We start from the raw sequence: 72089 nt of genomic DNA, 5'->3' as shown, positions 1-72089 counted from the left end.
ACATGGTGATGACTTTTGTTTTGTATCCCCTCTCTCACTATAACTCCATCACAAAGCCTTGTGCTCGGTTTTTGTTATCATTTCATTAGCATCTTACCACAGACTTCCCTTCTCATTTCATTTTGTTTATTATAGATGTTTATCGAGATTCGGCTACTCGTGATAAGCTCATCTTTCCTTCTGCTATCACGAGGATTCTACGCTATTTTTCTGTTCCTTTTCCCTCATCTGACCACTTCACCGTCATGTGTGCCATAGATTATGCTACCGTTAAACGTAGCGAGGCCCAGCTTCGATCGTGGCAGTCGAATTCAGTAGCTCCTTCCTCTCGTTCCGCTCTATCCCATTCGGCTCCATCCACATCGGCTCCTCCTTCCTTTTCGAGCGATGTGTCTCTAAGAGATATTATGGCACAGCTGTAGCGCATGGATGCTCGCCTCGATACACTCTCTACGGAGTTGTATCAGGTGAACATTCATGTCGGTCGTATTGCTTGACGATAGGTGTCTATGGGTGGCTTTGTTCCTGAGGCTACTCTTTCACCGCATTCTCTTGTGGCTTCTACTTCTGAGGATGAGGATGATGATGATGGTGATGACGATGATGCTTCAGATGATGATGATGGAGATGCTAGCTCTACCAATGAGATGTCTACTTGACACTTTTACCCTTTGTCATTCGTGACAAAAAGGGGGAGTAGTTTTGGTATGAGAGTAGTCCATCTTAGGGGGAGAGTTAGTATAGGATCATTTTGTTAGGGGGAGTGTTAATAGATTTTTTTAAGGGATGTAGTGAGGATAGTATGTATCTTTTCTTTTCCTTCTTTTTAGGTATATTACTTTTGTACATGAGGTCGTGTGACCATTTCCAGACATACATTATACTTATCTCTTTACTTATATTGATGTATGTTTTTTTCTTGCACCTACTCCTTCATGTGTTGTTTCTTTTCGCTCTTTATACACATGTTTCTTATACTTGTATGCAATCTATTATTTGTGTTTCACATAAAGATGCCTTGATGAGTTTTGTTTAAAAGTGTTTCGGAAATACAAGTTGTCAAAGTCTACTTGCCATAAACTCTCTTCTTGCAAAGTTTTTCAAGAGTTTGTTAGGATAGATTTTATTGTATTCAACAAGTGGATATGAGTTGAGTGATTTATGACTTCTCTCATATGTTCATTTGTTTGTTGTGGTTTTGTCACGGATTGCCAAAGGGGGAGACTGTTAGGACATATGTGTTTCACTTGTTAAGAACATATGTCATGATTTTATATAATTGGCTTATCTTTTGACGAAATGCACTTTACTTGTATTTGAGTAGAGATAGGATGTTTTAAATACTTCAAGAAACCTTTTTCAAGATCAAGTATTGAAGCTTTCAAGTCTGTTCAAGAAAATAAGTTCAGAGTGCAGAATCATTAAAGCTCGACAGCTGGTCGACAGATGCATCTATCAAGCTTAAGGAAGCTGTTCTACATTCGGTGTGCTTGACACCTGCTCAACAGCTGCTCGACACCTGCTATCTGTCGAGGTTTAATATTTTCAGAATTTCAATATGATTTTCTTTGGATCCGTGAATATGTCTTTGGGCCTTCTTTTCTCCTAAATCTAGACATATAAAAGGATTAGTTTTAGGGCCGTCAAAGTGTTCACAAGTTGCACAAGCATTGAGCAAACTCTGTTCATGCAAATTGTGACCGGAGACGAAGTTCTTGCCTTAGTTCATCTCTTTCTCTTGAAGAAGTTGCTGTGTATGTGCACCATAGGGTTTTGTGACCAAGCATCTTCTTGATTTTCATCGTGTGGATGAACTGAAGAACTTTGCAACCAAAAATCTTCTTAGTTGGTGATTGAAGTCGCATACTGGGATTCGCGCAATTAGTTAGTTGTGTACTGAGAGTCGTGCATCTAAAAGGGGAACTATCACTATAGAACAAGTCCAATTGGGTATTGGGATAAGGGTTCAACTGTAGGTTGGTAAGGTACTAGGATTCCTTTATTTGTAACTGCTTGTTGTGATAATAGTGGAGTTTCGGGAGTGGTGACTTGAAAATCACCCGGTGGGTTTTTGCCATTAGGTTTTCCCCATTCATAAACAAATTACTGTGTTATTTATTTTCCGTTGCATAATTAGTTTATTGGTGATTTGTTTGTACTACCACGCGTTTGCATGATAAATTAATTAATTAATAACTTGGCTAATTAATTAATTAATTTCTATCACAAAAAGTCATTCAGTTTGTAACCTTTCATAAACTAAAATAGAATTGGTAAAACAATCTAAACCAAAATTAATCACAACCACAACAGTAATTAAAAGGCAAAGATTAAGGGAAGAAAGACGCAAATATAAAGACAACACAGCAATGTGTTATCGAAGAGGAAACCAAAGTCCTCGACGTAAAACCTCTCCGCCACCCTCCAAGCGGTCAATAATCCACTAGAGAATAAAGTTGAGATACATGAATAGCCGAAGACCCTTTAAGCCTAATTTACCTAATGCACCTAAGCTCTCCAAGCTTCTTACTCCAACAGGGTTTTGCCGAACTTTGTCTTCTCTAACTTACCAGATCCTGCAATAGCCCATTGCATCAACCAAAATGAATTGGTCCCTTCTGAACTGCTTTTCAAGCACCAAATAACCTCCTCGTAGATAGGGGTATGGTGAGATAAGAATTTGGCTAATGTACCTCTCAAGGACGTAACAATGGAGAGAGTGAGAGTAGAGGAATTTGGAGAATCAAAGTATAAAGATTATGGATGAGTCAATCTTGTTTTTCTCTAGGGTTTCTCTCTCAAAATTCTCTCTAGAAGCTCTCTACATTTTATGGGTATAAGGTTATTTATAGTAGGGTGAGTGAGGAATGCGAACAGTCAGGTTTTTAACAAACAGAGCATTCTGGTGACTCGAGCTCACGACTGGAAAGAGTCGCAAGTTTGAGTTGCAAGCTAACTGCCTGGTTAGTCTAGAAGTTTTGTCCTGTAGTGCTCCGGCTGGCATGACCCTTCAACTCCCCTGCATGCTCCACATATGTGCCACCTTTGGCAACTCGCCAGTTGCGAGATCCAATCGCGAGGCCCTTCTTAAGTGCACACTCTTGAACTTTTCTTCACACTCTCTCACATACTACCCTTACATGATTCCCACCTAAATACAGGGTTTCTACATGCTGAATTACAAGCAAATTTGGCACGAAATAAAGCTAACAAAATGATTGAATAAATTCAACCTTACACTGAAAGAAAGTTAAATCCTAAAATTAAGCCTGTTTTGACAAGTAGAAAAGATGCTCACTTAGATCTCTTCCACCAAGGCAGTTTATAGTCACAAGAGAATGATCGTTACATCATTTGAAGATTCTTTTAGTCTTTATGATTTCATGAAAATTTCAAATAGATTTTTTTTTTTTTTTTTTTTTAATTTTTACATTCCAAAAGTTAGATGAAGTTTCATGAAATCATGGGTTTTCATATGTCATACTTTTAGTCTTTATATGTCATTTTTGAATTTTTTACTCCCTTTGAATGATTTATTAATTCTTTTTGTTAGCGCCTTTTTTTTTTTTTTTTTGCAACTAATAAGAGAAAAGAAATAAATTTCAAGAAATCTTTTTGATATAATTGCTTGTTTTATATTGAATTTTCAATTTTTTTTGGGAAAAAAGGCAAAGATATATATATATATATATATATATTTATAGATAATAAAAGTTTTATTGATAACAAAAATGCAATGTGTTTACGATTGTAAACACACGGCAAAGAAAGAATACAAACAAATCAAATAGTAGATCTAAAAGAAATAAGGAAATCAGACAAGAAATTACAATGCGTGAGGCCCCAAATACGAGAGCACCCAAACAAAGTCCTAGCTAGCGATGTCTTCAACAGTTCAATAGGTCTCTCAATGTCCTCAAAAGTTCAGGCATTGCATTTCTTCTATACTAACCACATAAGACACGCCGATACCATATTCCAAACATTTGAAGAATAATTCCACAACCAAATCCTGCAAGTGAAAAGAAAAGAGGCAATTGTATACGACATCACCCACTGAAGTTTACTTGAAGTTCATCTTTTACCTTTTAACTTTTATTTTCTATATCATGGCAGCCCGCTAACTGCAATGCTGAATGGAGAGAACCTTTTGGTTGAAGTCTAGTATGTCTTCTTTTCTTGGTTTGTATGGAATTAGACATTTATTAATATACCATAAACTGGTTGTATCTATCCTCTCTCTCTCTCTCTCTCTTGTTAGGTTCTAAAGACTTAGTAACTAATGTATTTAGAACTCCAATGTGTAATGTTGACAAACCATGATCAAAACAATTGTTAGTCATGTTTAGACTTGCTCAAAGTGTGTGCATTGTATGTAAAGTTGGAATCGAGTGGCTGTAGAAGTATTAGTGACTTTCAGCCTGGCTCGATCGATCGAAGCTTAGACTCGATCGATCGATTCTCGGGCATAATTTTTTTTTTTTTTTTGTAGATTTTTCCAACTTAGCTCTAGCCTATTAAAACGTAGGGTTTTACGTTTTGCCCTAAGTATAAAAGGCAAACCCTAGACACGTTTTTGAGGTTGCTCTATTTGCTGTGTGTGTGAATCTCTTGTGAGATCTGAGAGGTGGTTACTTTCACACATGCTTAGGATTATCAAGAAGGAGATTTCATTGAGAGCTTGATGATCAGTCAGTTGTTGCAATAAAAGCTTAAAGAAACACAAGCGGGTGTGCTTGTATTTGTTGGAGAATCCAAGAAAGGAGTCCGTAGTCTCGGAGCTTGCACGTGGTCGTGTCAGTAAGTTTCTACTGGTGGGTAGCAATAGGATGTTAGTGGTCTAAGTCCTATTGTAAAATTTCGATTCTTTCATAGTGGATTCAGGTTTACCTTGAGGATAGTTAGGTTAAATCCTCCCTAGGTTTTTACTAGTTTGGTTTCCTGGGTCATCATATCATTGTGTTATTTATATTTCTGCTGCTATGCATGATATGATTGTCTGATTGTGATAGCCTAGATCTAGAATTTGGACTAAGTAATAACTTGGCTAATTAGCTAGGTTAATCCAATTGTGTTTTAAGGGGTCTAAAAACAAACAAGTGGTATTAGAGCAGGTAGCTCTCTTGTTGTTGATCTTTTGATCTCTGAGCTGACCCTTGACCCCTGTAGTCATGGAACATGGACATTCTCTTATTATTCCTCCTCACTTTGATGGGAATAATTATGTTTATTGGAAAGTAAGGATGAAAGTATTCCTAAAATCAATTAATGAGAGAGTTTGGAACTCCGTCGAATATGGATAGGAGAAGCCCACTACTCCTGTTAGTGAGTGGCAAATTTCTCAAAAAGAATCAGCCGTGTTCAATAGCAAAACTATGAATGCTATCTTTAATGCTGTTTTTATAGATGAATTTAAGAGAATCTCTAATGTTGAGGTTGCTCATACTGCTTGGAATATCCTCCAGACTGTGCATGAAAGCACAAAGGCTGTTAAAATTAATAAATTGCAGCAATTAACTTCTAAATTTGAAAGCATTAGGATGTCTGATGATGAATCTTTTGATGAATTATATGCCAAACTTAATAATATTGTTAATTCTGCATATAATTTGGGTGAAAACTATGATTAACCTAAAATTGTTAGGAAGATTCTTAGATCTTTGATAGAAAATTTTAGACCCAAAGTGATTGCCATCACTAAGAGTAAGGATATGGACTCCATCCCTGTTGATGAACTTGTAGGATCTCTTCAATCCTATGAGTTGGACCTACCTAAGACTAGCAAATCCAAATCAATGGCTCTTAAGTCAATTGATGATGTTGATATTGGTGGATTTGATGATGAGCTCTCTACTACAGAGATTGCTTACCTTGCCAAGAACTTTAGGAATTTCCTTAGAAACAATAACAGAAGGGCAAGAGATAAGAACACTGCTGAACCTAGAAATTTTAGGAAGAATGATCCTACTAAGGTTAACAACACTGATAAACCTAGAGAAAAAGTAGGTCAATCTTCTAATAATTCTATGAGTTCTTAGTGTTTTGGATGTCAAGGGTATGTGTTAGGTTCTAAAGACTTAGGTTTTTATGTATTTAGAACTCTAATGTGTATTGTTGGTAAACCATGATCAAAACAATGTGTTTAGAAATGTTTTAATCTTACTCAAAATTGTATATTTTATATAAAGTTGGAATCAAGCTAATGCAAAAAGTATTATGCATTTCGGCCTGGCTCGATCGATCGAATCTCGAGTAAAATCTCTAGGTCATCTATCCAATGGGGTTCTGATCCTCGGATCATGTCCGCTGAACTTATCGAGATTGCCTATCTTTTCTTTAGGATAGCGTGTCATTCGTTGTGGCCTATTTCTCATCTCCACACCATCCCTCTAAAGCGATGTGTGTTTTTGTATGCGTTCGTTTCTGGTGCGTCTATCAGTTTTCCACATCTGTTCCTTCGTTCTTTGAATGAGGTTCATAGGAGTTCTGCCGTAGGGCATGCACTTATTCATCCTGTTTTCATTCATAAGATTCTGCTGTTTTTGGGTCTAGATGGTTTCCCTTCTGGTGAGCTTGTTCATGTTGTTGCTCCCATAGGTGCCACATTTCTTAGACAGAGGGCTACTAACTTGAGAGTTGCTTCTTCGCGTCCTAGAGGTGTGTCATCTGGTGCTGTTCCCCCTCCTCCCTCTTCTACAGGTGCTGATGCTGCTGAGACGTTTGGTGGTGGTGGTGCTGATGCTGATGCTGATGTTCCTTCACCGATTACTTCGGATGATTCAGACATTCGACGTACGTTGGATCATGTCTTGACCGTTCAGGCGACTCATGGACAGATTTTGGTGGACGTGCTCGATGAGATCCGTGCCTTGCGTGCGGATTTGGCACAGTTTAGATGTTCTTCCACACCACCTCCTTTTTGATGATGGATTTTGTTTGCCCTTTGGTATTCCGTCACAAAAAAGGGGAGTACATTGTAGAGTTTTTGTTTTCAGGGGGAGAGTATTTTGTTGGTTGGAGCTTATGGAGTTTAGATTGTATCTAGGTGCTTCACATTGTATTTTATCTTTTTAGCTCTTGCCATGTTTTTGATGGGATATTCATGTTAGGGGGAGTGTTATTTTTATTACCTTATATGTTTCTTGTTTTCAACTATTTATTGATCTATATTTATGAGTTTTTTCATTGATATATGTCTTTATTATGTGTTGTTTGAAATCAAGAATTTACTTTATTTACTTGTATTTTTTCCACACATGCAGTTATACATTTTGTTTAGTGTTTCAGGAAATATACATGTTGATTCAATTGAGCTGTTGTCTACACTTGCAACTGATGGATAGTAGTTAGGATTGAATTTGTTTTATGAACATTATTTGTGTAAAGGGCTTTTATTTTGTAAACTTTGAGCTTCTAGTTGTGTTTTGTCACGGATTGCCAAAGGGGGAGTTTGTTAGGTTCTAAAGACTTAGGTTTTTATGTATTTAGAACTCTAATGTGTATTGTTGGCAAACCATGATCAAAAAAATGTGTTTAAAAGTGTTTTAGTCTTGCTCAAAGTTGTATATTTTATGTAAAGTTGGAATTGAGCTAATACAGAAAGTATTATGCATTTCGGCCTGGCTCGATCGATCGAATCTCGGGCAGAATGTTTTTTTCTGCAGATTTCCAACTCAGCCCTAGTTGTTTAAAACGTTTAGGGTTTTCTAATTTGTCTTAAGTATAAAAGGCAAACCCTAGCCACATTTTAATGTTGCTCATATTGCTGTTTGTGTAAATCTCTTGTGAGATCTAGAGGAGCTTTCCTTTACACAAACTTAGGGTTTTCAAGGAGGAGATTTTATCTACACCTTGATGATCAACTCGGTTGCTGCTATTAGAGCTTAAAGAAAACACAAGCGGGTGTGCTTGTATCTGGTGGTGAATCCAAGAAAGAAGGAGTCCATGGATTCGAAGTCTACACGTGGTCGTGTCAGTAAGTTCTACTGATTGGTAGTAATAAGAAGTTAAGTATGGGGGCTTATAAGTCTTATTGTATGAACTTCAATTCTTTCAAGATAGTGGATTCAAGTTTACCTTGAGGATAGCTAGGTCAAATCCTCCTCAGGTTTTTACCGGTTCGGTTTCCTGGGTGATAATATCTTTGTGTTATTTATCCTTCCGCTACTTTGCATGATATGATCTTTATGATTGTGATAACCTAGATTTGTTAAATTGGACTAAGTAAAAACTTCTAGGTTAATTCAATTGTGTTTTAAGGAGTCTAAAAACTATCAGTATGATCATATGAAATCTGAATGTCCTACTTACTTGAAGTCTAAGGGTAAGCCTATGGCTGTAATCCTTAGTGATGGTGAAGTTTCTGATAATGAGTCTGGTTGTGACGAGGATGGAAACTTCATTGCTTTCACTGCTACTACTGTAGCCAATGAAAGTGTATCTACTAAAGAGAACCCTTCTAATGGGGAACTCTTTGAGGATGCAGATCTTCAAGAGGCCTACAATAAACTTTGTAAAGTTGCTGCAAAGGATGCTATGAACGTTGGATTAGGCTTGAAGAAAATTGTATCTCTTGAGCTTGATAAGAAAAATTTGCTTGTTAAATTGTTTGATGCTACTGAACTTTTGAATAATGTGAAGACTAAGGACATGCTTTTGCTAGAGAATAAACTAATAAGTCTGCTAGTTCCAAATTTGGTCATATGCTTAGTATTCAAAAGTCTCCTTCTGACAAAACTGGATTAGGTTTTGTAGAAAGCATCAATGTGTCTGCACCCAATTCCTCTATCTTTATTCCTTCATCTTCTTCTGAACCCCCATGTGAGTGAGGCTGTCAAACCCTTAGAAGTTACACCTCCTAGGAAGATTAGGGTTGATCTTAATGAGTCCAAACCTAAGAAGTCTACCCTCTCTAAGGACAAGTCACATGATAAGCCTGCATGGGTTTGTCATTTTGTGGAAAGTTTGGACACATTTGTCCAAACTGTTACAAGCTGTAAGCTGCTAAGAGAGCAAACAAACCAAAAGTACCTATGCCTCAAGCACAAGATCCTATGGTACTCATTGGTGAATTGTTAAAAGCTTTAAACCTTTATTCCAATCTTGGAGTTGGAAATCATTCCCATGTGAATAAGGACTCCAATGCTCCTGGTGCATCTAAAAAGTTTTGGATGCAAAAGGTTCAATCTAATTGAGTCCTTCTAACATGGTCCTTGTACTTCATTGCTATATTCTTTGTGACCATTGTTCTTTGGTTTCTTTGTTTTCTTTATTTCTAGGATTTGCATTACATAACATTCATGCATTTCATTCTAAGTTGTTTTTTTTTTTTTTTTTTTTTTTTTTTTTTTTTTTTTTTAAAAGGAAGAAAAAGGAAGCAAGTTGTGTTTTGCACTATTTTCTTGGTTTTGAAAACAAGGTTGGTCAATTTATTTTCACATAACATGTCTTTTGTACCTTGTTTAGCTTTGATGAGCTTACTTATTGCACTTTACTAGTTGAAGCTTTGTAGTGCATGTTGTGTGGGAAAGATGTTTATGGTTTTGATCACTTTGTCTTGATCTTGAAGTCACATGTCTTTGATTGTTGGACTTGAACCTTTTGAGAAAGGTATAAATAACTATCTCACCACTATTCACTAGCCAATCATGAATACCTTAGTGCATATCGTAAGATTTTGTGCTTGAGAAAATGTAGCACATGCACAAAAAGAACATAATGTGTAGCCTTGGTTTAAATGCTAAAATTGGTGTGTACATTATTGAACTTAAAGCTAAATCAAATAAGGTGTGTACATTATCCCAGCTTTTCAATAAGTTTCTGAACAATTAAAATTGGTGTGTATATTATGAGGCAAAATCAAGAAGCTTACATGATTGCAAGCTTATGATCTAGGAGATGTGGGAGTTATATGATGTAACTCTTTAAGTGATAGTCTCTTTTAAATCCTATGTGATGAATTTTGTAGACCTTGTAGTTGATTGCTATTCACATATCAGCTCACATGTATCTCAAGCTTTTGCTAGTTGCACACACTACACAAGTTAGTCTTTGCTAAACATTATACCTGTTATTGTGTGTGTCTTTGGTCTAACCAATCAAGTTTGCAATACTTTGAGTTTGTATGCAAAACAGATTTGATGCTTGAGAATTTATGGACAATGTTTGAAAATCTTAATTTTGGGAAAACTAGGTTTAAAACTGTTGTTTTCGAAAAACATTTCATCACATACTCATGCATTTTGTTCATCAATTTCAATGCTTTGAGGTGTTTCTAAATTGTTTTTTGTCTTTTTCAAAAAACTGTGTTTTCTAAAAAAAAATTGTGAACCTCTGTTTGTTTCGATTGATCAAGTCTGTTTTTCGATCAATCGAAATTGGTTTTAAAAAATTTAAGGGAGCCTCTGTCTGTTTCGATTAATCAAATTGATTTTCGGTCAATCAAAAATCGTATGAGAAGTTTTTTAAAAACTTATTTTCTGTTGAGTCAAACACTTTTTCAAAAAGTTCTTTATCTTTTCTCTCTCCATACGACTCGGTCAAGGCTCAATCTAAATTTTTTGTCGTTTTCGTTCATTCTTTTTGCAAGATTTTCCTCTCCCAAGGCTGGTAAGTCCTTTTTACCCTTCCTTTTGCATTTTATTTCATGTTTCATATATAAATTCATGGTTTTTGGGTAAATTTTTGAACCTATGCAAAATTGAGATTTTTGATGATTCAAGCCAAATTTTCTAAAATTGATTAATGGGTTTTTGTTCTAGGATGTTATAAACTTGATCTTGATGGTTTAATTTGATCAATTTGCTGAATTTTGAGAAATTGAAATTTCTAGGGCTTGTATGTACCTGATTTGGGGATTTTGTTCAAATTGAGTTTAATTGATGAAATTGGCTTGTTGAATTGATGTAATTGATCATTATATTCTGTATTCTACCTTGTGCGATGATCAATTGGTCAATTTTTTACAAATTGAACAAGTGTTTTTTCAAATTTTGGGGTTTTTTTTTTGTTAGAAACTCTATGCTCAAGCCAATTTTGTGAATTTAATCTTAAATTGAACTTAGTTTTCACTGCATTAGAGCATGCATCATGACATTTAACTGTTCATGCATCATATAGATTTTTGTTTTATATTTTTTTGTGTTAACTTGTAGTCTGCCCTTGGTTTTTTTTTTTTTTTTTTTGTTTTGTTCTGCTTTGTGTCTTTGTCCTTATCCTAGCACCATGCCTAGGAAGACTAGAGCCCATAGGACACCCTCCACTTCCTTTGAGTCTCCCTCTAGGAGTGAGTTGTTTCGGAATGACAAAAGCAGAGAGGTTTATGAGAAGTTGAACAGTAAGAGAAAGATTTGGGCTGAGCGATTTGTTGTGTTAGATGAGCTCGATCCTGCCATTAGGGCAAACTTTGAGAGTAAAGGCTAGTTGTCTCTATTGGAGGTAGATCATCCACCCTCGACCGCCCTGATTATAGAGTTTTTCTAGAACCTCTCTTGTCACATCTATGATTCCAATACCTTGTTAAGAGTTGGATACGAGGTGTTGAGTTCACCATTACCCTTAGGATAGTGGCTGAAGCTCTTGGGGTTCTGGTCATTAGGCAGCCTATCTATCCTTATGAGGAGTCTCCACCTTTTGATGACATTATGTTATACATCACTGGGTCTTCTATCCAGTGGGGTTCTGATCCTCAGATCACGTCCATTGAGCTTACTGAGACTATCTATCTTTTTTTTAGGATAGCGTGTCATTTTTTGTGGCCTATTTCTCATCTCCACACCATCCCTCTTGAGCGATGTGTGTTTTTGTATGCCTTTGTTTCTGGTGTGTCTATTAGTTTTCCTCATCTGTTTCTTCAGTCTTTGAACGAAGTTCATAGGAGTTCAGCTATCACTCATGCTCTTATTCATCCTATTTTCATTTATAGGATTTTGTTGTTTCTCGGTTTAGTTGACTTCCCTGCTAGTAAGCCCGTACATGTTATAGCTCCCATAGGTGCCACTTTCCTTAGGCAGAGGGCTGCTCACTTGAGAGTTGGCTCTACGCGTCCTAGAGGTGAGTCTTCTGGTGTTGTTCCCCTTCTCCTTCTTCTACAGGTACTGCTACGATTGAGGCGTCTGGTGCTGCTGCTGCTGTTGATGTTCCTCCACCGACTACTTTAGATGATTTAGACATTCGACGTACGTTGGATCATGTCTTGACCATTTAGGCGGCTCATGGACAGATTTTGGTGGATGTGCTCAATAAGATCCGTGCCTTGCGAGCAGAGTTGGCACAGTTTCGACGATCCTCATCGCCACCTCCTTTTGATGATGGATTTTGATTGTCCTTTGGCATTCCATCACAAAAAGGGGAAGTACACTTAGTACATTTGGGACTCTTAGAGTTTTTTGTTCTCAGGGGGAGAGTTTTTTTATTTGTTGGAGCTTGTGGAGTTTAGATAGTATCTAGCTGCTTCACTTTGTATTTACCTTCTTTTTTGGCTCTTGATGTATTTTTGTGGGCTATTCATGTTAGGGGGAGATACATTATTGTTTTATATGTTTCTTGTTTCACTGCTTATTGATTTATATTTATGAGTTATTCATTGATATATGTCTTTATTTTGTAATTGAGTGAAATCAAGAATTTATTTTGTTTACTTGTATTTTCCACACATGCATTTATGCGTTTTGTTTAAGTGTCTTAGGAAATATATAGGTTGATTCAATTGAGATGCTGTCTACACTTGCAACTGATGGATAGTAGTTAAGATTGCACTTGTTATAATGGGCATTTATTTTGTAAAGTGTTTTTCTTTGTAAACTTTGAGTTTTTAGTTGTGTTTTGTCACGGATTGCCAAAGTGGGAGTTTGTTAGGTTCTAAAGACTTAGGAACTAATGTATTTAGAACTTTAATGTGTAATGTTGGCAAACCATGATCAAAACAATTGTTAGTCGTGTTTAGACTTGCTCAAAGTGTGTGCATTGTATGTAAAGTTAGAATCGAGTGGCTGTAGAAGTATTAGTGACTTTCGGCCTGGCTCGATCGATCGAAGCTTAGACTCGATCGATCAAATCTCGGGTAAAATGTTTTTTCTGCAAATTTTTCCAACTCAACCCTAGCCTATTAAAACGTGTAGGGTTTTATGTTTTGCCCTAAGTATAAAAGGCAAAACCTAGACACGTTTTTGAGATTGCTCTATTTGCTGTGTGTGTGAATCTCTTGTGAGATCTGAGAGGTGGTTACCTTCACACATCATTAGGATTATCAAGAAGGAGATTTTATTGAAAGCTTGATGATCATTCAGTTGTTGCAATAAAAGTTTAAAGAAACATAAGCGGGTGTGCTTGTACTTGCTAGAGAATCCAAGAAAGAATGAGTCAATGGTCTCGGAGCTTGCATGTGGTCGTGTCAGTAAGTTTCTATTGGTGAGTAGCAATAGGATGTTAGTGGTCTAAGTCCTATTGTAAAACTTCGATTCTTTCATAGTGGATTCAGGTTTACCTTGAGGATAGCTAGGTTAAATCCTCCCCAGGTTTTTACCGGTTTGGTTTTTTAGGTCTTTTCAATTTGTGCATTAAATATGATCAAGTTTTTTATATTTTTTTTGGATTGGTTTCAGTTTAGGTCTTTATGTCTCTCTCGCTAACGGTTGCCATTTTTTTAAAGAAGAAAAGGAAGAAAAGAGCCTTCAGTTGAGATAATGAACCCATTAAGAATGTTACACTATTTAAAAATAGAAGAAAAACAGAGATCGAAAGAAGCCAGAACCGTTACCAGTAGAGGTTTTCTTTATTCTTTTTAAAATTATGCAGTAACCATGATTTATGTTTGGATGTTCGGTACTATAGGTTCGATTTAGGCATTTGGGCTAGATTTGATTTTGATTAAGTTTATTCGATTAAATTTGATTTATGGTTAAGGTATTTGTGTTGCTTTGGTTTGGTTTTGGATTTTCAAGTTAAAATTTTTTTGGGTAAGTTTTCAATCACATAGAGAGTAGAGTATTTTTTATCTCAAAAATTTCTTTTATGCTTCTTGAATGAGTATTCCTGGCGAAGAGTTTCCAATTGTTCCACTCAGCATTTATTTATTTAACTCTCTCTTGGATTCAATTGTAAATTTCATTTGTCATTGATTGATTTTATTCCAAATCTGTGTGATAAAAAATTAAAGGGTTTTTCTTTAACTTTTCTTTTCTGGGTTTGCAGGTGAAAAGGCAAATACTTGGAAGCAATCCAAGTTTGAGTAGAAACATTACTACTAGGTATAGTTTCCACTTTATTCAACCATCAATGGTAATTTTATTTTTAATTGAGTGTTAAATATGCTTTATGTTTGGACATTTGGTTGGATTGATTGATTTAGGTGTTGGGGTCAGTTTTTTTTTTTTTTTTGTTTATTTATTTTTTGTTTTTGTTTTGGATTTTAGGATTGAAATGGTTCAGGACTGATATGTGATTAATTTTACAATCTGCATACTATGCTACCAACCATATCTATGTTGCTGGATGCCGCTTTTCTCTGTACAATAATTTGTCACTAAACAAGTACTTATTGTATTACACATTTCTTATATGATTTATTTTGTTTTTTTGTTTTCGTTTTTGTTTGTTTGTTTTTTTTTTTTTTTTCATTTCGTTTATAGGACTTCTTCTAGATGTTTCTTTACATATATCTTATTTGAATTTTCTTCAACAATATATACCCAAGGTTAGCATAACATAATTTTTTCCCTTCTTCAAATATGATTGCTTTTTTTATTCAAATTCGGTTACTTGATTGCATAGTTAATTGATGGGGTTATGCTCCTCCTTTGGATGCTTTCCTTTGGCATATATAACCTTTGGCTTTCTATTTGTTTTCTAATTTATTTTGTGGTTTTTTTGTTTAATGTTTAATTGAAATGTCTTTCGTTAATGTTTCCTTTATCTTTCTACTTTTTCTATTTCTTATTGTGTTGATTATAGGGTTTAATCACGATCATTAAAATTCCTAGAGAGAGAGAGAGAGAGAGAGAGAGAGAGAGAGAGAGAGAAATTTAAGGAAATTTACCACTGTCAAACTAGTGTTGCCCTATTTTACAACTTCAAGCCACCATCTTAACTTTCAAAATATTATTGTTAAAGTTTTAAATTTTATTTCCAAATTTTCTACTAACATATGATTAAGGCTTCGGTTTTGAATTGGATGCAAAATATAATTAAGGCTTTAGTCATTAATTTCGTTTGAAGCACTATTTGTGTGTGATTTTTTTGGAGGAGAACGGGGGGTTGGTAATTAATTTGAGTACGAGTGTGGGTTTATTTATGTAAATCCGTATGCATATGTCAATTGCAAATATGATTGCATTTTTTCTTTGAGAAAATTATTGTTGATGAGAAATGGTGATTTTAAAGAGTTGGGAGTTTGGTCCTGCCAAATCAAAGAACCAAAAAGACATAGTTACATCATGGTACAATACTTAACCTTCATGTCTCTCTCTCAAATCTCTCTATAATTTCATTCAATTTGTGCTTTTCAATATTAAATTTTTGTTCATCTTCTTATGCAAAAACTAATAACAGAAGCCCTTCATTCCAGGTTAATATGAAAGGTTTGGATGGAATACTAGGAGCTAGCTATGTTGGGATAGAAATCATTCTACACTTATGATGCTTCTAAAGCTAAGAACTCAATAACTAGGACATCCAACTATTTGCAAAGGTGCTGCTGCTGATGTTACAGATAGAGGAAAAGGAAGGTTATAAGAAGCCTATATATGAGGTAAAGAAAGGGTATTTCTTTTTCTATTGTTAAGTATAATAGAAAAATGTGTAAATTTATAGGTTTGCTATATAGTAACCATGTACATTTATAGCAAACCTATAAATTTACACTGACACTATTTTTTTGCATTTAGTTTTTTTTTCTTTACATATCCCAAGGATAAAAGAAGAAAGTGGATGATGGTTGTTGTGTAAAAAGAAAGAGAAATAATTAAAAAATTCAAGAAAATTTGATGTTTTAATAAAATGTAATGTAACTAGAAAACACTTCAAACTTGAATTGGATTGAATAGAAAGTATTGACTTTTTATAATAAAAAAAAAAGAAAAGAAAAGAAAAAGAAAAGCAACCCAAAAACAAATGCCTCTATAATAGAAGTTGCTTTGTTAGGAATACCCCACGCATTGCGTAGGTTAGAGGCTAGTATTTATAATATTCTAAACCCTAAAGCACATGCTCCCCAAAAAGGAAAATATTAAATGTCAATTCCCATTTTTCAACAATGGGTAAACTTCCAAGTCAGTTTTGGCCTTGAATATGACAGATTCTAAAGTTTTGGTAAACTACAAAGTTTTTTAGATCTTCAAGTCCTCTTTCTGTAGTCGCAAGAATTAAGTCAATCCAATACCAAAACTGGTTAGAATATTTCCATACTAGGAATTTTACCATCGTTGGCTGATCAAATGAATTTCTCTCTTTCCTTTTATGTTTTCACACATCTTTGACTCATTAAATTCTTCCAAAGCCACTTCTCAATTGATCTTCACCCCTGTATTCTCTTGGTTTCATGTCTACATGCTTAGTTCATTAGTTTAAATCTCTAACAAGAGAAAAGTACACGTAAAGAGTATATTTTAGAGAAAATTTGAAAACTCTCATATTTACGTGTAATTGTGGGAATGAACACAAAATAGATGTGATAATGCCAACCAAAATTAAAATAATGTTGTACTTTTAAGCTATTATTACTTTTCAACGACATTTAATTTCAAACCTTGTCATCATCTGAGGATGGAACTTGTATATGCAGCTAAATAAATGTGCACTAGACGCATATATGGAAAATAAAATACAATAAATAGTTAATTGGCATTAAAAATGCCACATCAACATCTCAAAAAAATAAAATAAAAAACAAGGTAGGAAAAATATACATGAAACTTTTAAAATAATGAATTTAAAGGGAAAAAAAAAAATAAAATTTTTTATTTATAAAAATTTTCTTTTCTTTTCTTTTCTTGAACATTTTTGGTGACCAAACAAAACACACACACAAAAACACATCAATTTGAAAATCCTAACCAAAATCAAACTGCAACAACCTCCCCATTGTGGACTAATGGAGTCGCTACCCAGATTAGGTTTAGAAACTATATTTGGCATTTTGGGCTAATCACTTACACACATGAATCCATGTACCAGATAATGGGTTCGGAGATTGGGTATGGCTTGGGAAGGTGTTAGGCACCCAAGAACGCCCGACTTGTGGGCCGACCTCCATTATTTGTTGCTAGGCCATATTTAATTAAAGAGTTTATTAAGAGAGACCTAATCCTTAACCAAAATATATATCATGCACTTTAAATAAAAGTAACACATACAACATGTTAAAAACATATTACAATATAAAAAGAAATAAATAAAATACAATCAAACAAAATAAATTAAACATGGCAAGTTGAGAATTAAATAAAATACACAAGGAAATAATATCAAATAGACTAAGCATGGAAAAAATACTAAAACAAACATGGAAAATAGTTGAACCTAAATAATTAGCCTAAAATAGAATAAAAAATTATGTGAAAAATGATTAAAACAAATAAAAACAAGATTTTACCACAATTGGATTCGGGGTGCTTGCGCATACTCAACTATGCATACGCATGGTTGAATCACGCACACGCTTACTCAATGATGCACACGCATCCTTTAACACAAATTCGGAAAATTATATTTTTAGAGATTTAATCAAATAAAGATATAATATGTGAGATCAAACAAGCACGTTAGAAGCCCTAAAAACTAAACTAACATAAATCAAAAACACAAAGCATTAACATAAACAAATAAACAAGAAACAAAACAAATAATTAAACTAAACTACATAATATAAACATACGTGTTATACTTTACATTAAACCAAAATAACAAACAAAGGATAACAAGAATAGATTATAAACAACCTAAAATCATATTAGAACATATCAAACATAATTAAAACACCAAACACATCAAATGTAACAAATGGAGAAACTATGTCAAGAAAATCATGTGAATCATATTAAGCAAGGTGGGAAATCATGGAAAAGAGACTCACCTTGCTTTAGAGTCACAGATTTGATGTTATTTAACTGACTCCTCAGTACATACAATAACAAAGTTTAGATGGAGAAGACAAAGACAATCAAAGAAAACAATATTTGTTAGTAATTACAACTCAAGAACAAAAAGTTTTGAAAAGGTTTTAATAAAAAAATTTTGAAAACAAATTTTCTGCGTTAGAACTAACTAAAGAGAGCTCTTTTGATGATTAAAAAAAGTGCTAATGGGCTGCCCTCTAGTTTTGCAAAGAGAAAAAAATGTTTTCGAGAAGATGGAGGCCAAAAAATCTCTCTCTCTAGGTAGGGTTTTAATTGGAGACATAAAATGAGTATTTATAAGTTAAAATTAGGATTTTAGGGATTTTGTAATTGTCTTTGGACGTTCTAAGGGTTTATGGGCCGACCCACATCAAAGCATGATGTTTTGGGCTCTTAAAAATGAAGTTTTAAAACTCAGAAAATCGGACTACCTAGTTGGCCCAACTTTAAATGGTTATAACATATTCAATATATTTATGTTCAAATTGAAGCTCAGGATATCTACTTTCAAAAGAAACAAACTTCACTCAAAAATTCTTTGTAGATAAAAAAGTTATGATCAAAACAGTGAGTAAATGTAATTTTTTAGTATTGATTTCAAAGAAATTTGAGCACTTTTAAGTTGTGATTACTTCTAAACTATTTTAAACTCTTTAATTACCTTTGGTTGACATATGTCAAGCTCATCATTGGGACCGATGATCAAAATTTATTAACAAGTACAAAATGAGGTGTCAACACCCATCAAACCCTACATATGAATACTTATACTCAATAAAAAAAATAAAAAAAAACAAAACAAAGAAATCTCTCTCTCTCTCTCTCATTTAAATTTTCTTTCTCTACGTAGAATTTAATTTTTTTTTTCTTTCTTGATATAGTTAGTGTTCATTTGAGAATAACTTATTTAAATTTTTACAAATTTTTTTTTTTTTGCTAAAAGTGAACTAAAATATACTTGTATTTTTTTTTTTTTTTTAAAGTAAGAAAAAAAAAAGATTTTAAAAGTTATACAAAAAAAGCTAAGAATTTAAAAAATAGCTTATAAGCTAGTCCTAAACACACACTGACAAAGAATTTTTATTTATTTTTTTTATATATTCATAAAAATTAGGGTTTATTACTGTAAGGACTCAATCTTTAACGACCCCAAGTTGGTGTGTTGGGTTCAAACGTTAAAGACCCAAACAATAAATTTGTAGAGAGTGAGCTGAAAGGTTAGGCCTTAGTCACCGAACGGTGGTTGGTCATAGTTTTCATGATAATTGCAATAGGATGAACCCAGCGTATCTAACAAGACTTTTTTCCGACACGGCCTGAGTGGCTCCGCTCCCTAGACCTCGTCCGAGGAGCTTCATGGAGATTCATGTTCTTATTATTCTCCTTTTTTAGGGCTCCATGGTCCAGGAGATGATTTGTCCCCCCCTTTCTTCTTGGCTGCTTCCCCCTTCTTTTATACTAGCTTTTCTCCTCTCTTATGCGTCCACGTATAGGTTTTGCTTTTTAGGGCTGGTACTTGTCTTTTTAACCCATACCCAAAGTGGTTGGGGTTGGTTGTAAAAGCTGAAGAGTACGGTGAAGAGCATGGACCTGTCAAGCGCAGAGTATTTAATTGTAGTATTGGCAGCTTTTTACTTGGGCCGCTCCTACACTGTGCTCGCCCTTTCTTTTAGGAGCGCTCTAGGGTGCCGAGGATAAAATCGTCATCAGCTATATCCCTAGGCCATTTGGACTTTCACTGTATGTTCTCGGTAATGCCTCTCCTCAGCTCAGGCCTTGGGCCCTAATATAAAGTGGGCCGGGGTCATAAATTCTCTGGCCCAACAATTATTATCATAAGTGGGATAACTATTTTAATATTTTTTTATAGAACACTTTTTTTTTTTTATTACAAGGTAGAATTTTTCTATGATTTTTTTTTTTTAATGAATAAGAAAACTAACTTGTAACAATTAAAATAAATTTTTAACTATGAGTTCTACGCGGGACCCTTAACAAAAGTTAAAATTTTTGTGGGTACTGTGTTTTTCTTAGAGTAGGTGAAGGTTTTTTCAATTCGCTAATTATTATACATGTGTTATGGATTCTTTTTTTTTTTTTTTTTTTTTGAAGACATGTGTTATGGATTATTGTATACATTCTAGCAAAAGTGTGTTTATAAAATTATTATTGCACATGTGTTATACATTATTGTATACATTCAAGCAAAAATGTGTTTAAAAAACTAATTCAATTTAAGTTATAATTATAAAATAGTAAATTTGAGTTTTGAAAATATGATTTTACAATTTTAACCTTATGTCTCGTACACACACGAATGTGTAATTATTACCAATACTTTTCTCAATTTGAGTCGGGGGCAAACATCTTTGAACTTCTGGTTTATTTTTCTTCATGGATGCCGTAGAGACCAAACAATATTACAGTAGACATAAGTTCAAGAGTTAATATACATATCAACACTAGTGTTTGTCACTCTTGTGCCCACGAAGAATTCCTATAAATATTATATTAAGAATGCTTTGCGTAAGTGTAACAATTTGGCTTTCTTAAACGGAACATTGCGCGGCCTGTGATGTATTCTGGGAACAAAACTCCCCTCTCTCTGCGTTGTCACGACTGCAGTTATTATTTGTCCCACCTTGAAGGTGAATGAAGGAACTACGGATTTCAGGTTTTCGATCCCTGTAGTACAAGCTGGTGTTCTTAGACATAGCAGCAGGAAACCAATAACGGCAAGGAAATGCCTGTATAATTTTCTTCAGCAAGTACTTGTAAGTCTTTGATAGAGAAAGATAGAGCGGGAGATATGCCAGTGCAAAGATGCCGACTGGAAGGAAAGAAAGGGAATTGAGGAAAATTTTTGTCCACCTTTCTTTAGTACGTATCATGAGGATGATTGTAGCAGAAAACGATATCATCATCATTACAACGGAGAAAAACAGAAATGTGAAGCCTAGCATGAGCTTGTTAGGAAGGGAATGCTTGAAGTCTTCCAATCGAAATGGTGCTGTGAGGATTGAAAGAAACATTACCACTGATGTCAAAGCGCAAGCAAGTGAGAGTACATCAGTTGCTGTGAAAACCACAAAGAAAGGTTCATTGAGAAGGACTGGAACACCAGTATTCTGATTAGGACCTCCTGGTATTGTGTAGGCAGCCGCAAAGGCAACTGTCGACATTAGAACTGCCACTATGGAGCATCCTTCTGCTGTGCGAATTAGCCAATCTCTCGCTGCATTCCGGAGATCAGATTTGGTATTAGCAAATAAGCCTTCAGCAGTCTCTTTCATATTGTTCCGATGATAAATGAAAGCGCCTTTTGTAACTGACTTTACAAGCTGCACACAGAAACATATACTTAATATAACTGGTTGACAACCAAAGTATTTGATGAACTAGGAATAAAACCCACTTTAAAAAGGGTATCTTAATTATATCTCAGAGGATAATTCAATTAAATCCCCCATACAAGTATCACAATTAATTAACGGCCCCGTCTCATACATGCAGGCAGCTGTGGAGTAAAAAAATTTTGTTTGGTGGCATAATCAATCTCAGTCAAATAGATTTATCCATTATACATTTCATGGAGGAGATCTCACCAGATTGGGGAAGTTCTCACTAAATCTAGTGGATATCTTGTCAAATCTGGCATATCTCCATCGGATTTGGTGATAACCCTCACAAATCTAAGTGATATTGCTAATCAGATCGAGCTTGTTGGATTTTGGATGAAACCAGCCACTCAACCCATTGTCATAACCTTTACTTCAATCTGTGTCAAAATTGATCTCTTATGCATCTACTATAGTAAAAGACTTGATCCACACGTGATATATATATATATATATATATATTTACTTTTTTACGATATCCCTTAAATTCAAGGCTAAAACAACTTGATAAACATCTATAGTGCATTTTGTTTATGAATAAATTAGCATGTCACATTGTTGATCTTAAATGTTAGGTTCTAAATGATTTGTTTATTGGCAAACTATGTACATAAACTTGTCTGGGTATAGATGTTACTTTTTATGAGTCATATTAAACATTGCTCAAAGTGCTGCAAGTCAGAAATCAAGAACATACAAGCTGCAGGTTCAGGAAATCAAAACTTGACTAGCTTGACCAATCGAGAAGAAGATTCGACCGATCGAGATGTGATTCTGCAGAATTTAAATAAAGCCTAGCAGCCCATTAAACGTTTAGGGTTTCAATCCAAATTTACTTGATATATAAGAAAAACCCTAAAGCAAGTTTTTAAAGTCTTGGAGAACTACTCTTTTAAGATCTAAGAGGTTTTGTACCCTTTATTCTTTCAAGCGTTTATTGGAGATTGTTCTTATTTCATAAGTATCAGTGCAACAAAGTTTTAGCCCAAGCTTCATATATCAAGTGTACTAAAGAGCAAAACATGAATTGGAGGTTCATGTCGGAGCAAATCCACATCGAAGAAGTCTAAAGGTTTTAGAACAAGGTTTAAAAATCATAGTTAAGTTTACTATGAATTTAATATTCTTGATTGTAAACTTTTACTTGATAGTGGATTGTTCTTCTTGGGATTGGTCCCCCCAAGTTTTTTACTTTGAAATTGGTTTGTTTCATTTGTTTCCCTAGGTCATCATATGTTGTATTACTTAGTTTTTCCACTGCATGATATATTCGATGTATGTTTAACCTAAGGTCTACATAATTGACTTAATTAACAACTTGGCAATAAAAGCAGGTTAAACGTTGTTTGTTTAGGGGTCTAAAAACTAACAAGTGGCATCAGAGCAGGTTAGATCGTGCCCAGGTAGTTTTTACCTTGAGTTGATACTTAACTAGTGATCCCTCTCTACTTTGATGGGAATAATTATGCTTACTGAAAGGTAAAGATGAAGGCTTTCTTAAAGTCTCTCAATGAAAAAGTGTGCTGTTGAAACTAGATAGGCCAAACCTGCTACTCCTACAGCAGCATGGACAGATGCTAAAAAGGAAGTTGCTAGTTATAACAATAAAGCTATGAATGCTTTATTCAATGCTATTTCCTTAGAAAAGTTTAAAATGATTTCTAATGTTAAAGTTGCTCATACTGCATGAAACATCTTTCAAACTGTGCATGAAGGAACTAAGGCTTTAAAAATCAATAAACTTCAAAAGTTAACTTCCAAATTTGAGAGTGGTAAAATGTTTGAGGATGAATCTATTGATGAGTTTTATTCCAAACTGAATGACATTGTTAACTCAACATTTAATTAGGCAAGGTCTATGATGAGAGCCTAAGATGGTTAGAAACATCTTGAGATCCCTAATTGAGGACTTTAGACCCAAAGTGACCACTATCACTGAAAGTAAGGGCATTGACACCATCCGTGTTTTTGAAGTTGTAGAATCCCTTCAAACCTATGAGTCAAACCTTCCTAAGACCAATAAGTCAAAATCAATGGCCTTGAAAATAGTAGATGTAGTAGATGAAAACTTGTTTGATAATGAAATCTCATCCTATGAAATAGCTTATCTTGCCAAACAATTCAGAAATATCTTGAAAAACAATAACAAAAAGGCAAGAAATAAAAATTTGTTGATCATAAGAATGTGAAGAAGACTGAACAACCTAAGAATGATTTCACTAAAAAATCCAATTCTAGAAAAGAAAAGTTGGTCCATCTTCTAACAATTCTTTACGTTAATAATGTTTTGGTTGTCAAGGCTATGGATATATAAAATCTAAATGTCCTACTTACTTGAGGTCTAATGGAGAGGCCATGGCTGTTACTTTATGTGATGATGAAGGATCTAATCAAGATTCTGATAGTGATCAGGAAGGTAAGTTCACGGCTTTCACTGCTACTATTGTGACTGATGAGACCATTGATGTGAAAGTTGAAAGTCCTCTTGATGAAAAGCTTTTTGAAAATGTTGAGTTGCAAGAAGCTTACAATAAGTTATGCAAAATTGCAGCAAAAGATGCTATGACTGTTGATTTGTCTTGAAAGAAGATTGAAAGTCTTGAATTGGAAAAAAAAAAATTTGATCAAACTATTTGACACTAATGAGTTCTTGAATGCTGTTAAGATTGAAAATATTTCTTTGGTTGAAAAGGTCAAAGAACTAGAAACTGACTTACGTGTTACTAGAGAACATCTTGGTATGTCTTCTAGCTCTAAACTTGATGAGATGCTGGGGACTAAAAAATCCTCTATTGATAAAACTAGTTTTGGTTATATTGAAAGTGGTTCTTCTTCCACAAATTCTTCTACAAAATTTGTCATATTTCTTTTGAGTTTGTTCCTAAACTTGTAGAGAGAGCTCAACAGGAAGAAATTCTTGCTACTAGAAGAATTAGGGTTGACTTAAGTGATATCAAACCAAAACAATCTATTCAACCTGTTGCTAAGAAGTAAAACAAATTTCATCCTCAGTGGTTTTGTCATTTATGAGGTAGAGCTGGGCATCCTTGCCCAAATTGTTTCAAGTTGCAAGCTAGCAATCAAGCAACTAATCAAAAAGTGTTAGGGCAAAAAGCAGAAGATCCTATGACACTTATTCAAGAATTGGTAAAGGCTCTTAGTCTTTTTGCTAATTCTAGAGTTGATCTTCAGTCAAATCCTTCAAGGAACTCCAACTCCCTTTCTACATCTAAGAACATGTTGATTCAAGAGGCTTGTCTTAAATGAGCTTTCTTGGCATGGTCCCTATGCTTCATCTCTTTTCTCTTGGGACAAATTGTTTTTTTTAGGAGTTGTTTGCATCTAATTTCATGCACTTCATTAATGGTTGTTTAGGTTGTTTTCAAGTTTTTTCTTTTTAATAAAAAAAAATTCAAAATTCAAAAACACAAAAAGATTTTTACTTTTTGTATTGCACACCATATAGCGTGTAATTAAGGTTAGCCAATGAAATTTTGCATTTATGTCTGTGTACCTTCTTTAGCTTTGATATGCACCTCACTAGTTTGTATTATTCTATGCTTAATATGAGTAAATTGTTCTTAGTTTTGATCAAAGGATCTTGATTTTGGTGTCACATATTTTGATCATAAGGACTAAAAAAATCATAGGAAAAAGACATAAATAACCATCTCACCACTAGTGTAGAGTAATCTGTGTGTTTCTAAATATATATATGAAAACAAGAGAAACCTCATGCAAAAAATCCTTGAACAAAGTTGTTGCATTTTTTTTTTTTAAATGTGTACAATAGTGGGCTTGAAATAAAAGAAATATATCTATATATATATATATATATATATATGTGCCCCTATAATTTGTGACTATGCATTAAGCTTTTAAGCATAAAATTTCATGAAAGCATTAGTCAATAGATTGTAACTCTACATTGTGAGATGTGGGAGTTATAGGATTTACCTTCTTAGGTGATAGTCACTTTCAAACCAATGTGATTGATGTAGAAGTTTTGATTAAATTCTATCGACATATCAACTATTTTGTGTTTTGTATAAATACTCGTTACACACATTACATGCAAATCCCTGGTAAATTAAGTACATAAGACTGTGTGGGTTGTCTAATCTGGCCTTCTTTAATTGCATATAATCTGTTGTGTACATGCCATTTTTGTTGTTTTGGTTGGGAGATTTGAAGAAAAGTGAGTTTTTCATGATTTAGAAGTTTTAAAATCTGTGTTTTTAACTTCTTGATGGGTTTTGATGTGTGCATTTGAGTGGCATCTTGTTTAAAACTTTTCTTGTGCACGTGCATTAAGTCTTGAAACTGCTTTGTAAGTTGGTTTTTGCATAAAATTTCCAGATTTTTAAGTTTTCAAATTTTTCATTGGTTCGACCAATCAAAGTTTCTTTCGACCGATCGAAACTGCAAGCTCTTGTGCTCTAAAAGTTTTTACCCCTCACGATTGATGCTGCTCAATTTTCTACCAACCGAAAATTCCCAAAATTGCCTCCGATTCTTGCTCGATTGCTCTATACTGATTGAATATAAATGTTTTTTGATTCTTATATCTTGACTGATCAGTTTTTATCTTTATCCTATTACTTTTCTTTGACTCCTCTTGATTCCTCTCCACTCAAAATTTTTTTTGTCATTTTTTGAGTCAAAGCTTCAAGGGTTTTCTTCTACATCACTTGGTAAGATTCATTTACCCATTATTTTTTTTTATCAAATTACATGAAAACATGCATTTTCATTGAAAATTCATGAGATTTTCAAACTTAGAAAATTTTATGGTTTTTAGTGATTTTGATTGTTTTAGTTTAAAATGATCAATGGGTTTTTGTGTATGCATGTTGTTCACATGATTCCTATGGTTTAATTTCTTTAATTTCATGGATTATGAAAATTTTAGAAATTAGGGTTCATGCGTTTTTGAGAAAATTTGGGATTTTGTTCAATTGGGCTTAAATTGATGAAATCATTGTCATTAGTTAATTGATTGTTAATAACATGTTTTATACCTGTTTTGATAATCAATTGATTGATTGGGTTTGTTTTGAAAAATTAGAGTTCCTATTCAAAAATTGGAGATTTTCATAAATCTTAGTTTTTTCTTGTTCAATTTTTGAATCAAACATCAATTTGAACACTTTAATTGTTTAAATTAACCTAAGAATTGTGTATTCTAGATCACAACTTTTTTAAATTGGGTTAACTCTTTCAAAGCATGCACCATGTAGATTTTAAAGACTTGCATTCTATACTCTTGTCTATTTTTCTAATGCAGTCAGCCCTTGTGTGTTTTGTTTATTCCCATCCATAGACCTTAGAATATGGCTCCTAAGAAATTTGCTGCTAGGAAATCCTCTATGGGTGTCTCTTCCTCTAGAGAATCCTTTGATTCTTCTAGGTTCCAAACTCTTTCTGACTTCCAAAAGTTTGCAATCTTGATCAAATATAGGTTTATTTGGAGTGAGAGAGTGGTTGTTTTAGATGAGCTTAGTTCATCCATTGGGCAAAACTTTGAGTTTAAGGGTTGGTTATCTATCTAGTCTAACCTTGTGTCTCCTCTTGCTGCCATTATAAGAGAGTTCTACTCTAATTTTTCTATTCACTCTATTGTTACAGGTGGTCACTTCTTGGCTACTTGGGTTAGGGGTTCTGAGTATCAAATAACACGTCAAGATGTTTCTAATGCTCTTTTTGTTCCTATTGTTGTGAACCCAATTTATCCATACGTTGATCCTCCCTCTTTGGATGATGTTTCTGTTCTTTGTGGCACACCTATGGTTTGGACTAATGAACCTAGGCTTGACACAGTTGAACTTATTAAGGATAACCATCTTCTCTATAGAATAGCTTGTCACAATATTTTCCCTATGTCTCATATTCACATTGTTCCTACTGACCACCTTGTTTTCTTGTTTGGTCTTGTCACTGGTGCTTCCATGTGTCTTCCATCTCTTTTTATTCAATCTATTGTAGATATCCATAGAAGCAATTCTCATAAACAAAGTCTTTTCTTCCCTGTTTCTATTCTTAGAGTCTTAGAGCATTTAGGCTTTGAATGCCCTTCCTCTTCTGAGCTTGTTCATCAGATTTCACCTATTAGAGCAATTTTTCTGAAGCCAAGTAGAGCACAAAAGAAGACTCCAATGAAGCTCAAGGCAAAGGGAAAGAGAACTAGAGTTGATCCTCCACAAGAATATGTATAGGTTGATCCTTCTGTGGATCCGTTGTTGTGGCTGATGATGATAAAGATGATGTTGCTGCTGCTGCTAACCTTTTTGGACCTACACCATTTGTACAGTCTATGCTAGAGAGGATGCCTAAGGCTCAAACAACTCTTGATACCATGATACAAACCTTCATAATGACTCAAGCAGCTTATGGATAGCTTTTGGACTTTTTAATTTATGATGTTGCAGCCCTTCGGGTTAAGTTTACAGAGTCTAGGAGTAGTTTCACACCTCCACCTCCAACCTCTTCTGATTGATATTGATTGCCTTTGGCAATTAATAACAAAAAGGGGGAGTACATTGTATTTAGGGGGAGATCTTGGACTTAGGGGTAGAAATTTGTTTTAGGGGGAGTTTTTATGTTTTGATGTTTTTCTTTACTTTATCCATATTTTTGTTTATGTTCACATACTCGTCTATATGGTATATTGGTTTCCTTTTTTCTTTATATAAGTATTGTGATTCATAGATGTTTTTTTTTTTTCTTCCCCACATGCCTTGATGGTTTGTTTGGGTGTTTCAGGAAATTGCAAGTTATTATGATCATGTTCCAACGGCCTATATATATTTTTGCAAATTTTAGGATAGTTGTTGATTGGGATTATATTTTGGGCATATCTTTTATTTAGGTAGTTCTTGAAATTGAGCAATTCATTTTGTATGTGAGTTTTGTTACGTATCCCCAAATGGGGAGATTGTTAGGTTCTAAATGTTTAGGTCCTAAATAATTTGTTTGTTGGCAAACTGTATACATAAACTTGTCTAGGTTTAGATCTTAGTGTGTATGAGTCATATTAGATATTGCTCAAAGTGCTCCAAGTCAGAATTCAAGAACATACAAGTTGCAGGTTCAGGAAATCAAAACCTAACTAGCTCGACCGATCAAGAAGAAGGTTTGACCGATCAAGATGCGATTTTGCAGAATTTAAATAAAGTCCAATAGCCCATTAGATGTTTAGGGTTTCAGTCCAAATTTACTTAGTATATATGGAAAACCCTAAAGCATGTTTTTCAAGTCTTGGAGAGCTACTCTTTTTGAGATCTGAGAGATTTTGCGTACCTTCTACTCTGTCAAGCATCTACTGAAGATCATTCTTATTTCATAAGTATTGGTGGAACAAAGTTGCAACCCAAGCTTCAAATATCAAGTGTACTAAAGAGCAAAACGTGAACTGAAAGTTCATGTTGGAGTAGATCCACATAAAAGAAGTTTGAGGGTTTTAGAGCTAGATTTGATAATCATAATTAAGTTTATTACGAATTTAATATTCTTGGCTGTAAGCTTTTATTTGATAGTGGATTGTGCTTCTTGGGATTGGTTCCCTTAGGTTTTTTACTTGAAAACTGATTCGTTTTATTAGTTTTTCTAGGTCATTATATCTTATCTTATATAGTTTATTCACTACATGATATGTGTGATGTATGTTTAACCTAAGGTCTACATAATTGACTTAATTAACAACTTGGCAATAAAATCTTGTTAAACATTGTTTGTTCAGGGATCTAAAAACTAGCATTAATTTTTTTGTGTTTTGTGTTTTTTTATTATTATTTATTAATAATGATTGGAAATACTTACATACTAAATATCTGTCTTTGCCGCTCAAAACCAAGTCATTTCTTATCGCCCCAAACACTAGGGGAGATACCAACTCGCCCAAATGATGCGGTGATTGTTGACCTTGAATATTAATTAAACTTTTTTAGTTTAAAGTAATGTTATCTCGTCCAACAATTATTGTTACATTAATCAATTCCATCACTCCATTAGACGTGTAAAAAGAACACAAATTGATAATTTTGGGGTTGGAAAACACATGAACTAAAAAAAAAAAAAATCAAAGTGAATTGCAGAGCAGATGAGAGCAGAGTTACAGAGAAGTGTACCTCAAACCAGAGCAGCTCCTCTTGCAATTGAAGTGCAGGGCCCAGCATCTTTTCAGGTACATAATCATGCCTTGGCATTCCAACCATATGCAAAATGGTGTTCCCATTGATATCAATCCTTCGTACCAACCACCTCATTGGTACTTCCATTTTAGACACATGCTCAAAAACCTCCAACTGGCGGTACTTGATAGCTACATGCAATATGGTCTGCCTTTCATCATCTATGTGCTCTACTGCCTGAGGGTATATTCTAAGTATTTCTTTAACAATCTTTACACAGCCCGACTTAGTTGCTAGAAACAGCGGTGTAACCTCTCCTTGTTTCAGTCGTTGACGAGAACTAACTCCAATCTCATCAGAGTGACAACCATATTCTTGCGGCTTTGACTTACTGAGGTCCACATTTGAACTAGTAAACTTCCGCGAGGTATCTTCTTTTACTGAGAGTTTGGAGAGCCCCAACGAGGATTCTTGGCTTTCTGGATTATATAAACACAATTGTTGTTAGAACTACAATAAAAAAATCAAAAAAAGAAAAAGAAATGTCAAGCTGATTTGGAGGAGATTTCTCCAAACTGATTTAGAGGCAAACTTTGTTTGTTCCAAAAATCATCTAAGATTAATTTAGTACTAAATTTTGCAATAATCTCCTTTTAGTTTGACGTACAGCTTCAAAGAGTCTGTTATGATATTATATTTTATTTTGTTACGAATCTTAATTTTGATAGTATTCATGATTGAAAATGTCCCTTCGATATTTATAATGCAAATTAAAAAAAAAAAAGTAAATACAATTACAACTACTCTATTATCTTTTATTTTATCCATTGGCACAATTCAAAAGTAGTTAACAAATTACCTCCCGTCTCATAAGTAGATGAAACTTTAGGGGGACAACCAAAATTGTGCGGCTTTGGCTTACCCACGTCCACATTAGAACTAGTAAACTTCCATGAGGTATCTTTTTCAACTAAGAGTTTGGCAAGATCCAACGCGGATTCGTGACTGTTCGGAACTACTATCAATTATATAAAGACAATTAATTGCAAGAATTAAAATGATTAAAAAAAATCTCAAGCATTTATTTATTTATTTCAACCGTTAAGTAATACAGTGATTATATTCAAGAGAACTCTCAAGCAACTGCATTTACTCAAAGTACTATTTATATTGTAAATTTTATGCTCTATTTAAAGCGTCGTAATAAAATATTAGTTGTTGTAGTAGCTCTTTTTTTTTTTTTTTGAGGAGGAGTTGTTGTTGTAGTAACCTAAACATATAAAAAATTATAAATTTAATCATTTAACAGTATATATTCATACATAAAATGTCCTTTTAACTATCTCTATTCAAGTAAGAAATACACTAATACATTATTTTTGTAATCCTTCTAATTATCCTTGTTGTTAGAAATACTGAATGAATGTATTGTATTTCTCAAGTAATAAAATATGTATAAGTGCCTTTATATAGGAGGAAGAGTGTATAGTACAAGTATGTGTACTATACAAGTAAACAAGGTGGGCCTAAAGCCCACAGCCTATTACACGTTAACAGCCCCCCTCAAACTCAAGGTAGTTAGACCAACTTGAGGTTGTCAACTAAAGCATGAAGGCGTCCCTTAAGATGTGACTTGGTGAAAATATCTGCAAGTTGATCTTTAGAGAAGACCGAGAATAGCTTGAGAGTACCATGGACAAGACGATAACAAATAAAATGACAATCTATCTCGATGTGTTTTGTCTGTTCATGGAAGACATCATTGTGAGAATATGAATGAAACTCTGGTTGTCTCAATAAAGAGGAGTAGAAGAGAATGTGGACACACCTAAGTCTTTAAGGAGCCATCGTAGCCAAAGAAGCTCAGATGTAGTTTTAGCAAGGGCATGATATTCTATTTCAGTACTAGAGCTAGCCACAAGAGTTTGTTTCTTGCTTTGCCAAGAAATTAGAGAAGAATCAAGAAGAAAGCAATAACCGGTGGTGGACCTACGATTAATGGGATCTCCTACCCAATCAGCATCAAAGAATGCACAAAGAACAAAAGGAGACTAAGCAGAGTAGAAAAGGTCATGGAAGAGAGTGCTCTTCAAGTTTCGAAGAATGCGCAGAACAACAGCATAGTGAGTCGATCGTGGAGCAGACAGATACTGGCTCACTTAGTGAACAGCATAGAAAATGTTTGGATAAGTGACAATGAGATAAACTAGGCTACCAACCAAGTGTCTATAAAGAGAAGGATTAGACAATGGTTTCCCCCCTGAAAGAGTCAAATGTGCATTAAGTACAACTGGAGTGTCAATAGTTTTGCTTTTAGTGAGTCTAGCTCAAGACAAAATTTCAGAAGGATACTTGGCTTTTGTAATATTCAAGAGCATTATCAGATCGACAAATTTTGATTCGTTTGGAAAATTGAGTTTCAATCATTTTTACAATATTACAATACAGTTACAATAATCTAAAACGATGTTTCATATGAAAAATCTAGCTATAGCAGGAATAATTATCAATAAAGACAAAAAATATCGAGATCCACCAATACTAGAGACAGAGGAAGGCTCTTATACATCAGAATGAATTAGGTCAAAGATATCAATAGACATAGATTCACTAGTATTGAAAGGTAAAACTGGTTGTTTTCCTAACTAGCATAAAACACAATCAAAATTTTATGTAGACAATGAACCTAACAAACCTCTAAAAGTCAAGTGTTGTACCTGAGAGGAAGATGCGTGAACAAGTCAGGCATGCCAAAGTGGAAAGGAAGGAATAAAAGAAACTGAAGCAACAACAGAAATAGGAGCAACAGGTGGAAGATAAAGGTTGTCCACAGGAAACATACGCCCAACTCTGGGACTAGTCCCAAGCTCCTGTCCCATCCTCAGATCTTGCACAATACAGCCAAAATAATCAAAGGTAATGTGATAACCCTCAACTAATTGTCTCACAGAAAATAAATTGTAAAAAGGTTAGGAACATTAAAGACCCCAAGAACCAAGAGATTGGAGGTCAAGATATAACTCATATTATGACCAAACACTGTGGAACCATTTGCTGTGCGAATATTAAGAGAGTGTGGGGTAGGTTTAAGTTGAGAAAATAAGGACGAGTGAGGTGTCATGTGGTTGCAACAAGCAGAATCCATAAGTCAAGAGGAAAGAGACATATCCAATGAAAATGAGAGAGAAGAGAAATAAGATGCATTACCAACCATACGAATGGTATTAGTAATGATGTTTTGAAGGTCAACATTGGAAATTGTGATAGTAGATCTAGAAGACTTGGACTTTGCGGAGACGAGAGCCATTGGTTGGATACTCTCAGTGTTAGCAATAGTAGTAGTAGAAATGGAAACAACTGATTTGTTTCGTTGATAGCAAGTCTCAATATTATGGCCAAAACGTTTGCAAAAATTGCAAAAACCTTTGTTTGATTGTTGGCAACGATTGTTACAATAAAATGAAGACCTATCCTTATTCTTCATTTAGAAGAAAAATATGCAAAAATGGACTGCAAAAATGTCAACTCTAGAAAAAGTCTTCGGTCAAATATGTGGCAGAAGTTAACAGTCAATGGCCAAAAAGTCAACGATCAACTTAAGCCAAAGTCAACGCTAACGTAGGCAAGATGATGTCAACAAACAGCTAAGGCTAACGTAAGTAGATGACGTCGGCTAGGGTTGATGTGTCAAGTGATGACATTACAAATAATGTCAATGAGATTCCAAAGGCACATGTGGCGTGTGTAGCACGTGGTCTGGACACGCCAAACTTCTTGTGGCACGTGAGGGCGCATGAAGTGCGTAGATGTATCTCGTTGATTTTCAACCGGCGCGTGTAGTGTCCAATGTGGATGATTCCGGTGGGGTTGAGTAGATCAGGCGACGATCTACATGATGATATGTCTTGTGTTCTGATCGGAGGTCCCAAGTGAAGATCCAACGAAGGCAGTGACCTTTGTGGCAGAGAGCGAGTTTCTGGCAGTGGAGATTCAACCTTAAGGACTTTTGACAACGATGGAGCAATCAGGAAAGGGCACCAAAAAAGGTTTACTAACCGAAGAAGTTGGGGTAGCGAAAAATACCAATAAAGATAAGACTGCAAAACACGAGAAAATTGGAGTAATGACTCTGATACCATGTTAAAAATACTTAATGAATGTATTGTATTTTTCAAGTAAGAAAATATATATGAGTGTCTTTATATAGGAAGCAGAGTGTGTAGTATAAATATGTGTGCTATATAAGTAAACAAGGTAGGTTAAAGCCCACAACCTATTACACGTTAACACTTGTATTATTCCTTGCGCAAGCCATGCTTAAATGCAAGAGATAGGCGCCCCAATCCCTATCCAAGATTAGGGTAGCATGAATATCTTTGCTAGGGTGTATTGGAATGACTAGGTTCCCTCCTCTTATTGGATTTGAAGTTCAGGGGAAGGCCTTTGTGAGGGGGGAGGGGGGGTGGTATTGATGCCAGACTTGTGAGTCGACATTCTATTGTCATCGTCGGTCAATTTATTGTAGTGCAAATAATGCCAAACTTTTCTTTACTCTGGCAGTAGCTAGAGTAGACTTCTCCCAGAGAGAGAGAGAGAGAGAGAGAGAGAGAGAGAGAGAGAGAGAGAGAGAGAGAGAGAGAGAGAGAGAGAGAGAGAGAGAGAGAGAGAGAGAGAGAGAGAGAGAGAGAGAGAGAGAGAGAGAGCAAAATAACATAGTTTTGGAACGTTGCAGACGATAAGTTGTACACAATGGCAAAGGGAGCTAGGCATGGTGTTTTTCTCCAATGAGTTTGAATTTAGATTGAAATGGAGAGTGACCAGTTAAAGGTTAATCCGACTCCCATGAGTTTCGAAAATTCTAATACTTGGTGAAATTTTACTTAATTGGCCTCCTTGATTTCTTTATATATATATATATATATATATATACAAAGTTCTATTTTTTTGAAGTGAAAAATTTACAAAGATATGAACAGTGGTTGGTTAGAATAATAAGGTATCTCTCTTTTTATTTTTTGCTGTATATAACCCATTCGCTTTAGTTGCATTAAAGCATATGTTGTTAAAAATATATAAGTATATCTCTTTAATAAAAACTCTCTTTTACTTTTATATGATTTAGAAAAACTCTTTATTTTGCATTAGAGACTTAGAGATACATGAATGCATGAATTTTTTTCCTCATTAGAAGAAAATATGCTATGATTTATATGTTTATAAACAAAAGGAAAGTTTTTCGTTTAATATTGTTATTATTATGTTTCTCTTATAATTCATCGTATAAGTAAAAACATATAAAAATAACATTTATTATTTAATGAAATTATATATATATATATATATATATAGAGAGAGAGAGAGAGAGAGAGAAAATACTTTTGTAACTTTAAACAATATTACAATTCTCAAAAAAAAAAAAAAAATTAATTAAAAGCAAATTTCTACAAATTTACTGTTGGATTATATCTTTTTCCTATAATCTCGATACTTGGAAAATTTCATGATGGTTGGAGATTATTAATAATATCTTATTTATAAAATGTATAAATGTCAAGTTTTGTATTATAAACTGATGCATTAAAAATATGTTTATGTATCGAATAATAAATAACGTCTAATAAATATGAAATTTAGGATCTGTCTAAAAAAAGGTTTTTTTAGCTTTTTGCTGAAGGTTTATTGTTGAAACTATTGTAGAAAAAAAAAACCTAAAAGTGTTAAAAGTACTATAGAAAAACTTTTGTGTAATTTTAACCCTATTTTAATGTTTGAATATGCAAAATGACTTCCAAATTAATATGAAAAACAAATATTCAACAACAGCAACAATAATAATAATAACTAATTTTTTTTGGCTTAGCTATAATTTACTATCAAGCTTGTTATATCATAATTAAGATTCATATTTCATCAAAGCCATTGATTAAAGTTACCAAAATACCATAATGTTAATAGTAATTATAACAACAGTCAACTAGAGTTTGACAAAAAAAAAAAACCAAAATATGAGTGATCACTGGGCAAACTTTCACCAAAAACGTTCTGGCATTGGAACTGAAGGGAGCTTTTTAAGGTTTTTTTTTTTTTTTTTTTTTTTTTTTTTTAATAATAAAATGTGAGACTTATGAGCATAACAGCCAACGAACATACAAAAAATAAGTTGATTTTTCCAAATAATATGAGCTCACAAATAGTACAATGAGACTCATTAATAGTATAAAAAAATGCTAAAAGCTTATTCAAATGACCAAAAAAAAGCTTAATCTAGTTCTCAAATGCACCCTTAGCATACATATTAAAAAGATAGAGAATATATAATCTAATGGTAAGCTTTTCAATATATTAATCATATAAAAAACTATCAAGCAGTATAATATTACTTAAAGTTACAAACGGGTATAACTTGATCTTGTCCCATGTATTACTTAAATTTAGTGTTCTAGTAATGATTATGTTAAATTATGATATGAATAAAAACTGTTACATACACGTATTATGAACTGAACTGTGAATTGAAAATACAATTTCAAAGTTAAAATTATGTCCTCAATTCACGATTTTAGTTCAAAAAATAGTTATATAACAGTCGTATTTAACAAACACTAACTTATGATATTTACCGTTGCTGGAATTTCTCTTGAGGAATCCACGTCTGCGCGCTGGTTCAAAAGCAGAGGGGTTGCATGACAGAAGCTGAAGAGCTGTCATCCCATCATGGTCTCTTTCACCAACTATATGTCCGAACCGTCTTGCTATGTTCAGAGCCAAATCTTGTTATGTGTTTTATGCATGGCAAACACACGAACCAAATCAATACAGAGAAGAAAAAAATAATAATAAATCACATAAATACAGTCATGTACGTCTAGTAATTGTATGTGTGTGCCGGTGGGAACTTACCGAAGTGGCGAGCAAGGATGGCGATGTGAAGCATAGTGGTTTTGTCAGTCCTCTGGCTAAATAGTTTCTGCTTAGCTTCATCATATTTTGAAAATATATCCGCCAGAAAGTTGAAAATCTGTGTCTTACCGTAGCGGGCTGCCTGAAAGAGTACGCTTTCTCCAAGCTCGTTGCATATGTTTAACAACTCTGGGGCTTTCTCTAACATCTTCGTTGCTATCTCGACAGAGCGGTCATCGAGAGTAGCAGCCTCGTGGAGGACAGTGTTTCCGGTAACATTTTTGCAGGTGGTCATTTTCTCGATAAGGTGGTGAGGCAATGCTTGCAGAAGTCCAAGTACCAATTCAGCTTGTTTTGAGTAAGTGGCCAAGTGGAGCACTGTGTCGTTGTGTATGGTCACTACGTGCATTGCATGGTCAGGAACACGTTCACAGAGTTTTATCACGTTCTCCATCTCTTCTTTCAGTAGAGCATTGTACAGCTCTCCGTTTAATTTATCATCATTTTCTGGCATGGAAGCCATCAATTGAAGTGTCTGAAAGACAAAGGGAGATAAAAGGATGGGGGCAGTTAGAAGGTTTTCAAAAAAGATAGTGGTTTCCTCACTTTTGTATGTATTGATATGTTTCAATAACTTGTGATTGCAATGGAATTATTAATAAACAAGAGGAGATATATATATCATACATCCTACATATGATATGAGTCATTCCTCTCGAATGAGGTTCATGACATCTTCCAAAATATATAATTATATAAAATTTTGGGGTTTGGCCCAACAAAATTCTTTCTGACCCCACCCCTGACCGAACAAAATTCTTCCGAACTTCAAAAATGTTGAAGCTTGAGCAGCACAACTGAATCCTGATTTTTCCAACTCTCTTTAATATTTTATTGCTATTTTAATAGCACTATCTGAACTATGCTTGAGTGGCTTGACAGCTTGCGCACCTATTTATTTATTTTTGACTGGATAGCTTGTGCTATAACTGTACGAATATTGCATGAGAATATGACATTTGTCAAAAGCTTGTGCTGTGCTACTAGAATTGTATATTGGAATGAAATGAGTTATTCTTCCATTTTTAAAATAAGCATACGAGGATTTTATTAACAAATGCCTTAAGATATTTATTAATAAATTATTTTTAAAAAAAATTATGAGAAATTAAAAAATTTGTTAAAAAAATTATTTACTTTTTTATTTTTTTATACATATATATATTTTTAAGGGTCATTTTAACGAATGTTCTGAGGGTATTGGTTAAGAATCCATTTTAGAAAAGTTTTGACACCATTTTTATGAAAAATTAAAAAAGTTGTCAAAATATTAATTTTTTTTTCCATAAAAACATTTTAAAAATAAATTGTTAACAAATGCCCTAAGGGCATTTGTTAACATTTCCTTTTTTTTTTTTTTTAATGGTTTGTTAATAGATGTTTTAAGAGCACACATTAATTGGACCAATAATAAAAATAGAGAATGGGATATAATGTTTTCACCGAGACCTTGGACTTGATCTGGTCAAGCTGATGGGTTCATGATGAGCCAAAGGTTTTGAGCTGGGATCATGGGATTTTGATTTAGGAATAGGTTGAGTTGTTGTGAAACAATGTTATACTGGCACTGGTGTTTTGTGTTTTGAGTCTGGGTGAACAACGATGTTTTGAATAGTTGCCAAGTCTTCTATTTGTTTGTAATTGAAACTACATCATTTTATGGCTAATTAGGCAGCCAAAAAAAAAAGAGCCAATGGGTCACTTGACAACCTAAACTAACAAAGAGTGGGGTTTTGCTAACAAAACCAAACTTCATGATCTAAAATCAAAGCAACCACAAATTTCTGAGGTGTATTTTGGAATTTACCTTAGATATAACTTCTTAATTGCAATACAATTCAACAATATTGAGATTAGGTATGATCACAAGATTCTTGATATTTGAAGGAATACAAAGACGAGCAAAATTTTTACCGAAATCTATTATGAAACTAAAGGAATACGTTTCTCATTTTCTTATGCTTATGCCTTTCATAAAATTTACTATTTTTAAATTCTAATTGATTAGATACTGAGGTTTTCCCCCCTCGATTCTGAAAAGGGAACAGATGCAGAGAGATGAGCAAATAAATAAATTTATATAATTATATTTTCAATCTTCTCGCTTTCTATCTTAACCAAACAAGATATATTTATCTTTATTTTTAATCCTTCCACTTTTTCATCTTATGTATTAAACACATATAGTGAAAAACTAAAATCTTTTATATCCTGACACTTTTCAACCATTCTTAGTTTATATGATTGTTCCTTCTCAAAAAAAAAGAAAGTTTATATGATTGTTATATTTTTCTTATATTAATATGTATATGTTTATCCATATAAAGTGATGGTTATCATTTAAATTATTTAATGATTAATTTTTCTTAAATATTTCATAATTATTAAACTATTAATATACTCTAAAATTTTAAAGAATATTAATTTTGATCGATATGATTTATAATATAGTTCATAATTTACAAATTAACTAGATGAATGGTTTAGACAACACAAAGACAAGTTTTTTAAAATTATTTTTATTATATACGTGTGTGTGTGTAAGAGAGAAATTAATAGGTTAGTTTTTAGATTTCAAAATTTTTTGATATGTTTAACTTGGCAGCCTAAATCCAAACGAGAGTATCATAAATATAAAATTTATCTTTTTTTAGGCAGGTGACATAAAGAAGTGGTGTGAAAAGAATCGGAATTTCTTCTCTTTCCTTGGAGAATATGAAAAGGCACTTTAAGTTAATTGGGGCATATATTCTCTTCTAGAGTGGAAACGACATTTCCCAATAATTAACTAGTTCAAACTTTGAACCAATTGTTGAGCTGGCTTTGTGAACTGTTAACTTTTCCTTTTTCTTTTTTTCAAAAGAATAAATGCTTTTTTGAATTGTTGAAAATGGGAAAGAATCAATTGAGTTTTTCTCCATAATAAATTTTAGACATCTTATGCCCATGTGGCCTGAGCCAATTGTATGCCCATGTACTTATAGTTTGACCAAATTTCACAATATTACTCCAAAATTCATCTCCCAAACTTAGGTTCGACCAATATTTTACAAAAAAGATTCGACTATTAGAGCGGGATAAATTCACGCTCATGTTGAAATTACTAAATTTCCTTTAAAGCAACTATTGATCATAGGCCCAAATTAGACATAAAACGAGTGTAATATGGCAAAAAAAGTGAAAAAGTGCTCAACACCTGTGGGTTCTTTTTTTTTTTTTTTTTTTACAGTACTCAGGCCCAAATAGAAACAAGGACCCTGGGCCCTATACTTGTTGTTTGGTGTACTAAGCTTGGTTTGCTGCAGCTATGTTGAGTTGATTACAAACCAAGTTGTGCACAAAAACATGGGTCCAACAACACATATACATCCATACATACAATATATATACATATTGTACAGTAAAAAACAGTAAAGGTAAATAAAACGTTAGGGATTCTCAAAATGATGAATGATATTTCATTATTTATTGAGTTATTTTTATTAATACATTAGGTCCTTTCTCCACTGGGATATGTTACAAGATCCAAATAAGTTTAAAAGTCACAGACTTAAATAGCTCTTTTAGGTTTCTAAGACTTATGCAATTTGAATCCCTTTGAATCCAAGTATATCCTTTAGTGTTTGTCTCAAGATCCCTCACAGAGTTTTCCCTCTTTTCTCATTTTTTGAATTCTAAAGGAGTTTTTCAATAGATCTTTTTACTTTGATTCACTATTGCTAAATAGTTTTTGCTATTGGCTCCATCCCTTTTTATAGTGCCTTTCTAGGTTTTTTGGGGTACCACTGATTCTCTCCACTTGGTGCCTTTCTCATTATTTCCCCTTTTTAAGTCCCCTGCCCCCCCTGCCAAAAGTTCGCAGCTGACCTTTCCCTTTTGGGAGGTCCTAGGGGCTGACTTTCAATCACCTATTTCCAAAACTTCTAAATGCTACTTTTTAGACCCACCTTTTTTGGTTGCTTTACCTGTCTCGCCCCAAACCCCAAAGGGGTCCAAAGCATGAGAAAGACATCTCAAAGTACCTGTAGATTTTTCCTTTTTGACAATCCAATCCACATAAATCATATCAAGTATCAAGATCAAGAATTATCATAATAATTTCGTTGAATATACTCTTAAAGTAAGTTAGAGCTCTATAATACATTTACGAACAATAACTAAAAATCATGTGCCTCCACATAATACATGAATATATTGTAAAACTCTGATGCTTTAAATAGAAAGTCTCAAAGCTCTCTAAAATATGCAATCCCAACAAAACTCTTGGGCTAACAAGCCTCAAGAGCCCAACTTCTAATAAAATTAACTACTGCAAGCACCCTTAAAAACAACTAGATCGAATCACCAACCATTAGTAATGTAAGTCTCCCAATTCAGCATAAAACTCCAATCACTACTGATAAGGCAAGCTCCATTCCCATGATATAGCTAATTAATCTGTAAGACTATGAAAGATTGGGATGAGCTAAAGCCCAGAAAGTAGCATAATTAATAGGGGTGGGGGAAATGCAAGTTCATCTTCAATAATAATAATACGAAATGACAAGAATTATTGAATAATGAAATACAAAGTTTCTCAAAATAATACCATGAAACTATATATTATAATCTGTGAGCATTAACAATATAATTTCCAAAACTATAATGTCTAGCATATGATAAATTATCACAAATCTATCATACTACCAGATAAACCGGTCAGGGGATCCACCCATTCACAACTAGCATAATATTGTCCTCTCTGGTATGCAGACTCTTGGCCCATGGACAGCAGCCTCACCCATACCCTCAAGGTTTTTCTCTCCCCCTATGGGCAGCAGAGAGAGCGCGTCAAATAGGACCTCCCTTGCATGTGGTCTCTTGGCCCCATGGGCAGCAATCTCACCCACACACAATCAAGGAACCTCTTCCCCTCATGGACAGCAGGGAAGAACGCGTCATCCAAAGTGAAAGGACACTGACCTGGATTTGATTCTGTTGTCACAAAGACTACTGAAACCAAATCGGGTGATCACCGGGAAATCACACATGGCATAGGGCTAAAATTACATAAACTCGCAGGTTACCTTACTTTGAAACACATAGTTCATATCCAAGTAGTTCTAGAAAACCTTAAATATTCTAACTTCTACAAAGTTTGTAAGGTTTTCAAACTTCATTCTTATCAAAAGATTTTCTATCAATTTCCCAAATAATATAAGACAAGATAAGCATCTTTAAACTTTTCAATATACCATAAAATCAATGATTTTCTTATCAAAGATTAAATAAAAGATGCTCATTTTTCCATATCAACAATTCATGCATTTCCCCAAATGCAATACCAAATATAATGCATTTCCATATATAATCACACACACACACACACACACACACACACACACACACATATATATATATATATATATATATATTAAGGTTATGACACAATAATTTTTAGGAAAATATAATTTTCATAAGTAGTTTCCAAAAGCGTGTCTAACCAGAAAACGTTTATATAACATGATTATTTTTTTAAAATCCCATTAAAAAACTACTTACCTCATAACCGCAAAATTCTAATTCTCCAAGCTTCAAGGAGATTAGCTAGAACCTAAACAATATCAAGTAAACTTATCACAATAAATATAGAGCTTGAAATTGCATCTAGCCACAATTTAAGAATTGTCAAATAATCACTTAATTAGGCAAGCCTAGTATTTAGCCTCACAAATAATATTTTCCACTTCCAAAGTTTCTCAACCAATTAATTTACAAGGCATAGACTCCCATTATACTCATGAATCATTCAAGGTATTATCTCTAACATCAAAACCTCAACATTTTATAAGTGCTTCCCACAATATTTACACCACATCAACAAGAGATCCATGATATCAAAATCATATCATACTATCCTCCAAAACAAACATTCTAAATCTTTGACTAGTTCCAAATAATCAATAAAAATTATATTCACCATTTATTTCACATTAAAAAGCCAAGACCTCCAAATCTTCACCACTTAGATCACCACCATTGGTACAAACCATAAACCCACTCATTAAATAATTCCACCAATACAAAACCCATACATATAAACACATAAATATCACTACCAATGCTCATAAATTGCGTGGGTATCATTATTAAAACTTAGATAAAAATAACCTCAAGCAAAAGTGTAAAACCCACTAAAAAGATTAGAAACTCTTACCTCAAATAAAGGGATGAAGATGCTTAGAGGTTCATAAGGATTTTCCGGTGATCTTGCCGGAAAAATGATAGTGAAAATGTGGTATGGAGGTACCGGTGGGAGAGTGAGGCAGTGGAGAGGAGTGTGAGACAGAAAATGAAAAAGAAGAAAAAGAAAGAAAGGTGAGGTGAGGAGCTTTGGCCGGTCAAAGATATAAAGAGATAGAGTGAAAAATGAGTGGTGGGGTAGGTGGGAGCACGTGAGACCCATAAAAATCTGACTTTCTACTCTTTTTTTTTTTTTTTTTTTTTTTTTTTTTTTTTTTTGTATAACTGGGACGTTACATTCTTCCCCTCTTATAAAAATTTCGTCCTCGAAATTTTACATACCTTGATCCTGAAAAAGGTTTGGGTATATTGACAACATAACGTCCTCAAGCTCCTAAGATGTCACTTTCACCAAATGATTTTTCCAAAACACCTTTACCCCAGATGTTGTTCCATTGCGTAAGACTTGCTCCTTATGATCCAAATTCTCTACCGGAATTACTTCATATGACAAATCATCTCTAATCGGAATAGGCTCATAGCTCAAAACATGTGAAGGATTAGGAATGTATTTCCTTAACATAGACTCATGGAACACATTATGAATTCCTGACAGGGCCGGTGGTGGGGCAATTCTATATGCAACTTTGCCCACTCTCTCCAAGACCTCAAAAAGCCCTACAAACCTAGGGTTTAACTTACCCTTTTTGCCGAATCTCATTACTCCTTTCATAGGTGCAACTAGTAAGAAAACTTTATCTCAAATTTCAAGTTCTAAAGCCTTCCTTATAATGTCATAATAGCTCTTTTGTCTACTTTGGGCTGCTCGTAGTCGATCACGAATCATATTCACCTTTTTACAAGTCCTCTAAATGATTTCTGACCCCAAAATTTTTTTCGTTCTCCAACCTCGTCCCAACAAATTGGGGATCTACACTTTCTCCCATACAAAGCCTCATAAGGTGCCGCTTCAATACTTGAATGGTAACTACTATTGTAAGCACCCTCCACCAAAGGTAAGTGACTAGCCCAACTCCCCTTAAGATCCAAAACACATGCTCTCAACATATCTTCTAGAGTTTGAATAGTCCTTTCAGACTGTCCATCTGTCTAAGGGTGGAAAGCTATGCTAAAATCAATTCTAGTACCCAAGGCCTTTTGCACACCATCCCAAAAATGAGAAGTAAACCTTGGATCTCTATCTGAAACAATAGAAGCAAGTACTCCATAACGTCTCACTATCTCATCAATATAGAGCTAAGCTAACTGATCAAGGGAGTAGTTCATCCGAATAGTGAGAAAATGAGCTAATTTTGTCATTTTATCAACAATCACCCAAATAGCATCATGACCCTTAAGAAATCTTGGCAATCCTGAAACAAAATTCATAATGATTTTCTCTCACTTCCATTGGGGAATAGGAAATGGTTGCAACAAACCTAAGGGTCGGTGCAACACCTTAACCTGCTGACAAGTCAAACATTGCCCTACAAAGTGAGCAATCTCCCTTTTCATATTATTCCACCAAAAATTTTCACGAAGATCATGGTACATTTTTGTACTACCCGGATGTATTGTATATGGGGAATAGTGAGCCTCCTCTAGAATCTCCTTTTTAATCAACGGATTATTTGGCACACAAAGTCTACTCCCAAATCTCAAAGCACCATCCTCAGAAATAGAAAATTCAGGTTTCTTTCCACTACGCACCTCATCCATGATTTTCTTTAAATGTGAGTCATTGTCCTGTGACAATATAATTCTTTCTACCAAAGTTGGTTGAATACTCCAACTAGCCAAGTAGACCTCAGAATGGCCCATAACAACCTCAATCTCCATCCTTTCAAGATCCCAAATAATTTCCTTTAAGTTGTATGCAAAGAAGTTGAAAAATAACCGGAGACTCTCTACTAAGTGCACCAATAATGACATAGCCTTATGAATGTGATAGTTAATAGGGCAATCATAGTCCTTAAACAATTGAGCCATCTTTGCTGTCCCATATTTAGCTCATTCCGGTTAAATAAATACTCTAAACTTTTATGATCCAATGAAAATCTCATATCTTTCCCCATACAAATAATGTCTCCAAATTTTTAAAGTAAAAACAACTGCAGCCAACTCCATGTCATGAGTGGGGTAATTTTCTCATAATTTTTCAACTGACAAGAGGCATAAGCCACCACCTTCCCATTTTGCATCAACACACAACCAAGTCCCTTATGAGAAGCATCACTATAAATGACAAAACCCCCCGTACTTGAAAGGATAGTAAACACTGGAGCTGTGACCAATCTCCACTTTATCTCTTGGAAGCTTTTCTCACATTCCTCCTTCCATTCGAATTTAACGTTCTTCCGAGTTAATTGGGTCAAAGGAGCTACAATGCGGGAAAATCCCTCTACAAATCTTTTATGGTAACCAACAAGGCCCAAGAAACTTCTAACCTCACTTACATTTGTAGGCCTATCCCAATTAACCACTGCTTCTATCTTATTAGGATCCACTGTAATTCCATCCTTAGATATCACATGACCCAGGAATACTACTTGATTCAACAAAAATTCACACTTCTTCAGTTTAGCAAACAACTTCCCTTCTCTTAGAATTTGCAAAACAATTCTCAAGTGTTCTACATGCTCCTCTTGACTCTTAGAATAAATCAAAATATCATCAATGAACTTAATGAAAAAGTGATCCAAGTACACATAAAATACCTTATTCATAAAATCCATAAAAGTAGCAGGGGCATTAGTTAATCCGAACAGCATCACCAAAAATTCATAATAACCATATCTAATCCGAAGGCCGTTTTCGGTATGTCCTTACCCTTAATCTTTAATTGGTGGTAACCAAAACAATGATCAATCTTAGAAAAGACTTGTGCTGCTTACAACTGATCAAATAGGTCATCAATACGAGGCAAATGATATTTATTCTTAATGGTAACTTTCTTTAGCTCATGGAAAGCAATACACAACCTCATAGACTCATCCTTTTTCTCAAAACAAAGCACACCAGCATGGTAAGAAGCCAACCAATCCATGCCCAAAATGACATCAAAATCACGCATATCTAGGAACACCAAATCAGCCAATAACTCTCTACCCTCAATACAAAGAATACAATACTTAAGCACAAGATTAGTCATTAAAGTATCACCAACAGGGGTTGAAACCAATAACTTCAAAATCAAGTAGTTCAGGGCTCTCAATAACTTTTCCATCTTTAGCAACCAAGTCTACTGCCATTGGATCAAGCTCCCCATTAAATGTTGGAGAGTTTTGCTTATGGAACTCTCCAAAAGAACAACCCTCCTACCTACACTCACCACCTTGGACCGATCTAGAAATTCTAGCATAGATCCTGTCTACCACCACATCAATCTCACCACCATCGCGAGTGACAAATCTCTCATGCTCTTGGCATCATCTAAGGCCATGCTCTGAAGCTGCAACCTCATCTACATGCCGTACTTTATGTGCTTTCTTTTTAGGAGGTATAGTGTACAAATCCATACCCAAGAAACAAAGCAAGCAAATCACAAGGCAACATAGAAGGTTAGCATAGAAAAGATAAGATTAGAAGAAAAGCAGGTGGAAGCTGAAACAAATGAAAAGAATAAAGGATTCATCAAACCCCTAATGCTCTGACTTAGATCAAAATCAATCCCTATTTTCAAAGTCTACAGAATCATAACCTAAGCTCTGATACCATATTTGTCACGCCCCAAACCCCAAAGGGGTCCAAAGCATGAGAAAGACATCTCAAAGTACCTGTAGATTTTTCCTTTTCGACAATCTAATCCACATAAATCATATCAAGTACCAAGATCAAGAATTATCATAATAATTTCGTTGAATATACTCTTAAAGTAAGTCAAAGCTCTATAACACATTTACTAACAATAACTAAAAATCATGTGCCTCCACATAATACATGAATATATTGCAAAACTCTAATGCTTTAAATAGAAAGTCTCAAAGCTCTCTAAAATATGCAATCCCAACAAAACTCTTGGGCTAACAAGCCTCAAGAGCCCAACTTCTAATAAAATTAACTACTGTAAGCACCCTTAAAAACAACTAGATCGAATCACAAACCATTAGTAATGTAAGTCTCCCAATTCAGCATAAAACTTCAATCACTACTGATAAGGCAAGCTCCATTCCCATGATATAGCTAATTAATCTGTAAGACTGTGAAAGATTGGGATGAGCTAAAGCCCAGTAAGTAGCATAATTAATGGGGGTGGGGGAAATGCAAGTTCATCTTCAATAATAATAATATGAAATGACAAGAATGATTGAATAATGAAACACAAAATTTCTCAAAATAATACCATGAAACTATATATTATAATCTGTGAGTATTAACAATATAATTTCCAAAGCCATAACGTCTAGCATAAGATAAATTATCACAAATCTACCATACTACCAGATAAACCAGTCAGGGGATCCACCCATTCACAACTGGCATAATATTGTCCTCTCTGGTATGCAGACTCTTGGCCCATGGACAGCAATCTCACCCATACCCTCAAGATTTTTCTCTCCCCCTATGGGCAGCATAGAGAGCGCATCAAATAGGACCTCTCTTGCATGTGGTCTCTTGGCCCCATGAGCAGCAGCCTCACCCACACACAATCAAGGAACCTCTTCCCCCTATGGACAGCAGGGAAGAACGCGTCATCCAAAGTGAAAGGACACTGACCTGGATTTAATTCTGTTGTCACAAAGACTACTGAAACCAAATCGGGTGATTACCGGGAAATCACACATGGCATAGGGCTAAAATCACATAAACTCGCAGGTTACCTTACTTTGAAACACATAGTTCATATCCAAGTAGTTTCAGAAAACCTTAACTATTCTAACTTCTACAAAGTTTGTAAGGTTTTCAAACTTCATTCTTATCAAAAGATTTTCTATCAATTTCCCAAATAATATAAGACAAGATAAGCATCTTTAAGCTTTTCAATATACCATAAAATCAATGATTTTCTTATCAAAGATTAAATAAAAGATGCTCATTTTTCCATATCAACAATTCATGCATTTCCCCAAATGCAATACCAAATATAATGCATTTCCATACATAATCACACACACACACACACACACACACACATATATATATATATATATATATTAAGGTTACGACACAATAATTTTTAGGAAAATATAGTTTCCATAAGTAGTTTCCAAAAGCGTGTCTAACCAGAAAACGTTTATATAACATGATTATTTTTTTAAAATCCCATTAAAAAACTACTTACCTCGTAACCGCAAAATTCTAATTCTCCAAGCTTCAAGGAGATTAGCTAGAACCTAAAAAATATCAAGTAAACTTATCACAATAAATATAGAGCTTGAAATTGCATCTAGCCATAATTTAAGAATTGTCAAATAATCACTTAATTAGGCAAGCCTAGTATTTAGCCTCACAAATAATATTTTCCACTTCCAAAGTTTCTCAACCAATTAATTTACAAGGCATAGACTCCCATTATACTCATGAATCATTCAAGGTATTATCTCTAACATCAAAACCTCAACATTTTATAAGTACTTCCCACAATATTTACACCACATCAACAAGAGATCCATGATATCAAAATCATATCATACTATCCTCCAAAACAAACAATCTAAATCTTTGACTAGTTCCAAATAATCAATAAAAATTATATTCACCATTTATTTCACATTAAAAAGCCAAGACCTCCAAATCTTCACCACTTAGATCACCACCATTGGTATAAACCATAAACCCACTCATTAAATAATTCCACCAATACAAAACCCATACATATAAACACATAAATATCACTACCAATGCTCATAAATTGCATGGGTATCATTATTAAAACTTAGATAAAAATAACCTCAAGCAAAAGTGTAAAACCCACTAAAAAGATTGGAAACTCTTACCTCAAATAAAGGGATGAAGATGCTTAGAGGTTCCTAAGGATTTTCCGGTGATCTTACCGGAAAAATGATGGTGAAAATGTGGTATGGAGGTACCGGTGGGAGAGTGACGCAGTGGAGAGGAGTGTGAGACAGAAAATGAAAAAGAAGAAAAAGAAAGAAAGGTGAGGTGAGGAGCTTTGGCCGGTCAAAGATATAAAGAGATAGAGTGAAAAATGAGTGGTGGGGAAGGGTGGGGTAGGTGGGAGCACGTGAGACCCATAAAATCTAACTTTCTACTCTTTTTTTTTTTTTTTTTGGTATAACTGGGACGTTACATTACCTTTTGTCATTTTCTCTAAATGGGCAGATTCCTCTCTGTCAGACCGAAAGATCCTCAGTCACCTTCTTTCATGATCCACCTTCCTGTAGTCCCTAAGGTACTCGATTTCTTCTTTTGAACTGCTGATTCCTAAGCCATCAGCCTTTTTCTAAACCATGGGCAGTTGATGGGACATATCCACCTTCATTCATTGTGTCCATGAGCATGCTCCGTTGAGCTATCCCAATCCCAGCTAACTTCTTTTTGCATATCTCAAGGATCCCGGGCTTCTGGGAGTCACAAGGCATCCTAGTCCATTCCCTTTCTGGGTTCCCCAGCAAGTTCCCTCACAAGGCTCGGGCTGAGCTTCCTTTTTCCTTTTTCTTTATTTTTTAAGGCCCAAAGCTTGCTCTTTCTTGGGTTTGGACCTCTTCCTACTTATCTTAAGTGGACCTTGATTGGCGGATTTGGGCCTTGTCCCTTATTTGGAGGCCTAAATGGGTTCTAAATTTTAATTTTGTAATGTTTTGGGCCTTGACGCAATATTTGTGATATTTTGTACCTCAACAACACCTAACCAGTTTTCTTAGAAAGTGTCCAAAGCATGATTATGATTTAATCTTAATTAAATTAATTTCAAATGACACTGCTTTGGTACAAATAAGGAGTCAATGGAAAGGCCCCATAACAAAATTCTATTTGGTAAGCTTGGATCATAGAAAATTCCACTTGAAAAATGGAAATTTTAGGACAAAAACTTGAGTTTGACACTACCTTCACCAAAGCCACCAACTTATTTTTCAAGATTATAGGTATCTGTCGAGGTTTATGAAGTTTTGTTTTTCAAGATTATTTTTCATTCAATTGGTGATTGTATGTTTGGGCTTTCTTTTCTCACAACCCTAAACATATAAAATGATTATTTTAAGGACCGTCAAAGGTGGAACAAGTTGCACAAGTATTGAGCAAAGGTTGTTCAAGAAAATTATGACCGGAGATAGAATGTACCATAGTTCATCTTTTTTGTGAAGAAGCTGCCGTGTTTATGCACCGTAGGGTTTTGTACCCAAAGCACTTCTCGATCTTCATTGTGTGATGAACTAAAGAGCTTTGCAGCCAACAACCTTCTCTAGTTTGTGATTGAAGTCGCGTACTAGGATCCATGCAATTGATTAGTCGCGTACTAGGAGCCTTGCATTACAAGGAGAGATTGTCACTACAGAACAAGTCCAATTGGGTATTGGGGTAAGGTTTCAATTTTAGGTTGGTATAAGGTCCTGAGATTCCTTTACTTATAATCGGTTGTTTTGATAATAGTGGATTCTCAAGAGTGGTGACCTTAAAATCATTCAGTAAGGTTTTTGCCATATTGGTTTTCCCCATTTGTAAATAAATTACCGTGTCAATTTATTTTCTGCTGCATACTTAGTTTATTGATGATTTGTTTGTGCTACCACGCGTTTGCATGTTAATTTGATTAATTAATAAACTTCGATAATTAATCAATTAATTTATCACAATTGGTCAATTCGTTTTTGGCCTATTATTGAGGGTCAAACGGCAGTGTTTTTATTTAATATGACACGATGTCGTTTTAGTCTTATCCACGTGTGTCACATTATGCTTGAACTAGGCGACATAGTTTTGATCAGACTCTCTTTCTTCATAAGACTCTGGGCTTGCTATGTTCTTCCTCCCTTATGTTCTGTTATGGCATTAGTCTAGATATTTATTTATGGTGTACAGCTGTAATTTTCATTTAGTCTGTTAGGAGTTTGTTAGATTGGAATCTTCTAGAGAAGTTACCAATCATGTAATGTATAAATAGAGAGTGTGAGTGATGTATTCATTTTACGCAATCTTGAATAGAAGATTCCTTTTTGATTCTTCATTTTTTCTCTCTTTGTTTTTCACAATATGCCATTGTTAGACATTCAACCTTGCTTCCTTTTGGGTGTAACATTGCTTAAAGTTTTACCAGGTATAACTTGAACCTAACTCATATATATATATATATATATATATAGAAGAAGTTTTCCCATATAATTTGTAGCAAGGTTCAACAACAAATAAATGAAAAGATTATTTTGCTATATTTGAATAACTGTAGCCCATTCAAGTCCCAACAACCACTACATAATAATCAATATAATAGTGAAATAATAGTAAGAGCAAGAATATAAATATTAATAAATTAATAACAATTACGGTAATTAACAAGGTGGAAGCATCAATAATGATTACAAAATGGCTTTGTAACTCAATTAATTAACACATCTTGATGTTTTCAAATTATTTAGAGTTTAGTTCTTTTATATTGCAATTATCAAAATATTAAAAAAAAAAAAAATTTGACAATGATCAATAGTAGTGGTCATAATAATACTTACAGTAATGATACTCTTTATATATATATATACAGGGATGGAGCCAGAACTTTGAGTTAAGGGGGGCGACTCTAACCTCTAGCTCAGCGGCTTCTTAGCCGCTAAGTTTTTTTTTTTTTTTAAATGAGTTTTTGATGTGTGCGCTTGCTAGGTAAAGGCAAAATTATTTTAGTTAAAACTTTTTAAAGGGCCAGTTGTTTATTTGAGTAAAATTCGTTAATTGGACTTAATTTTTTTTAGCTTTGCTATTGGTGATTTTTGTTGTTGCACAAATGTTTTTGGGCTAGTATATGTTGTTTTAAATTTTAGATCTATAAAATTTTTAATGGCCTTTAAAATGAGGAAAGTGCTAGAGGTATATTGTTGATATAGTGAGTGATTATTAGTAAGTAAAAAAAATGATGTAAGTGATAAGCTCAGATACAAACCAATATGAATTTGTACCTCAACAGTATATAAAAATGTTGTAAATAAGTTTGTAACTGTAATATTATTCCAAAAAGAATTAAAGATACTGTTAAAGGGGCAAAATGTAATTTTAGAGAACAAAATTACTAAATTTAATGCACATATATAAATATATATACTAATATATATTTTTAAAAAAAATTTAGGGCGAGCCATTGCCCCCTGGTCAATGAATGCCTCCGTCCCTATATATATATATATATATATTTATATATATATTTATAAATAATATATAATGAAACTTCGCACTAGTGATGATAATGATTATAATGCTGATGACGATAAGAAGCAATAACAATTACAAGTTTTCCGAAGGTTTACCATTTTTCAATCTCTCCCTCTCCACCTCTGTGAGCTATGTAGATTGGTTGTGTCGGATACCATCATTTGTGATCGAACTTTCTTTTATAGACTGCCATCAACTACTAGAGAATGAGAAATATCTACATTTTTTTTCCCTTTAATTTACCTATTTTTCTTTCAGTACAATTAAGAAAGGTATCTACTTTTTACTTAATCGACTAAAGTGTACAGCCACGACAAAGCCTCAATAAGACTAAATCAGTCTAATTAGATGCTCTTTCGTAAGGAAAATTCTAGAATTTTTTTTTTTAATTTTTTAATTATGAATCTTATGTTTCAAGTTTCAATACTTCTCCTTGAGCACAACTAAATGGTTAATGTTGTATGTATATTTGGAAGAGATCTACTTTGCTTAATTTTTTTTTTTTTTTTTTTGGAGAAAATACTTTGCTTAATTGATTAGTAAAGTGTGCCGCTAGATGAATATATAAACGATTAGCTAGCGTGAAAACTATTTTTTTCTTTATTGAGAAACAGCATTATTAACTAAAATAACTAATCGCTAACTCGTGCGATGCACGGGAAAATTTTTAGTAACTATAAGATTTCAACAAATCAAATGCTTTAAAATTTTAAAATTTTAAAGAACTTACATTAGCATTCATCAATGTGTTTACAAAGCCAATGCTAAATAGATCTACAAATTGCATTCTCATATCCTTTGTCATTTGCAAGGTGACAGGATTCTTTTCATTACGGTTTGCATCCTTCCATCCTTCAAAAGCTTTAAGAAGTGTTATGTGGTCACTGCATAAGAATGTGTATAAGGTTATACAAAATTCTATCATTCTAATCAACATCCTAAAGCTAATATTCAATCCAAAAATGTGTAACCAATGTTACATATTAGAGTGTTGTAGAGGGCAGAGAGAAGAGCAATCATTTTCTTACAACCACGACCATATGGCTTAGAGTTCTAACCATTATTCTAAGGAACCCAACAATATCAATAACCCAAAAAGTATTGTTGTGATACATTTACTTTAGGACAAATATATTCAGACAATCAAAATCAAGCAAATCAATCTTAAAATTACAATTTCAGACACAATCACACAAACCCACTATGAAATTCTACTTAAATTGTCTATTGCTTTCATTGAACTATTTGATTAACAAAAATACAAACATCACTTAGAGTAAGTAAAGCCAATAAAAATCACCAAAAAAGGAAAACCATCTTGCTGGAAACATCACAAAGACCAATAAATTAGACAAAAATATAAAATTAATTAAACTCATTTCCAAACATGTATCTATGAAAAACTCAAAAATATATAACAAATTTTCTTCTATCTTCATTTAATAAAAAAAAAAATGATAAGAAACTATTATTCTAACTTTCATAAATTGCACTTATATGTATCGCTTTCATCAAACCATTTGATTAACAGGCATACAAATAGCACTTAGTGTAAGTAATGCCAATAAAAATCACCAAAAAAGGAAAACTATCTTGCTAGAAACATCACAGAGACCAATAAATTAGACAGAAATATAAAATTAAACAAACTCATATACTAACACATATCTATGAAAATCTAAAAAATATATAACAAATTTTTTTTCTATCTTCATTTAGTAAAGAAAAATGACAACAAATTGTTATTCTAACTTTCATAAATTGCACTTATATCCTTTCCTATAAGCAAGCAAAAAATGCATAGCTCAAGTTGTAATAACAAAATTGGAAAATTCTTAATGGAAGAAGGTTGTCTATGAATTCAGTCGAAGACATAAGAGGCATATGAAAGCAATAATAACACCAATCAATCAATTATCCAACCTATCACACACTATCCTTAAGTTGATCCTAGGCATCTATTTCGGAACCCATGTTATACCCTACCATTCAAGAACTTAAGCGCAATTTACAGCATGAGCTTGGAACTTTTTATTACATGACAATGATGAAACTACCAATTTTCAACTCTCTCCTAAAATAAAACTTTTGTTCTACTGATACCTTAATTTCCCTTCTCAATTGGTTTGGAATTCGAAGAAACAAAAGCCTATAGCAAAATGTAACACTAAAAAAAGAGCTAAAAATAATTGGTAATTTGCCAAAAACAGTTAATCAACTTCATGCAATTCATTTATAAGTAATGTAGGTTAAAACAAATAAGTAACTGTACTAAATATTACATTTGTGTGTGTGTGTATATACACACACACATTGCACATATATTTTCTTTCACGTTTTCACACATATTTTATAAGATCCTAGTAAGGCACCTTAACTAATGGTTCATAAGCACTATTTACCACGTTATAAGCTCAAGAATGTTAAACACAATTTAATGATTTAAACATTATAAAATAAGTGGAAACTAAATGAAACTTACCAGTATTTTACTTTTCACACTGAAAATCAAACCTGCATCAGCAACTGCAGTTGGCTTTAAATGTTCCAATAGCCTTGATAGCCACTTGGACATCATTCCAAATTTACTTCAAATGGCTAATTACTTACAAACGGGCAGAGCAATCTAATTAATTCATATAGGTACATTAAAAAAAAAAAACAAAAAACAAACAAAACAAAAGAGCATGACCATTATGATTGATAACTCAATTGAACATGATCAAATTAAATAGAGTGAAACTCCCTACATACAAATTCAAGCACAACTTCTTTGTCATTTATTGCTAATAACCTACAGCCTCCTATTTTTCTTTTTCTTTTTCTCTCTAGCTTAAGGTTTATTGTGAACTCTCAATATTCATGGGCACTTGATGGATAGGAAAGGAAAATAAAAAGGGATAGAAAACACAGAGCATTTTAAAATATAAAGGCAGCCAAATGTCTTGTAGTTTAATTAACACTTCCACTACCCTATAAGTTGTGGAGACTCATTTTGCACAAACCACCACATAAAAGAATCTCAAAGCACTGTCCTAAAACAGCCAATCTAATGCAAGCTTAACAAATAAATTTTTTGAATATAATCTGATTTTTATCTTGTCTTCAAAATTTATCTATCAATCTTGACTAATTTTGTAACTTCAAGTTCAAATCTCAAATATGCAATTCAATTTGATTCGAAGTGAAGTTCCTCTTGAGGAAAATCTAATTGTTCTAAATCCAAGATCACAATTCCAAAAATACGGGGTTTCAAGACAGAACCTGAAGCTTTAAGTATAAGGTCAACTGCACACAAAAAAACTTTGTATAAAGGTGTAATATATGCCTTTTGATTTATCATGAATAATGCCATTAGAAACTGTAAATGCATCCATATACCAATAATCACTTTCTTATATGCTTTGACACCAAATGGGTATTAATTAACTAAATTTGACATCACTAATCCAATGAAGCTCACCAAACACCACAAAACATTTATATGAAAATCAATAGTTTCACTACTTTAAAATAGATCATAACACTATAACTCTAAATTTAGAAATATATTTTGAGAGCAAAACCTTAGAAACCAAAAGTACACAACCTACTAATATTAAATCATGCACAATAAACATGCATAATGCGGTAAACTTATATAATCTCTCAAATTAAACCCTCCAAAATATGGACATCTTGTTATTCCACAATTAAACTGCACTCCAAATACCCAACAGACACCTATTGCTTGACAAAAGTAGCCAAATCCTAGATTAATGTTCTTCTCAGAAATTGAATCTGCACAAAACAATCACAAAGCAATAAATCTACACAAAACAATCACATTATGAATCAATCATTAATGGCCATATGTCTCCAATTTGTGTCACCAACAATAGAGCAAAAAAATATGCAAAACAACAAATCTAATGTTGACAAATAAGTTATGCTAATTCGTTCCCTTTGCAATCACTTATCACATATCTCTTTAATTAAGATTTTATGTGTTTCATCTGCTAGAATAGCTTAAAAAGAATAATTGATGGAGTTTCACTACAATTCTACTATAAAACAAAACAACAGCTACAACCCAATTAAGAAGATTAAATTTTACAATCAGAGACAGACCAAAACGAAAAATACATGAACTTGTACAGAAGAGGTAGAAGGTTTTGAAAAAAAAAAACAGGGGACTGAGTGGAGACAAAGAAGGCTAACGTTTTAGGTGCCCAAATAATTATTTAATCAAACAAACGATTAAGCTAAGCTAAATCAGATGTGCTAAAAAACCTAGATAGCAAAATAAAGCAAAACTTGAAGGTAAAGCAAGACCTGTAGGATTGTTGTTAGATTTTGACGGTTGAGAGGCTCTTCAATACCATCTCCACTTTCTTACAAAACCTGTAGAATTTGATTTTCTATGAGTGTTTTCCTGACTTCAACAAAAATGAATAGAGAGAAAAAGGGGTTAGGAATTGAAATCCCTAAATTGACAGAAAAACCGAATTAAAAACGAAATCCTTCAATTGACAGAAAAACCATTATGTGCCTGGGCAATCAAATCCTTATGAGGAGGAGTCAAAATCATGGGCAAACTAATAGCTTGAATTTTACTTGGCTTCTGGAATTTCATCTCAATATATAAACCCTTCAGCAGTTCTTTTGACAGATTCAAGTCCTTGAAAGTACTCGCCGATGTATACAGGGTATCATTCACAGTAGCCTATATCAAATTAACCCCCTAATATATCAAAACCCAAAATTGAAAACTGAACAAAACATATCTATTAGACTCAACTATACATGTGTGTTTCTGCATTCATGTTCTAAGTAACATAATAATAGGAATTAAAACTATAGAACACTATATCTATTACCACATTGTATAAGCATCAAAACAAAAAGTAATATCAATGATAAAGATTCAAAACCCTAATTAGGATCTCAAACTATAATCAAAATCAGTACTTTATTATATTTTAACCAAAAGTAGCAGCAAAGGTATTGAGTTGATCGAAACCCTAATTAGAACAGGCAAATAAAGAAATTCAAATCTTGGTGATGTGAGAAATTGATGGTACCGCAGTGATGAGTGTTTTGGTGTCGTCGATGGTTAAGGCCTCGACATTGAAGAAGTAGCCGTGTCCTCCAAAGGCTCGTCGTCTTCTTCGTCGCCCCAGCGTTTCGTCTTCGTCTTCGAAACAGGGATTTCCTGTGGCGGCGGAGCAGCAGCCGTGGTGATTTCCTGAGGCGGTGGCTGTAGCGGTGTCAGTGGTGTGCGGAGCAGCAGCCATGGTGTTTTCCTGAGGCGGTGGCTGTAGCGGTGTCAGTGGAGTGCGGAGCAGCAGCCGTGGTGTGAGATAGAGAGAGAGAGAGAGAGAGAGAGAGAAAGAGTGATCGATTAAAAAAAACACTTTTTTGGGGATAGTCTTCATATTAGACGGACAGTATATGTTTAGCGTAAAAAAAAAAAAAAAAAAAAGTTCAGCCAAAAAAATAGACAGAGAGTATATATATTTAATAAGAGGATTCTGGCCTTTTGCCCTTTCTGGGAAACATATTTGGCATAATGCCCATGTTTTGAAACTATATAGGAGCGTGCCCCTGTTTTAAAACTCGATCTCCGTAAAGGCGAGTTACTTAAGTAACTCGATTATGAAGAAACTGAGTTGTAGCCAGGTTCTTGCCACGCTGGTGTTCCAGCTTGGCTTTTGGGCAATAAAATATTCCCGCGTTACTGTTTTGAACTCGTCAATGGGGAAAACGAGTTATATGCGGAATATGAACCAGTTTTTGAATGTAACGTCTCTAAAACTGTTTCTCTCCCTTCCTCAGTCCGATCAGTAGCGACCGCCAGTCTGTTCAGTAGCCACCGTCAGTAGCCACCGTCAGATTCTCCTATTTCTACCCGCACCCAAACCAAACCGTTCAGTAGACCTTTTCCAAAGTTAAATCGAAACCCATACCCATACCCACACTTTTTCAATCTCAGCACGGCCGAAGCTCAACCCAATCTGTCTTCGGAGTTAAAGGATTACAAACGTATTAAGGTAATTTGTAAATGCTGAGTTCAAATTTTAATTTTTTCCCTTTGCATGTAATCTGATTTGAGTGTGGCTTCCTAAGTTTTTCGCTGTTAGATTGTTGTCTATCTGTATTCATAATTATTGTTGCTGTTTTAGCTTTGTTGGGTTTGGTTTTGAAGTGGGTTTGGTTTTGAAGTGGGTTTGGTTTTGAAGTGTTTTATGACGCACATCTAGGGCAGAAATTCATGTAATAGTTTGTTACAATGACAACGGTGTTCATTGTTAGGGGAAATTGGTTTGTAATTCATATAGTTTGAAAGTGTATCAAATCAATCTCTATTTTTTCCAGAAATTATGTCACAAGTTATGTCATGATTTTGAATTAGGGAAAATTTCTTTTTAATTCAATGCTGAATGATGTTGAATTGGGAAGCTATTGGTTTTACAAGCTTCAAAGTTACTGGCTTTTACAAGCTTCCACTCTGTTTAGTTATTATTATAATAGATATAATGTGTGTATAATGGATATGCACGCATATATGTACACACAGACCATGGACATCCTAAAACCTTTGCTGCCATTTACTCTGCTTAGGGCTCTAACTGTGCCATATTGTTTTTATTCAACATCTAAGTTTTGGTTTGTAATTTGTTTTTTTTTCATGTCATTATCCTTGTAATATCATACGGGAACATATAAACTTACTTACCACATCAGTTGAAAGTAACTTACATTTTGTGTACAGATGCATAATTGATTGTCTTAAGAGACTAGAATTGTCTTAGAAGTTCTTAAAGTACTATTTTATTTTATTTTATTTTTTTTTTTGGTTATTAGTATTCCTAGCCTTTGTAAGAAAGGATTTAGAAGTAGCCTATATAATGAACATTCCAACTTTTGTCAATCGCAATTGCTATCTCGTACCTAAATGTGAGTGCTTAGGAAAGCCTACGTGTGATTGCCCAATGTTTTATCTTTGTTTATTTGATGTTCTTTTTATTGTTTAAATACCAAACAGCCATCAACACAATGAATATGTTATCAAGAATCTAGTTTAGTGTTGAAATTCCTAAAAAGGCAACATCAAATTTGGTATTAAAGCCCGTTCTTGCTCCTGTCTTGTGTCAGATTAGCAGCTTCTGTGGGTTATGTTTGTTGACTAAGTACATCGAATTATTATTATTATCATCTATTACATTTGGGGTTGAAAAGGGAACTTAGTGGCCTTAGTGGCCTTTTAGGGTCACCCAATCCTTTCATAATAGGTTGGGTTAGGTTAGGGAGCATTGAGATTTGTGGTGGCTTTTGGGAATGGAAATAGTACATCCTCTAGGGTGCTTTTGACGGACCTAGGGCTTTGTTTATTTATTTATTTTTTTGGTGGTTTGGCCTACTATACTTATTTCCCTAGGGTATTGATTTCTGTGTGTCGGAATTAATTTTTGACTCTATAAAGTGTAGGCTTTTGAATGGGGTTTGATATGTAATTTAATTAATGGAAAAGAAAAGTACATCTCCAATAAGGTCTTAAAACACTAAAAGCATGGAACTGCACAAAAAACTACTGGATACATGTGGAATAATTCAAGGGATCTTAAAGCTTCCGAGCAGAAGGATCAAAACTATAGGATGGGTTATCCAATAGTCCAAACAACTCAAAGAAGGCACCAGTAGAACTCCTCTTAAGAAAATTATCAAACTAGTCAAGGAGCATCTAAGTCCTAACATGAAAATCATCTTTGAACAAAATTATCTCAAAGAAACAATGAAACTATGAAATCTTACGAAAGAACTTTCTAAGGACACAGTACACAATCTGAAACTGATGTCACTTTTTGTTTTCCCTATTTTTTCATTGGTAATTATACATGCAGTCAATGTACCTTGAACCCATGACCTCACCCTCCACCTTGCTCTTACAAGGAAAGGAGGTGCCATTTGAGCTAGAGCTCATTGGCTCTTTTTCAAGCACTGATTATCTTAGTTATAACATTATATAGGACAGAGTATGTAAAACATATAACACAGAAAACAAATTCAGCATTGCTCACAATATCTGTTTTGTTTTAGGTAAGATGGGATTGATTTTTAACCAAAAAAAACTTGGATAAAACAGTAAGATGATGTCACCAAGAAGTTGAGTAAGTCATTAAAAAATACCCGTGAAAATAAGAGTGACTGCATCAAAAGTTCAAGCTGGAACTCTGCAAGTTGAAACAGAAGAAGAATTTTTTTCAGTAAAAATAGAAGGTATTGAGAGAGAGAGAGAGAGAGATCAAAGTAATAGTTCAAATATTTAGGTTATTGAAGTGCATAGAATAACAAATTAAAAGCTACAGCCGTTTTTTGGAAAGGGAGGGGTGGGAGGGACTAACCAGCATCTTTAATGCAGAGAAATATGTGGTCCACAACAATAGAGACTAGAGAACGTCCTGCTGCTTCAGTAGATCGCTGCCAGGATTCCATGAGAGAGAGATTGTTATATAACAGGTTAGCAAGATAATACTTATTGGAAGAATAGCAACTAAGTCAAGATAGAACCTGCTGGGCCTTTGAATCAACATCTCCTCTATTTAAACAGACATATAATCCAGTCAAGAATCGTAGAAGAGCACGTAGTCCTGCTTGCATGATGCTACATTAGCCCCCTGTTATATATTACAATAGTGAACAAGAGAATCTAAACAACATTACCTGGCTCACTTAATGCAGGACAAACAGCTTCTGTAATATGTAACTGGACCTCAAGCCCAAGTGGACAGTTTAGTTCAGTCCTTTGCACTGTGATCTGATCATCACAAAGTCAGGATACAGTAAGTAATGTGGACCCCACAAGAATCTAGATGTTCTAGTATTACATGGCTGAGTTCAATATAAAAATCAACTTGAAATATCAGATTCATTACATAAGCTTGTCCCGATATTCCTTCAAGAAAGCGCTCTCCGCCAAAAAAAACTCGCTTTGCACCATCATCATCTCTTTGGCTTCCTCTCTCTTGAGAAAAATTTGCATCCATAAACATATCGGGATGAGGCAGGAGATCAATAGACAAAGATTCCCATTCAAGTTTCTGTGAAGAAAGAATTTAGTATTGTTAGATACTCATGTAAACATGAGCAACCTGCAAGATCAGGACAGAACAACCTTATCATAGAAAATAAGTTTACAACACAGAAGAGCAATTCAAACAAAGGCAGTGGGACCCCTCACCAACTCCAAACACCCCCCCCCCCTCAACCCCACCCCCACATATAAAAATGCCGAACACACAAAGTGACATATACATCAATATAGATATTAAAGAAAATCATTATATTACTTTGAACACATAGATGTACTTTTCATTATTGGAGAAGTCCCGCGCCTCTTTAAGATTTACAACCTGTTAGGAAAGGTTGTTAGTAGTTGCACAAAAGAAAGTAGTCAATAAACCATCGCATAAGCTTAATCAGTAAATTACCTGCCAATTTTCATTTGTAGTATACAGCAAAAGGTTGCGTATAGTGATAGATGCCAAAGGTGATGCCCTGGGGATGGTTTAACATATATACATATATGAGAAAAAAGGTGTGTATATAGGCATTGAGCAATACAGCTTCATAGCATAACTCAACCTAAGCCTCAACACAAATTTATAGGGGTCATTGTTAGAGAAATCAATTAAGTTATTGATCAGAATTAACATATTATAAGTATATGAATTCGTTACGAGTTATGTCACAAATAGCAATATCTACCATATGCATTAAACATTCCACACAAATCAAGATTGGAAGATGAATCCGGTGGGAGAAAAGAAAACCAAACCGATCTTTGGGTCTAAACATTGACAATTTGACACATAATTTGAATTGCAAATAGCATCATGACACATTAAGTGTATAGACAGATGGTACTATTTGAATGTGACCAAATTATCCTTGTAGCTATAATGAGCATGTGCAGAAACAATGAAAAACCCACTCTTTTATTGCTAAAAACCATTGAAAAATTATACCTCTGTAAATTTCTAGTATCATCACAAATAAGTAGTCACAGATATCACAAAGTGTAGGCTTTTGAATGGGGTTTGATATGTAATTTAATTAATGGAAAAGAATGGAATATGAATTGCCACTAGGCTTTTGATGCAGATGGAAAATTGCAATAAAGAAACAAAAGTAGGAATTAAATTGAGATTCTGAGAGAGAGAGAGGTCATGTAGGTTGGCAGTGATAGTGGGGCAGGGTGGGTTGGTTGCTATGGGGGGATGGGGGTGGTCAATGGATTGGGAATGAAAAACAGCAAAAATAATTACAAAAAAAATGTTCACTGTGGGTTATCTTGGCTAAAACTGGTGGATTGCTGGTCTAATCTTTTGTGTTGGAAGAGCTTTATTGGTGGGCTCGTGCAATGGTTTCTCTTGTGGTTTGGAGTGGTTAGCTTGGGGGAGGGAGTTGGCTACTTACTCGGGGGTTGGAGGTGTTCTGTTGTGCTCTCTGAAAATGTTTTATGTGTTTTAAGGCCAGGCCTAAAACCTTTTAGGCCTCTCTTAATTGTGTTTTCCCACCCAACCTAAAATATTTTCAGGAAAACTAGGATTCACCTGCACGAAACACATAAAAACAATGAAAACATTTTTGGAAAGTGACAATCTTTTGCGTTACTGTCAACATATTAGGCTTCACGAACTATTCCTTGTTTATATTTTAGTGTTTTACTTTAACTCTTCCTTGATATGATTAAATCAATTGAAAATCAGTGTATATAGATGCATGATGTATAATTTAGTTTAGCAATTATATGTTTTCAATTTTATGTCAAATCTCTCTTTCACGCTGTCTCTCTGTATTTGTTTCTGTGAGTTTGTTGTAGAACATTCAATTACTTGCCTGTGTTTACTTGCAAAAGCCAAGCTTTTCTTTACTATTACTTGCCTTTGTTTACGTGTCTAACATGATTGCATGCGTGTCAGATATGCAGCAAGTGGGAAATGTGGATCCTGGACCGACGGTTGGTACACAGTTGACGCGGCAGTCGGTTCATCGATCCACGCTGCTTTGGGAGACGCCAGCCGGTCAGGTGTGTAGTTGTACTGAACTTTGGACATGTCGAAATCATTTAATTTTATTTATGTACGGTTCTTTGATTCTTTGCAAATAGACGTTGGACATGGTAGAATGTTTTGGTTTACGCAGAATTGTATTTAATCCAAAGAGAAAATGGCATGAAGCATAAATAATCAAGAACATTGTATGGAGCAGAAATGTTCAAAGTCAGTACATGTCATTTAGAAGCTATAGTAATCAATAAAAAATTGAATCCGCTACTATTCTTTTTTCCAAACATGCGCACACAATTACGCGTGGCTACACATAAGACAACTAACGACCTTGATTCCTAATTCCCTACTCCATTTGACATAGTGAGGCACTTTGTTCATTCATTTCAAAACATGATGCCCATCACCTTAGTGCTAATTTTAAACAATGTCATTCATGTTGAATTTGATCCTATCTGCTATTGAGGTGGAGCGAATAAGCAATTAACATTGTAACTAACGTTTTGCAAAATGTTCGGGACTAACTAGTTAGCCTACTGTTTCTTGCATATTATTATTATGTAGCATTGTTATAGTTATTTCGTGTGCACTATCCTAAGACAATGCTCTTTCGTGTGCAGGTAGTGCCAAGCGTGTTAAACTGCAGACGCCGAAGTTGCAAGTTACCCGAGCATGGGCTTGACCCACGGATTGCTCGGTACATAAATGAGGCGGGTTTTGAAGGGTTATTCAAGGTTCCAAACTTAGAAGTGGATCATGCGTTGATCACAGCACTAGTTGAGCGTTGGCGTCTGGAGACGCACACATTCCACCTACCGCATGGAGAGATGAGCATCACCTTACAAGATATTGAGGTGATGCTAGGGGTTCCTGTTGATGGGTTGCCAATTACTGGGGCTGTGAAGATGGATTGGCCTACGTTGTGTCTTGAGTTATTGGGTCATCGTCCACCAGACCCGATACCGCATCCCCATGAGAACACCTTTATCCTTGCTGGGGCGAGGCTCAGATTCACGTGGCTGGATGCACTATTTAGTGGTCCCCTAGCTGCGGATGCTACTGATGAGGTAGTGTAGCAACATGCACGCTATCACATACTCGATCGGTTGGGGACGATTTTGTTTATGGATAAGTCGGCAGACCGGGTGTCGGTGCTGCCTCTACAGTTCCTAAATCCAATCAGCAACGCGAAGAGGTACAGTTGGGGTAGTGGGGCATTAGCCTGGTTGTACAGGCACTTATGCAAGGCATCGGAGTCGAAGGCGAAGCAGATTGGAGGAGCAGTGATGTTGGTGCAGCTGTGGGCGTATTCGAGGTTCCCACTGATATGCCCTGTTATGAGGTTGCCACTACCGCTAGTGGAGGCAGGTCCCCTTGCCAATCAGTATGTTATTTGAGTAGTTTGATACAATTGTCAAGTACTATTATTTTTTTTCAATAAATGTTTGGTATGATTTGTGGTGCCTACGTATATTTGTAAGACTGTGTTGCTTTTATGATTAAAGCATGCTATTTTGCGAAAGACAAATTTCTTCACCTTATGTCAATCATTATATTTGCATAATTATTATTTTGGTTAGTTTGATTCCAATTTAAATTCCAATATCTTACTGCATTTAGTTAATATTAGAAATGCTAAAATGTATTGGCAATGCTAAAGCATTGCTGTTTTGGCCAATGTCCTTTTCTGCCTGGTAGTAGTTCTGAATTTGCAAGATAATTAGGGCCATAACCTAGCCAAGAGCCTTGTAGTTTAATTGGGACCTCCTAGTGTTTCCGACGTAGACATGCAGGGTTCAAATCCCCCACTCCAACTATCAAATTATGAAAAAATAAAAAATAGAATCAGGGCCATAACTTAACTTTACCCTATGCTTAACTATTTTTATATGGTAAGACAAATAAGTATATATTACATGTATATCACACCTCTAATACAGAAGAAGAAAGAAGAGATTAAATCATATACTTTCAACAAATCCCCAAGTCAAGAATCTCTCTATCTCTAGATCTTTCTAATTTTTAGTAAAATAAGTGGTGGAAACCCATAATGACTTGTGTTCGATATCATAGATAACCTTGGGTTTTCACTTCTCAGATGGTTTGGGTTTAATATTCCTCCTTCAAATTTCAATCTAATGTATTTTTGATAATTGTGTTTAGAAATGAGCAACTTGGTTTTTTGGTTTTCAAAAATCATTCATCATAGAATATACATAAATTGATATATGAGATGTACATGAGTCAAGAGCTCCTTGGCACTAATTGTAGGACTTGGCTAACCAATATGCATCACGGTGGGTTAGTAAGAGCTTAGAAATTAATTTAAATCCTCTTAGCTTTTCCATCGATGATTCTTATTCTTGGAATTCCTTTATCTCAGTCTCTAGATTGGGTGGTAGAATATTTTTCTGCCGTATGTCATTGTTGTTTAGTCTAAGGTTAAAGACCTCATGAATTATTTGGTATCACTTTTGATGTGTAGCATAAACATTTTATGTGGATTGGTAGTTGCATACATTGCCTGGTAAATGGTTATGAAGGTAATGGAAGTTCTGGTAAGTTTGATTTTTTTTTTTTTTGGGTTGATGGTAACTTTGATATGTTAATGAAGCTATAGGCCTGTTTCAAATCAAAATTGCCTCTATTAGCTTAGGGACTGGCCTCTTGTCCTAAAAGGGTCCATGGTCATGAGATGCTTACTAATGCCATAGGTTCAATCTGCCTTTTGTAGCTTCTAATGCAGCATTTGAGGAGACAACTGCAAATAGATTTTAAACTTTGGTAGAATGAATTCAGTCCAAATAAATTTTTTTGACTACATTCTTTTGAGAAATAAATTTTGGTATCATGCTAAAACACTTACTAGAAAGTAATTATACTAAATGAAATTATGTACGGTTATGTCATTGGAGAATTTATATTTTGTCAATAAATAATATAAAATATTGTTCAATATGACAATTTCTCCAATTTCTCTATAATGATCCACAATTTCTATAATTGCTCTACTACCCGGTGAAGGACAAATACCAAACCAACCCCAACCAAATTATCCAAATCCCAACTTTATCCACCACCGTGAACGACCCATATTCCCTAATCACAAGTTGGTTTTGTGATTGTGGGGTTCTATTGTCAAATGAAAATGTTACAAACGAAAAGGGTAAACAAAATTCAAGAAATTGAAAATACATTCACATGGAGTTAGTCACCATTTCTATCTAGTTTCCAATATGCTGTCTTCTGTCCAAAGCTGAACCCATTGAGAATACAGTAAATCAAACAGGGCAGGGAGACAATAATTCCCAATCCTGCAATTGCCTAACATAGATAGGGTACTAATGCACTACTTTACCCCTAACATCCAAATAATCACTAACCCTAGCATGTTTGTTAGCTGCAATTTGGAAAGGATCATAAACTAACGTAAGCTAAACAATTAAAAGACTTGTTCCCACACCATGCATCAAGCCATATACCCTCACCCTCATGCCATCCCCAATTTTAAATCTAATAAATTTATAGGACTCCCAAAACCTGCTCTTATTCCTTTCCACAGTCCCACTCCGTGTGGAAATTCTACTCCGTCTGTAGTCCACTGGGAATCTTGCTCATATTTAATTCTCAGAAGGCATCTCCACAATTGGTCATTTCCCTGAGTAAAACACCATATTCACTTATCCAACATTGCAAAGTTGAAGGAGCTTAAATTTTTGAAGCAGACCAGAGCGGCCAGTGTGACGAGTTGATTAGTTTTGGTTTTGAGGAGTTTGATTAGTTTTGGCCCCTTTTTTAATTACTAACTTTTTTTATTCTCTTACAAAAGAAAACCTTGTATATTATTTTTTTGATAAGTAACAATCTAATGAAAACAAATATATATATATAAATAAATAACCCTTATATGTTAGGTTTACACATAAGCTAGCCCAACATTAAAAACTAAAGAATGTCAGGCCCTTGCAAAAACTAAACAATGTATTCATGTTTGAAATTCTTGATGGAGAGGTATTTATTGAGGAGGAAGTATAGTATCCCCTTTCATTTCAATCTGGGACTTTCAATAAGTCTTTCTTACAAAACTGTTTTGTCCCTCATTGATTTTGACTTGTTTTTATTTTTATTTGTTTAAACTGGTAAGTTATAGGTGCAGCCAATGGGAATCCAAGATTGAAAAAAGGAGCCACTCTTTTTATGTCTTTCATTCTAGAGAAGAAAAGTTCCAAAGTTAGCATGATATTTTTTATTTTTTATTTTTTTGATATATCACGTTAGAACTTTTTATTAAAGAATAGCCAACCCAAGTACACTGAAAATGTACTACAGTGGCATGAATATTTGCATGATAATTATTTGGAATATATTATTTGCATGATAACTAATGAGCATTGTTTGAAATTATATGTTTACTAGATGGAAGGGGCCGAAGAGCACGACAGAGCATGCGACACATGTGCTAGTTGCGTATCGTGCGTCACTGTCGAGTATACGGGCACACCAGGTATTCTACCGCTTCATGTCACAAGGATATAATTCTCTATTTTATTTTGGTTTTGATTTTCTAGGGTTGTCAACTACTGCATGTGTATAGTTAATAATGTAACTTTGGTCGATTAGACCATAGATATACAAGGCATTAGTTACGAATTATATTTGAAGGTGGGCAATCACTATAAAGTACCTTCATTAGTAATTTTACACTAATTTGATTCCACATATATTTAGCTGTGTACGCTTCAATTTTCTTCCTCGGTTTTAGCTACTGCAACCAGTAGTATCCGGGTGCATCTAACCATGTCAAATCCAATAAGAGGGGGAAATAGAATAAGAGGGGGAAATAGGTCAAGAATGTGTTACGATTTTTAGTGAAGTGGTCCTGCAATGGTCTTATACATGTGTGCTCACATTGAGGATTGACACAAATAAGTACGTATTTCACTTGTTAAGAAAAAGTGTCGGCACACCCAAATATGCTTTAACATATGATCATTTGCTACTAATTAAACAGCTGCATCCTGAATTAGCTAGACTTTGTGAAACAATTAAAATTTTGAATGCTACTGCAACTCTAGGCTTATGTCGACACTGCCTTAACAAGTCAAACATGGTGGTCAAGTTGCAGAACCTTGACTTGATAGAAAGGAAAATGAGTCAGAACAAAAAGCGAGTAAAATTCATCAAGAACAAGACAGGATAGCTGTATAGTTAGCCTAACAACTTCAAAACTTTTGCTCATCAGAAACCAAACACCCACTACCCATGTCTTGTGAACCAACAGAAAAGAAAATTTTTTGGATAGGATGACTCTGCTAAAAGCATCAATCAGAGAGCATTGAGCAGTGCTCCTTTTCTAGTTGTCACGAGAATAGCATTAGCTTGATTCATCAGCAACCTCCAAACATATTACTGAAATACAATTAATCAGTCAAGAAGTGGCTTCAATAATACACAATTTGATTCTTTGATGAGGTCATGACATAATCTAGTGGGGCAATGGATCATAAAGTCTCAACATTAGGTCCTTCTGAAAAGTACATTTGGGTGCAGCTAAGAAAGCATGGGAAGAGAAAAAGAAAAAGTGATTCTGATCTAACTATTTATTAGTATATATATTTATATATAGTCATATCCTTCATTTGGTAACCAGAATCTTCTTAACTGCCAATCTTAATTAAGGTTCTAAAGACAACTTAATTTCTCACCTCCTAACCACTGGTGTTTTCTTCCTTCCACCAGCAATTGTTGCTAATATAACTTAAAAGAAGTTAAGACCACCCTTTTCATTTGTTCAATGCTTGTGGTTTCAACAAGATCAATCTGTTCTAGTCCTTTTTAATCCTTTTTCCTTTTACAAAAACAACAATCAAGCATTAGTTTCAAAATTTTTGGGTCGGTTCTAGATATACTCAACAAATTAGTCAGGTTGACCATATGAACTCTTTTTTGCTGGTCATTTTATTGAATCGAAATCATACTATTTGTTACCTTACTTCCTTAATGGACATATCAAAGTTTACAACTTCTATTAATGTCATTTTTGTCTTCCTCTATCTTTTTTTACTTCCCAACTTCAAACAAGTCACTTGTTGTAATTAGTGCATTAATCATTTTCCTCTAAAATAATCAAAGTATCTCAAACGACTTCCTCTCATATTTAAATTCAAGAAAATTTCTCATGTTATTATGTGTGCAGATTTTGAATGATGTCCTTACTAGCTAGCTTTAAACCACAGTTTTATATGATCAAAATCTTCAAAAAGGTGTAAGGAAAAATATAGTTTCTCAAAAAATGAGTGCAGTTTGTTCTATAGGAAACCTAGATAACTGTGTATTTGCTATCCACTGAAAAAGTTGGATGTCATTGATAGAAATTTACAACCTTGACTGGTAACATAACATAATCACTGTGGTGAGTTCATATGGACTCACAACATCAGCAGAATCTAATTCATGATAAACTGTACTCCGACCTATGACCAATTTCATCATGGATACCTTGTCTTTTATCTTTTATTTGGTTACAATCATATAAATGCAAGAACCATCAATTCTTTCATAAAGTTGAAGTGCATGATAAAGATGTAGGACACACTAGCTGAGTTATCAAAGTAGTCATCATGACAAGTACAACTAATTTGTCTTTTTTGACGTTGTCCACATATGATCGTCGAGTGATACTGTTTGTTCTAATTGAAGTGCAAAGAATAATATGTTAACTCATAAATCCAGCACTATAAGAAATTCTTGGAGAAGAATTACGTTTAATTTTGATTGTGAATCAATGTCTGAGACTCTAAATTATATATCAGGATTTTCTCAAGTCACCTTCACTTTATCCGACAAACAAACCTTTGCCAAAGTCAGAGATAATTAGTGGGGAACCACATTCATGCATATCATGATTCATGACCATAAATATAAAATTATTGGAAATTCAATGATACATAAAAAGTAAGCATGCATGCTATAATTGTAGACATATTACTGATGCCAAGTTATAGCTCGAGCCAATAAAGGAATACGTATACAGATAAGAAAATGTTTTTGATGACATGAAATAACAACTCTATCTAAGAAAGAACTCAAATCATACATAGGTATAAGGTGACAGCCATAATTAATAAGTAATTCTCTCCTTCATCATATTTTCTGATTCAAGCATCATAGCTTTTTATTATGTGGCTGCCACACCGGTAGCACTCTGAGGTTCTCTTATTGTTGGCAGGCATCTTATTGTTGACCATTTCTGCAGGTTGTTTGGGAGCCCTACAGCGATGTCCTAGAGTTGTTGCCCCCATATTGCACTGCCGGCCGACAAATATGGAGGGCCGATGTGCCATTGATCTATTTTTGGATAGTAGAGGATCATCATCCCGAACGTGTCTTTCGTCAATTCGGGATGAAGCAAGTGCCACCGGATATTGTAGATACGTCCGTTCATCTCCACAAAATCTCCCTCCAAGGTAAACTAGATAAGGAATGGGTGCAAGAGCATGCTGTCTACATTGACCGATGGGCCCATAGAGAGGAACATATTGCTGACGCACCGGCATTGGATGGGGACACGACATACCTTGCTGCTTACATGGAGTCGTACCGAAAGACGACGAGACGGTACATTACACGCGACTCGGCGTATTGGGAAATCATGGTAAGGCAACAATTCGATGCTTCTTTTATGGATTGACAATATATGTGTGTTGCTGCATGCATTGGATCAATATTTTGATATTCATTTTAGAGAACATGTTAAGGTGGGGTGGGGTGGGGTGGGGTGAGGCTTCCTCTGGTTCTTTTTGGTTTAAGTATATTAAGGTCTTATTCATTTGGCTTCTCCAGGTTTATAAGTGTGGTCAAAACTAATATAAATTGTTTGATACGTATTGGAGACAATGTAATTTTATAACTCTTGGATGCAAAGTCTTGAGGATTGGCCTAACCTTGTCATCTCTCAATCAGTGTTAACTGTACATCAATTGAAGGGTTTTGTTGTTCCTTTTTACGTTTAGAGAAGTGAAACTAGAGCAGTGTTGATAGAGTGAGAGAGATTCCTTCAAAATCTCCTGCAATTCAAGGTTTTCATTGTCCCTTTTTTGAGTTTAGAGGAATAAAACCAGGGAACTATGGGGGGAGAGAGAGAGAAAGAGGTCCCAAACTAATGAACCTGGATGACTTGTAATAAATCTTGCAATAAACTACTTATCAAAAATAAATAAATCTTGCAGTAGACTATAATAACTGGAAATCTTTCAATCTATAGCAATTGGGGTTCCAAACTAATGAAACTGGATGAGTTGAAATAATTCTCTTCTTCTTTACGTTGACTCCTCTAATAGAATGTGAAATAAATAGAGCATAAAAGGATTTTGAAAGGAAAAATTAAGTAAGAAAATCTAAAAACTAGATAAAACAAATTTACATATATTGTTGTCAGCAAGACAAATGAATTCCATTTCATAATTAATTGCATCTTTGCAGGTTAAAGAAAAATTGAGGAATGAGTTTGCTTAGTGAAAGGATTTTTAGCTTGTCTTTATCGCATTTTTTTCTCCTTTAGGAATGTCTTTATGCTGCTAATAATGCATTATGGCTGATATAACTTCAAAGGATTCTTTTGAAGCTTTTGCATGTCTATGTATAAATTGGAAGTGAACTTCTTATTATTCCTAAAATTAAAGCTAAAGCCTTCTCTTTGATTTAAATGCACAAGTTCCCATGCTTTTCTCCATGCTCTTCTTCATCCAAAAATTATTAATTTTTTTGATGTCTCTAGTTCTGTGGTTCATTCTAATGTAATGGGGGTCTGGGGTACCATTGAAAAAGATGTGTTTTGGGGGTGTGAGAAGGCACCCCATTATGGTATAGGGTATAGCCAACTATTGCTGTTTGCATTCCCCCTCC

At 34.4% G+C, this 72089-nt stretch overlaps 2 protein-coding genes and 1 long non-coding RNA gene across 6 annotated transcripts; all 3 read right to left on the bottom strand.

The window, feature by feature from the left end:
- Positions 1 to 20525: 20525 nt before the first annotated feature.
- Positions 20526 to 37205, bottom strand: LOC115989431. Of its 2 annotated transcripts, none has more exons than XM_031113114.1 (5): positions 36538 to 37205; positions 36258 to 36407; positions 30497 to 30655; positions 29635 to 30116; positions 20526 to 21451 (listed from the first exon to the last, which is right to left on the bottom strand). In XM_031113114.1, exons 1-5 carry the CDS (start codon positions 37058 to 37060, stop codon positions 20660 to 20662), a joined length of 2106 nt encoding a protein of 701 aa, XP_030968974.1. In that variant the 5' UTR covers positions 37061 to 37205; the 3' UTR covers positions 20526 to 20659. The 2 variants fall into 2 exon arrangements, with proteins under 2 accessions (XP_030968974.1, XP_030968975.1); XM_031113115.1 differs by having other exon boundaries at positions 30497 to 30652.
- Positions 37206 to 41244: 4039 nt separating this feature from the next.
- Positions 41245 to 48905, bottom strand: LOC115989148. 3 transcript variants are annotated; one of them, XR_004091822.1, is made up of 3 exons: positions 48756 to 48905; positions 48101 to 48152; positions 41245 to 41586 (listed from the first exon to the last, which is right to left on the bottom strand). It is a non-coding gene; the product is annotated as an uncharacterized LOC115989148 (long non-coding RNA). The 3 variants fall into 3 exon arrangements; XR_004091823.1 differs by lacking the exon at positions 41245 to 41586 and adding an exon at positions 46928 to 47018; XR_004091824.1 differs by lacking the exon at positions 41245 to 41586 and adding an exon at positions 47355 to 47535.
- Positions 48906 to 60231: 11326 nt separating this feature from the next.
- Positions 60232 to 61761, bottom strand: LOC115991061. Its single transcript, XM_031114810.1, has 7 exons — positions 61605 to 61761; positions 61464 to 61526; positions 61050 to 61214; positions 60838 to 60931; positions 60685 to 60764; positions 60519 to 60594; positions 60232 to 60347 (listed from the first exon to the last, which is right to left on the bottom strand). The coding sequence occupies exons 3-7, from the start codon at positions 61164 to 61166 to the stop codon at positions 60232 to 60234; spliced, it is 483 nt and encodes a 160-aa protein (XP_030970670.1). The 5' UTR covers positions 61167 to 61214; positions 61464 to 61526; positions 61605 to 61761.
- Between the last annotated feature and the right edge of the window lie 10328 nt (positions 61762 to 72089).

This window comes from Quercus lobata, chromosome 5, assembly GCF_001633185.2.
Source record: "Quercus lobata isolate SW786 chromosome 5, ValleyOak3.0 Primary Assembly, whole genome shotgun sequence".
Taxonomy (NCBI): Eukaryota; Viridiplantae; Streptophyta; class Magnoliopsida; order Fagales; family Fagaceae; genus Quercus; species Quercus lobata.
The sequence above is the reverse complement of the archived record's forward strand: the minus strand, read 5'-3'. Positions and strand labels throughout refer to the sequence as shown.

Excerpts from the sequence above, each read along its gene's own strand:
- LOC115989431 (XM_031113114.1), bottom strand. The coding sequence starts at position 37,060 with ATGGCTTCCATGCCAGAAAATGATGATAAATTAAACGGAGAGCTGTAC. Across the intron at positions 30,117-30,496 it reads ATCTACTTATGAGACGGGAG|AAAGCCAAGAATCCTCGTTG; the intron begins GTAATTTGTTAA and ends TATATAATCCAG. Across the intron at positions 21,452-29,634 it reads AGGAGCTGCTCTGGTTTGAG|CTTGTAAAGTCAGTTACAAA; the intron begins GTACACTTCTCT and ends TTCTGTGTGCAG.
- LOC115991061 (XM_031114810.1), bottom strand. The coding sequence starts at position 61,166 with ATGTTTATGGATGCAAATTTTTCTCAAGAGAGAGGAAGCCAAAGAGAT. Across the intron at positions 60,765-60,837 it reads TCCTGCATTAAGTGAGCCAG|GACTACGTGCTCTTCTACGA; the intron begins GTAATGTTGTTT and ends TCATGCAAGCAG. Across the intron at positions 60,595-60,684 it reads TTGATTCAAAGGCCCAGCAG|CGATCTACTGAAGCAGCAGG; the intron begins GTTCTATCTTGA and ends GAATCCTGGCAG.